The sequence below is a fragment of the Carya illinoinensis genome, chromosome 14 (genome assembly GCF_018687715.1).
Source record: "Carya illinoinensis cultivar Pawnee chromosome 14, C.illinoinensisPawnee_v1, whole genome shotgun sequence".
Lineage (NCBI taxonomy): Eukaryota > Viridiplantae > Streptophyta > Magnoliopsida > Fagales > Juglandaceae > Carya > Carya illinoinensis.
The window spans coordinates 5,489,223-5,558,844 of NC_056765.1; the positions used below are offsets into that span (position 1 = coordinate 5,489,223).

Below are 69,622 nucleotides of genomic sequence, written 5' to 3' on the forward strand. Positions count from 1 at the left end.
GAATAAAAAAAAATTATAAAATTTTTTTTTATATTCAGGGAAACCTACATGAATTATAAAAAGTTATAAAAATAATTTTTTTTTTCATGTAGGTTCCGTATTAATTTTTTTTTTACAGCCGACTGCAAAAAGTATTTCTCTTTTTACAATATTCACCATCAACATCAAGTTTAATAAAACCCATATTAGATGAAACTGATGTAGTTTTATAAAATCTGCTATATATAATTTATAATAAAAATAACTTTACAATTTGACTTACCATATCAAACCACATTAGTTTTAGGTTTATTTTTATTTAAACTGTTTATAACTAAAATATTTTCTTTTCTATTTATCAAATCTACTAGTGGTAAAAGGATTCAATACCCTTGCGCGGGATGCTTTCATCTAAGTTTCGTTTATTAAATAGATATGGTGAGATAAAATTAAAATTTTAATAAAATATCATTAGGATATAATTTTTATTTTAAAATTTTAAAAAAATGAATTATTTATTATATTTTGTATATAAATTGTAAAAATTTATAATTATTAAATAATATGAGATTGAAATATTTGTGTAACTAAATAAAACTTGATGTTTTTACTCAATCCCATATTTTTTCCCCCGTCAAAGTTACCACTAAATTAAACTTCTTTGTTTTAAAATATCATTAATTATTAAGAAAAAAACTACAACTTCACTGATATTTACTTCTTTAATTATTAAAAAATAAAAATAAAATAAAATACCCAGATCGTAACTTTGAAGAAAGTAAAACATGGAGCAAAGTATTATTTTCCACATCTAAAATATGGTCGTACAAAATCCAGTAATATTGTATACAATATATCGTAAAAAAAAAATAATAATAATTTACTATACATAAATCGGTGTATTAACACATCATTTATAATATATTTAATTATAATTTTAAAAAACAAAAATATAAATTATTTTTTTAAATTTACAATGAAATATTTTACAATGAAATATTTATAAAATTACAATGAAATAATTATATAAATAATGTAATTAATAAATATTTCATTGTAAATTATATAAATATTTATATAATTATAATGTAATTATTCATTATAAATATTTCATTATTGTTGGATTTTTTTTTTTAAATTTATAATGAAATATTTTTTTGTCCCACTTCTAAATCTAATGTTTTGGTTTATCGGGTACAGTTATTTTAAAATTTTTATATTATATATTGCTCGACATGCTCTAATTTAGAATATAAATTTAAATATTATAAATAAAATCTTATTAATTAAATGATATAGATAATATACTCTACTGTCTATACACTAATTTGATAATAATATAACTAAAAAATAACACATCAATTCGCTTTTAATACCGTTTAAGGATAGTTATTAAAAAATACTCAAAAGAGTTTTTAAAAAAGTAAAAAGAAGCAATAAGAAATAGGTAGTGCTAGGGATCCCGCTGCAACTCACCGTTTTTGTATTTTTTGTTTTTATATATCATTTTTTAAATATTTTTAAATATTTAAAAAATTATAATATTATTACATAAAAATAATTGATTAATACATATACAAGCTTTTAATTGATTAATACATAAAAATAATGTCATATAGCAAGTTGATTTTTTTTTTTTTAATTACTTAAGAAAAAAACATATATTTTTTTTTAAATGGAGGAAACTGATGGGTAATAATCGACAAGGTTTTATAGTCAATTTATCGAAGCTTCTCGAACCACAAAGACATATCAAATGCAAGGCTGGTTATTATTTCAAAGTATATTGCTCTAATTTTGAATTAAAGTGGTAGTTTTGCTCTAATGGTAAAGGAAAATCACAGATGAATGCTATTCTCTCATTGTCATCCTCTCTTATTAATTATTCTTAAGTCATTATTTGTAGTTTTATTTGAAATTTTTGATTAGAGTAATGTTAAATATAATGGTATGCAAACCCACGCATTTTTTATTTATTAAAAAATGGAATATGTCATTAAAAAATAATAAAAGTTTTATGTATAATTATTTTTACGTATTTTTTGTGCAGTTCATTAATGTGATTAGTAGCGTTAATTTTTTAATATAAAATAACTGTTTTGGCTAATCATATTAACAGAATGCATAAAGAATTCGTGAATATTGAATCCAAGGTTTTAAGTTTCGTATAATTATAAATTTACATATGAATTTTGATGATAACAAATGAATTCAAAGAATAAAGTAATCTCAAACTCAAGTTGTCCATACAATGGAGTCAAGCACATTAAGGAACCAAGTATGAGTAAGAAGAGAACAAATTCACATTGAAATCATAGAGTAATGTTGTAAATCTCTTAAAACTTTGAAATTAGGATTAAGGTTCAAAATTAATATTTTATCATAAAACATTAAAATACATTTTTCACATGTGCATGAATATTTTGAAAATTAAATTTGAAATTTTGAAAAATGATTGATTGTCATCTTTCACATGTGCATGCTTTATTTGAATATTTTTAAAAGTAATTAATGCTTTTTTTAACTTATGTAAAATGTAGCTAATTTTGTTTGAAAATTTTGAAAAGTAAAGTGTGCTCTTTTTGTCATATGCAAAAAGTAAAAAGATTAGGTTTGAAATTTTTGAAAAGTAAAGTGTGCTCTCTTTGTCATATGCAAAAAGTAAAAAGATTAAGTTTGAAATTTTTGAAAAATGAATGATGTTGTCTTTGACATGTGAATTTTTTTAAATTTAAATATGAAATCTCATATGCCTATAAATAGATCATTTGAGACCTTCACATTCACAACACTAAGAGCATACAACATTCATTCAAAACTTTCATTCTCTCTTCTCTAAACATTGAGCTTTAACCCTTGTTCATTTTGATATATATTGTTTGCGTTGTATTGTTCTTATTTTACTCATTGATGAGTGTTTTGTGATAACCTACCCACTATCAGCTATTGTATCAGTAAAAGGGAGTATATAACCATTATGCGTGTAGAAAGTATTCTACACAGGGAATAGTTGAATCACCACGTGTAGGGTGATTGAAGTGTAAAGAGTGTTCTACACTGATCTTTTGTAACGGTGTTGTTCAAATGTGTAATATGTTTCTATCTCCACCAGAAGAAGGTTGAATAATGAATTTGAGGATCTTCAAGGGATAGCTTGAAGCAAGGACGTAGGTAGTGGGGCCGAACCTCGTTAACATAATGAGTTTGCTTCTCTCTTATCCTTACTTTTTATATTTATTGTTGTTTCGTATTTCGTTTATATTTTATATTGTATATTTGATTTATAATTGTTATTTTTTTAAATAAAACTCAATTCACCCACATCTTATGTTAGTCATCTGTGCAACAGTAAAAGTAACTATATATAACATAACTCACTTTTTTTTTTTTTTTTTAATGTAGGTTCTATATTTCTTAAAGATAGTGAGCGAGACTATTCTAAAATTATAGATATCATTTCCTTTTAATTATTGATTGAAAATAAAGATATATCTTTGCTATCTTTCTATAAAATTACATCACAATTTCACATCCATCCAACTTTGAACATCTCCTCAACCCTTGATGAGAGAAAAGTATAAAGGAAGAGTATGCTTGCAATCATGTGACTGCAATCCCTGTGGAAACCGACATGGATGTCCACGTAGGCTTAATGAAAGGGACCATTAAGGACAAGTTCATTTCTTCGGCCTTAATGAAATGGAGCAAAAGTGCGTGGGCGATGTTTGAACACTCTATAATCACAAATATAATTTTTCATATGAAAAACTGCTCTAATTATAATTCAAAGAAAGTAATTTTCAGAGATTGTAGTGGTGATATTGTTTTTGAAATATGAAGGATAATGGAAAAGAAAATCACAGTTATGGGTGACGCACATGCTGCCTTATTTCAGTTGAAGAAACCACTATAATCAATCCTCCCAATATTTTTTTGGAAAGTAATGTTAACGTGGTGTCTCGTACGCCTTTGGACTAGGCTATCAATAGTTCGGATCTTCAATCTTGAGCCTACTAACACAAGAAAAACATCGTTAGACGATGGGCATGGTGGTGGCTGAGAAGTTTCTAATGCCTAAGTCAGTATCGTCTTTAGAGAAGTGTGTAGGAGAGTAGTAAGATTTTAGAGAGTCTAACCCTTAACCTGATACATGGTAGTCATTTTTATACCTGATTCCCATGGTCAGATGCCCATGCTCTGCGGTATGGGGAGGTGTCCTCCTAATAACCCCATCAACCATGCTTATTTAATGCAACATGACCCTCTGGAGAGGGGTGCATTTAATGCAGTGTTACCCCTACTTTGTTTTGCCCTTGGATGCATGTTATCTGATTATTCATTCTTCTCCCGCCAAAAGATCAAGGGCTTTCCATGATTTGCATTCCCCTGTCCACTTGAGGTTACTTAGGACTTAGTTCATTTGATGTGCCTCATTCTACCATCCTTTGCACTAAGGTGATCTTCCCGTGCTTCTCAAGTAGAAACTGCCTTTGTTGGGGGTCAGGGACCCTTTAATTGGGCTAATGGATCACTCAGTTGGCCTAGGTCTCTTGTGATATTGGACTCAGGCTCCGGGCCTAGAGGATAAACCTCCTAACATTTTTTGGATAAGATAAGTTTTCTTAATGATCAAAATGGGAGAGACATTTCTTGTTAATTCTGATAAGATGTTGAGACACATCCTTGATTTCAATCATTTTCCATATTAAGTCAATTGTTAAAAAAAAAAGATTTTTGCTTTGAGTCGTGCTACGTACAGGCCCCGTTGGAGGCTTGCATGCGCACGTGATGGATATTTATGTCATTTCTCATATGATTTGAGTCAAATGTAAAAAATGTCCCTTGCTTTCTCTTCCCTCCCTCAAGCGATTCGATAGAATTATTTCCTCTTTGATTCTTATCTCTCTTCTCATAATACAGCCCAGACACATCGACCCAAACCAAAGTGACCTTGTGTTTGAGTGCTTTGAAAATATATCTCTATCATTTGCATTCCCTCTGCATTTCCTCCTCCACCATCAATATGTACAATCTCATTCAAAGCGTTTGAGTGTTCTAAAAATAGATCTCATCGTCCAAAAAAATAGATGCTTAAATACTTTTTTCTAAAATGCTAAGATATTAAAGTCATTGCATGCAAATTCTCCTATATCTGAAGTGGGATCATTGGAACAAGATTGCAAGCCTTGAGGATATTGGAAATGAAAACAAATGGTTTTCTTTTTATGAGAGAAATGTTGTACCTCCTAGATACCTAGAATTTTGTGAATCGAACTAGATGGTCTTCCAACTAGAGAGAGTACTTCCTGAAATTTGGGCTGAATTGGTCTTCCAACTAGAGCGAGTACTTCATAAAATCCAACCATAGGCTAAGTAAGGGGAGGTCTATTGGATTAAATAAACAAGAACTGGATACTTGTTTTTGTTTTTTGTAAGTATGGAATATATATAGCTTTTACTATAGAAAGAAGAAGCTAGTTCTTGGCTTTGTCTTTCTAGAAGTCTTCTTAGAGCTAGAGCAGCTCTTCCCTTCCCATTTTATACATTCTCCTATATTCTATTGTCAATGGAGAGAATTCGGACTTGGTAGTGAAAGAAACAGATGAATAGAGAAAAAAATATAGAAGAAAGATTTCTCTTATCTAGGTTATTCTGAGATGATGATGGTACTATGTGAGATATAGAACAACAAATCAAGTTTTATAGAGCAGGTTATGACTCAGGAACCAGAAGAAGGAGCTTGAACAATAAAATTGTAACAAAGTGAAATGATGCGTTTTATTTCTATGCATTTTTCTCACTTAAATGAAAATTTTGTGCGCAAGAAGGTCCAAATGGGGACTGCATCCATAATTTCTCTTTTGCTTTTTGTCAATGCAATGAGGAAAAACCTCTTACCTACCGGGACTGCATGATTTGATGCCAATGAGTGGAGAGCCTTTGCTTGAGGAGTGGTGTGCTTATGATTGAGGAGTGGAGAACTTCTGCTCGATAAGACGACAGAGCTCAACAATCGTGACAGAGGAATGAGAAAATGAGCTCCGTCTATGTTTTTCTTCTTTAATATAAAACAACCGTTGACGTGGCAATGCCACTTCAATAGAGTACACGGTGTCTACACAAGCAAGACTATATGTAATAAAATGAAATGCAAATATAATTATTGCATTAAAATTTTTATGTATAATCAATTTTATGTATTTTTTATATACTATCGTAATGTGATTGACTAATTCATCAATAAAATATTTATAAAATATATAAAAGTGATTATATATAATAAAATACTTATCGCATAAATATCAATATAAATATCAGTATTAAAAACAATCGTACAAGTGATTTTTTATTTTTATAGCATAAATACCAATATCCAAAACAATCTTACAAGTGATTTTTTATTTTTAAATGTGTTAGATAACATACATATATAATAACATAATATAAAGAATATTAGTACTTTTTTCGTTTAAAAAATAGAGGAAAGAAAGAAAAACAAGGCACACTTATCGTGTGTGCCATATTTTTCTTTGTAAATTAGACCACACAAGTGGGAGAGTTCATGATTATCGCATGAGGCGACCCACATGTTAGCATTTCTTAATTTATTCACATCGGAAACTAAAACCAAAATTAAAAAGAGCCAATTAACGTTGTTTTTCCTGAGAACTATAAATAAATTTTGGGACTTTTCGATTTCTTTCTCTCTGTCTCTCTGCCTCGCCCGCACACAGAGACACCCCACCTGGGATTGTCCCTCTGCAAGCAAAGACATTGTACAAACATGTTAATATTTTTGATGTACACGCCGGTGATGATTTCCTTTCCACCCGAACAAAAGTGAGTACAAAAGTCTCAGACCCCCAAAAGTCCCTTTCCTTCTTCTCAATCTTTCCTCCAGAGCACAGATTCAGATCATGTAAGTGAGACACTGTCCCATTTTTCTTTCCTTTCCTCGGCCTTCACTGTTTGTTCCTTGTTCTACGTCTCCCTTTTACATCTGGGGACCACTCGAGGGGTTTATGATCTGGTTCTTTCTTTTATTTATTTTTATTTTTATTTTTTTGAGGCTTTTAACTTTTATTTTTTGAGTTTTTTCGGCTTTCAAAGTTTCAATAAGAACACCGATGCTCTTGCATGCAGGTCCTTTCTTTTCTTTTCTTATTTTTTCTCATTTTTATTACGTTCTGGGGTTCCGGTGATGTAATGCCACGATCTTGTTTGGGTTACTGTGTTATTCTAAATAAAATTGGCATCTTTTGTGTTTTTTTAATCTTAAAGCAAATGAAGCTGGTAGTTTTAATGGGAGCAAACTGTGGGTGAATCTTTCTGGATTTGAGTTTTTGGTTTAGGGAATTGGTCTATGGCGGCTAGAGCTATGCCCTTTCTTGGTGCATGCAGTAGATTTGTTCACCTTTCGTTCTGAAAATGATTATAGGTAAGGGGATTCATTGTCCGTGCTCGTCTGTATATATTTCTCTTTTTAATACTTCGATTTTTTAAAGGCTCGTGGTTTCTGGTGTGATTTTCAATATAGCCTTTAAGAGGATCTTTTTAACTCTTTAACCTTCAAGGGATGGGAAATTCTAGTTTTAATGGGCATTTTCTAGTTTTTTCCCTTTTAATAGGTTTATAGTTTAAAAAATTATTGGGTGAAATGGAGGTTATAGCTCTGCTCTGTGCACGCCTACATGTGCCTTTCTGCACGAAGTACATCATAGGTTTCTACCTAAAAGAAGTTTGAATAAAGATTTTCTGACCGTTATTTTCTATTTTTTTTATTATATATGAAGTGCGAGTTTTGCATGCGATCTAGTTATTTGAAAGTATTTTTGAATCTGACCTCCCAAGATTTTTGATGATATGCTGGAAGGTCTGAGCTTTTGATCTGGGATTTTCAGGTGTTTGATTGATGGGAAGATATTGAAGATTTGTTTCAGCAGCATTTAGGGCTAAGTTTTAGAGTCTTTATATTGGAATGATTAAATCAACATAGGGTTAGATGAATGGGGATCGAGACAATGGGGTCTCAAGGTGTAGGCAATAGTAATGGAAAACAGTCGCAATTGCAGCCATTGGCGCGGCAAAACTCAATGTACAGTCTTACACTTGATGAGGTTCAAAATCAGTTAGGTGACTTGGGGAAGCCACTTAGCAGTATGAACCTCGATGAGCTTCTAAAAAATGTTTGGACTGCCGAGGTGCATCAGTCCACGGGTATGGACATTGAGGGCACAGCACAGGCCAGTCAAACTGCCCTGCAGCGTCAGGCTAGCCTATCATTAACTAGTGCACTGAGCAAGAAGACGGTGGATGAGGTTTGGAGAGATATTCAGCAAAGCAAAAATAGTGAGGAAAAGAAGTCTCGGGAACGGCAGCCTACTTTGGGAGAGATGACTTTGGAGGATTTCTTGGTGAAGGCAGGGATTGTGGCTGAAACATCTACAGAGAAATCCAGTGCTGGTCCTGTTGGTGTTGATCAGAACACAGCCTTGCAATTTCCACAGCAAGGTCAGTGGATACAGTATCAACAGCAACAATATCAGCAACCACAACAGAGCATGATGGGGGTTTATATGCCAGGCCAGCCTATACCACAGCCACTGCACATGGGGGCTGGTGCTGTGATGGATGTTCCATATCCGGAGAATCAGGTAGCATTAACTTCACCATTGATGGGAACCTTGTCGGACACACAAATGCCTGGGAGGAAAAGAGGTGTCCCAGAAGACATGATTGAAAAGACTGTAGAGAGAAGGCAAAAGAGGATGATCAAGAACCGTGAATCTGCTGCTCGCTCACGAGCAAGGAAGCAGGTTGGCTTTCAAAAGTATTGGTCATTACAAATTCCTTGCAATGTCTTTTTCAATTGTCATGTTGATTTTCCAATGACTTGAAAGATATCAATATGCTAGGCTTACACTAATGAACTGGAGAACAAAGTTTCGCGTCTGGAAGAGGAAAACGAAAGGCTCCGGAAACGGAAGGTTAGGTTCTTCATTGAAGATATTGACAAATTGCTTGGGTTTATTTTCTTTAATACCTTACAGTCTCATATGAATAATGGTAATGTGTTTCTTTTCTACGGATGATTTAAAGAAAAATGTGGCCTTCTGAGGCATGGATAGCTGTTATGGGGTATGGGCATGTTGATGCATGTTAACATGGAAACTCTCTCTCTCTTAGTGTCTTAACATGAACATTTTTGAAAGGATAATATACATTATGGTTGGGATGTGGTAATAAAAAAATACTTTCACAAGGTAAGCTTTCTATTATGCTGTTAAATATAATGCTATTATTCAGCAATAGGTACTTATTGTAACTATTACTGAATAACAGTCAGAAATATTCCATTAACCCCTCATGTTTTCTGTTATACATACTAACTAGTTTAATATTGGATTCATTGATTGAGTGCCCTGTACATACCGGAAAGCATCATAACTTATTTGGGTTTATGTGTTGCTAAATCATAGACCATCATTCTAGCAGTTACTCTTTTAATTCCTTGTCCCGAAGATGAGAAATGGCATGCATTATTTTTCAAGACAAGATTGGCATATTTTCCTCTATCAGAGTATAATTTTTTTCTCGATCAAAAAATATTATAATTTTTTCATCTACATGGCTGTCATCAGACACCCACACAGTGGCATTATTTCTGGAACTATATTGAGGCTGGAGGCTTAATAACTATCCTTTAAAACTTGGTGGATGGTTTTTTGAACACCAATCGCTTGGTGCATATGATAAATTTCATTTTTAGCATTGGAGGATTCATTGAACTATTCAAGTGGCTGGAAATTTTAGTCAAGTGTCTTTGGAAAAAACAGGGGCTCCTGGCCACTTAAAACAAGTGGCGTAGGGTATGGTCATGGGATCAATCTTGTAGTGTTGGTGAGTTAGTAGCTCAATTTTGTAAGATTTATGGCATACACTTGATTTGTCATTTACGAGGTGGATGAGAAAAGAAAAATGACAGTGTTCTCTCTAAAGACTCACTTTCTCTAGTTTGCACAAGGAATAAATTTGGAGCTGGGAAAAAACTAATGAAGAACGATTTTCCTTCTTTCCTATTTATTTTTTATTTTAATTTATTCCCCTGAATGATACTTCCCCCGGGCATCCCTTTTTTTTTATCCTTTTTTTGTTGTATGGGGGAAAGGATAGAAATTAGGACAAGGTTCTTTCTTTTTTATCCTCTCTACCTTCCATCTCTCTCTTTCAAAATTCAATTGCACATTATATCTTTTTCTACCTCATCCTTTTAATCTCATTCTTGACTTTCCTTGTTTCTTTTTCTTTGATTTCTCTTTAGCAGAAACAAAATCGAATTGTTCCCTTACATGATTCTTCATATAATTGGTGCCTTTAATCTAAGAATTTCTTTATACAGGGGTGACCTCTCTCTCTCCATCTCTCCAAGAAAAGAAAAAAAAAAAAAAAAATTGTTGGAAGATACATTTCCTTTCTCTATTTAGGTGCATCTCTTGTATAGTTTTTGTATACTTGAGCCGCAAAAAATTCTCAAATGAAACCTTCTCATAGAGCAGTTGTTTCTTATACATGTTTTATTACGTTGATTTGGCACATTAGGCACATGCTGAGTCTTGGTTTAATGCCTTATTAATTTCTGTATATTTTTTATTCCTTCATCAATTATTTAGTTGTGTATGTGATATTTTTTTAAATAAAATATATATTTTTTAAAACAAATAACAAGGCATAACTCAAGTACACTAGAAGAATACAATTGAGAACACCAAGTTACAAGTTAGGAACTAGAGATAGATATAAGAAAATCATGAAAGGTGGCTAATCGGTGGATCATTTATGATTACATTGTGAGGTGACTAGGGTGTTATGGTATGAAGTGTTAATTGGAGCAGAATGGCTTGGGTGATGCCTAGAAGGGTGGTAGATCTTTTTGCTTGCTGGAGAAGTTTAAGGGGGTAATTTGCAAATTGCTGCTGTTTGGAATATGATCCCTCTCTGCCTTGTGTGGTGTATTTGGGTTGAGAGGAATGGTTGATGCTTTGAAAATAAGGAATGCTCGGTGGATGAACTTAGACATTTTTTCTTTAATACCTTGCTCCAGTGAGCTTCAGCTATTGGGTTTAATGGAACTAGTATCCATGATTTTCTTATTTCTTTCTCTAGTTCCTAACCTGTAAATAGGTTCAGTTTTTGTATGCTCACTCTGTACTTGGCTTTGCCTTGTTACTTGTTTTAACAAAATTTTCTTATTCGCCAAACAAGAAAAAGAAAAAGAAAATCATGAGAGCGAGCCCCAAAGAAGTGTGTGTATGTTAAACTCGGCTCTGTCTTTCAGGAGCTGGAGAAAATGTTGCCATCTGCACCACCTCCGGAGCCAAAGTATCAGCTTCGCAGAACATCTTCAGCCTCATTCTGATGGGGCTGAAGATGATGCTCCTTTTACACTGTAAGGTGGGGATGTAGGCACTCACTCTCCTGATCTCTCTCCGAAAGAATTGGCTGTTGCGTAGCCGTGGACGGTTTACTTCTCCCTTTTATGTGATGATGCTTGTATTTGGTCCCTGTGAAATCATAATTTTCACCACACCCCTTGTACCATTTCACTAATGAGTTTTTACAGATGTTTGGTATATAGCCTCTTTCCCCCGGTTGCCATTTATTTTTTCAGTTTTTTTTTTCCCTAATTTAATAGAGTTCTCTTTTATTTGACTTTTTAATGTGAAATGGGATGCATTACAATTTTTAATAGTTTGGGAAGTAATTGTTGACTTTGCTAATCTGGAAATGATTGCAATTGTTTGGTAAATTGAGAGGATTGTGTATTTTGTCCCTAATATATAATTTATTCATGTCTCTCAACGGCCAGTTCTTGGCATCTTTCATGCGTATAGACTATCTTACACGCTATGAGACAGAATACATCGAAAAAACACGTGCAGAGGTTGATCCCCATGTCTCTCAAAAGATAACTCCAATTAACATATATGACCTGATTGAGATTTGGTACCCTGTATCCAATTATTACAGGAATTACATCAAACCTTCAGAGGTTGCAGTAATCAAAAATAAAAAATGAAATAAAATTCACGTGGTAATATGATCTTGCTGTGCCTATGACCTGCTGAAACCTTTAAAATTGTCTGAACTATCCAAGGATGAAACTTGGATTGATGGGTTTTTCTACATTGGTTTCCTCTGAGAGAGAGAGAGAGAGATTGTTTACCTCAGAGTTTCCACCATGTTCTTCTAACACACCTAAAGCACCTATTAGGCCAGGAATAAGTCCATCCGGCAACTGAATATAACAAAAAAATAAAAAATAAAAACACAAAAGGAAAAAGATTGTTCACAAAAGCAAACTCCAATATGTCTACACCATGTATAGATATAGTCTAAACTGTCATCAGCCACCCATTATAGCTGATTCAGCATTTCATAAGGGATCCTAAGACCAACAACTTGCCCAACGAATGAGAGCCATGAAATCAGATATACTTCAATTGCCGCTCCATTTCTAGCCAGAGAAACATCACCTTGGAAAAGCAGCTTCATCCACTCACCGGTTCCGCATGGATGTAATTTGTACCATGGCCTGTTCAAGTATGGATGCTCCTACATGGACAAATCAATGTTGTTAAGGTTTTGTAGTAACTTTCAGACAACACCCAAAGTGAAAGTAAAATTGACAAGCAATGCTTCGTCAACCTCTACTTTGTGTGCCAAAGCCGATTAAGTATAGAAATCTACAAACGACAAACAATGTGTAAGACGAATACAAAGTTTTCCATAAGGTGCCTGACGGTCTAATGACCCATTAACCACACACACATTGCAGGAATGATATTTAGAAACAGATATACTAGAAGTCTAGAATAGTTTGATTTCAATTCTGATATTATACATTACGTGCAGCTATACCAACAGAAAAGCCATATGCTCGATATGATTACGACCAAAAGACTATTATAATTCCTGAAATGTCAAGGATCCAATATGGGAGTTGGGAGATTCTAGGGAATAAGACCTGCATTGTTCAAGTAAAGAAGTAATGCTCCAATCCCACATTGAGAAAAGGAATAACCACAGATGGGTATAAGTAGTCATAAATGCTAAGGCCAGCATTGGTTAATTACCACGTGAAACTGGGCTTTATATGTGATTTTATGGAAGCTTCAATTTTTATTTATTTTTTGGATAGAAGGGAAGCTTCTATTTGGTTGGTCCTTTTGGACTCATATGCATACGTGGCTAGCACTTTTTCGGGGTCGCTAGTTATGGTGCTTTGCATGGAGACTTGATCATTTACATGGTAATTGTTACAAGTTAAATTGTTAATTAATCATTACTTCCTAGGTATGAATTATACTCGTTCAAATCTATCACACGATAACCCCACCAACCTACGAGAGCTTGGGGTGCTACAAAAGCACCATGACCCTGATAAATATTCTGTCTCAAGGTTGGCGCTATCTGCAACAGGCAGCATCATGACAAGCTACACGATACTAATCCTCCCAACCTATAGAGAAAAGCAACGAAATTTATAGTGGGTCCATATACTGCTGGTTGAGAATGGCCAAAAACACGAGCTACCTCTTAGGCAGCCAAACCAAGCCGTTTCTGTTCTTTTCTTCTTTTTTTCTCAATCAAATTAAATTTGGTTCAGTAAGATCTTGTACCAATAATCCGTGTGGGATTTTAATAATCCAAAACCGGAGGGCAGTTGTTTCACCTCATGATATGTCCTTGCTCTCATCCCTATGTTTTGAGTGTCAGACAGCTAACAAATGTATCCATGTGCATTGTTTTGTCCCATCTTGCCCAAAACCCAATCAGCAACACTCAGTTTTTTGCCTTCTCCACTCTTCTTTGACAGATCTGAGAAAACCCTCACCACGACCTTCACAAGTTTGTCGCCAATGTAAATGGCCATAATTGTGACTACCATGACCATGACTATCACAATTACACTCAACCCTCCAAATAAAAGAAGTTACAGAGCCTCGCACCAATCCAGACCCACCTTGTTTTTATCCAGTCAGATCATTAAAATTAATGGCACATGCTCGAGAATTCAAATCACTTTTACATGCTCATTTGATAATCTTCTCCTCTTGGAAAAAGCAAAACTTCGTACCATGAGGTGCACTGAAAACCTTTGACAGAAATTGAACAGCAATTTGATTTAAGGTTTATAATTCATATGAGAATGAATATGATGGCAGTTCTGTCTCTATCCAAGTCATATAAAATATAATCACTAATGCAAGTAATATATTTTTGCAGGAAAAAAGAAAAGAAAAGAAAAGAAACCAAACAAAAATAAGAGGAAAGTGAAATAGCAAGTTTACCTCCTGGGTTATAAACGTCCATTTTGAATCCAACAGTGTTTTGGCAGAGTGAGCAGGAAGGTGTTTTTTTATATCCTCAAACTGCAAAGGTTCTCCATCTATACACTTAACAACATGAGTGCTTTGCTTGAAAAAACATTTCAATAGATAAAAACTGGTATAGATATGGATGCTGAAAATGTAGTTATATATACTCTATATATTGATCTAGTCTAAATGTGCAGTTGTTTCATGCAGGTTATATGCATCAATTCAGTCCTGAATAAGGTTCTTAGGAAGTTCTCTCTCTCTCTCTTGATTGGGATAAAATTTTGACAATGGATAATCTCACAAACAGAAGGATCTTATATTGGAAAGGTGCTATGTGTGGATTCTAGTGGGTGTTACCAGAGACAGCTTTTGAACTGTTGTATGGTTGACCATAATTCTTTGATTCTGTTTGTGGAAAGGGTCTCATATGTATATAAAATTATGAAAGACTTGTATTAGTTTCAATCAAACATATAGAGGGGTATTCAAGCCATACTTTCTTATGTGTAGATATAAACATACTTTTTTTTATATGCATGTGTAGATACATACATGTATATCAGACATGCTACAGAGTATGTGGAATGTGTATGTGCGCTTGTATGTATATTTATAAAAAATGTACAAACACAAATTTCATGCGTTATTTATGATCTGATTAAATACAGATGAACATACCACTGTAGTACACACGAAAATATAGCACCGGAACCCTATATGGAGCACTATATACTATATGGAGATCATAGTAACATATTTCATCATGATCGCTCTGACCCTGGACCTTGCAATAAGAGCAAGTTCATGATCAATATAGTAGAGGAGACAAGAATTAACAGGTAACAGAAAATGCACAATCCTCATGTTCGATCTATAGATATATATATATATATATATATGTATGTCTACTTAGTTATTCTTCAAGACTTACATAACACATAGGGAAAAAAAACGAGGATGTTAGTTAAAAGACGTACTAAGGTGGCAATATCAATGGACTCCTCTTTGTCAGAGCAACTTGTCTCTTCTTTCTGAGGGAAACTTGGTAGTTCATCATGTTCCTCCTGAACATAACAGTTATGATAAAGATCATTTCATCAATTAAAAGAGCTAGTGCTCTGCTGTAACACTAAGGACAGACCTTAATTGACACGAGAATTATGTTCTCCAGTGACAAGTATCCTTCCACCTAAGAGATCAAGAGGAACAAACGATAAAAGTAAGATCAACTTTTTTGAAAAGGAAATTACTACACTGGAGGAAAAATTAAAAGGAAAGTTGACAACGCTAACTTCGTGAGAAGCCACCCAAGGTTGTTTGGGACAAGAGACCCATGACCAAGGAGGGGAAGCTGAAGAGACCTTTTTCCATTTCTCTACTAAAGCACAAGCAGCGGCATGAAATTCCGCTAATGAGATGGTTCCATCCCAAGATGATATATCCATGACCACTTATTATGTAGCCTGACGAAGGAGCAAAAAGAAATGCTCTTTCAGGGTCGTAAAAACAGGGCAAAAACTTACAAATTTTATAACCCAGTCTAGAGATCATAGTAAATCATTTCCCATCAATCCCAATATCTAGAATTAGAAAATGCGGAAGCTTGGGGTATTTATGGCATATGCTGCGGCAGATTTTCTCTTTAATGAGGGCTATGTGTATTTGCGATGGACTGGTTAGTTACCAGAGTCCATTTCTGCATGAGACAATTTTCTAAATGCGACAGTAGAATCAATGCGAAATGGAATTTTGTTGCCTTTTCCAGATTGACCAAAAGAAAAAAAAAAAAGAAAGAGAGAAATAATCCGAAAACTTAGCAGTGAAACGCTCACACGGACTATAATTGTTTACTATTTCGGGATTGTTAATCGTTCGTGCTTACTTTCCTTCTGTTTCTCAACAAACCCCCTGAAAACAAAGAAGATTACCCGCCCAATCGATCAAGCAAAGGGGGAGAGAGAGAGAGAGAGAGAGAGGCTCTAACCTGAGCCAGAGTCCCAAAAGTACTAGCGGTCTGTTGGTGGGGTACTGCTTAACTGGAGGAAGCAGGAGCAAGGAGCGGGTCGGAGTCGGTACAAGCCGACTACACCTACCATCGTTATAGCGCCGATTCAGTGGTACCGTGGGCAGGAAGGGATACCCGAACTTCCTGCTTGATTTGGTGACCCGATCCGATATATTTATATAAAGTAGTTTTGTCCAACTCGGATTTTTATAAACACAGCCCTCATGAAGCGAGCATCCTTGTCTTCTCTTGCAGGCTCGTTTGGTCACGTACTCACAAAAGAAATAAATTTATAAAAAGTAATAAAATAATTTTAAGTCAATATTTTTTATGATACTAGGTGAAAGTAACGTGCAATGCACGTTTGCTTAGTTTATATATAATTTTTTTTTGTTAAGAAATAATTTTTTATTAATAAAGACTTAATATTTTTGGTTAATTAAATAACTATCAATGTAATGTTTATGTAATTGATAAATAATTATACGTTGTGATATATTATAAAATAAGACCATTAATAGAATTTATAACATTGTCCTATAAATAAACATCGCCCATAGTTTAATGAAAGTTGTCTGAGATAATTTTGATTTTAGGATGATGATCCAGCATTTTCCTCATCTTGCACTGCTTCAATAGAGAGGATATTAAACTGCCTATATTTTTTCTCCTTCAATTTCTCTGGATCTGCATAGACTTGAATCTTCCAAATTTTTTTTGATAATTTCTCTACAATGCATTTAACATGCGGTTGATTTTCCTACAAAATAAATTTTGAATAGGTTTACATAATTAATAAAAAAAAAAACCCAATTTTTTTTGTAATTGATTCATTATAACAAAACTAAACTTTTGAAGAAAAATTAAAGAGATACCTCTCCAGCATGTTCCATCAATTCAACTGCTGAACAACCAAGTGCTTGTTCTGCTACTTCACCAAACATAGTAGCAGCTAGCTTTCCAGTATTATCGTCCAGTTCGACATATGCCCTAGCACTTTAAATGCATTGAATATATTAATTTAAATTTGAATAGTGTTAAATTATGAATTAAATCAGACATAAATTATAAATTAAAATTGTAAGATACATACCGTGGTTTGCAGACCCCTTGGTTTTTGCAATACATACAAATGAAACTTTCATTATATTTATATCCAGTTCCTTTATTACAGCCAATGCATGACATGTAATAAAATACTTTGGTAAAGTCAGTAACATTTATCTTCGCATTTATCCAGAATTTTGCTTTCTACATTAAATTATAATAAATTTTTAGAATGAATGTTTGTGTGAATATTTTAATTTATTAGTAATAAAATAATATTTACTAATAAAATAATATTTACCGCCATGGGTTGTAAACCCTTAATCAACCCTGCAATATCACAATTCTTCACAATTTCCCGAATACCAACAGATGACAGTGGTGCAGATGGGTATGTCAAGGATCTTGCAATAATACTTTTAATTATCAAATCGTTATTCTCCGCCCTTAAAATTCAGAAAAGAATAATAATGTAAGGAAATGAAATATACATGTAAATTAATTAATCACATAAATAACTCTAATAAAAATGCATTAATATGTAATTGTTAATTTTGAAGAGTTACCATTGCTTCATTGCAGCTGCCTGGGGAAGAAGATGATTGATTATAAAGGTACTTGATGGACGTGATGATAGAGACAATCCTTTGTTGAAATTGAGATCAATATTAGTGCTAATATATACGATATGGAAAAATATCTAAGCTATTTTATTATTATAAATACCGTTATATGATCCAACAGATAATTTTGTTCCAAGTATTATTGGCTTATCTTCAATAATATCTGATATTTTCTGGCATTCGTCTTGGACAAATCGACCCCACATTCAACTGTTAATGAAGGAAGTGATTGTTTCAACTGTTGGATATTGTTCTACACAAGCAAGATGAAAGAAATAAATAACAATTATTTCCTAAGCTCAATTAAATAAATAATCAAATGATAAAATATTATGAAATTGGAATCTAACAAAAGCATATTTCAATATCACATTCAAAAAATATTTTAGAAGCTATTTGTCAAACTTAGCTCCCTATTCTAAGCAACTACCAACTATTTCTCTACTAATTATTTTAAAATATTTCTGTACTGATTTTTTTTTTTCAATGTTATGATTTTTTAGTTTTTTATTGTTAATTTTTAGATAAAAAGGGATGATTTGAGTCTTGAGAAAATGAATCAATTAATGGGGCATATGATTTGTATCAATTGGTTTTTTATTATACCTAGATCATTTAAATTTACACATTTTTTAAATTTTTAATTACTATCTTTTCAAATTTTGTATCTTTCAATTTATATAAATTAAGTGTTTGGATTTATATATTAGTGTGTCATCAGTGGATATATATGAACTTAGCTAAATAATAATAATAATAATAATAATAATAATAATAATAATAATAATAATAATAATAATAATAATAATAATAATAAAGCTAGATGTGCGTCAATCATTTAGTAAATATTAATGAAGGAAATGATTGTTTCAACTGTTTTATACTGTTCTACATAAGTAGCATGAAAGAAATAAATAACAATAATTTCCTATACTTAATTAAATAAATAATCAAATGATAAAATACAATGAAACTGAAATCTAATAAAAGCATATTTCAATATCACATTCAAAAAATGTTTAAGAATATATTTCGACAATCAATTTCAAAATATATATTTATGTTTTATTTTCTTTGTCAATCGTTAAGTTGTGGTACTTGTAGTGTGGAAAGAGAACATAAGCGCGTGGTGTAGTACTATAATAGGGACAGTGAAAGAGGAGCTGGATGAGTTATTTTTTGTGGAATAGTGAAGAAAAAAATGCCGTTTCCAATCTTTCAATTTTCGGATGCACCCACCAATTTGGTTGATGGGGAAAATAAAAAACCGAATTTACCCCATCTTCATCAAAAATAAAATCATGACACTGGGGCTCCTTTATGTTCATTAGGCAATCCCTTCCATGCTTTTTTTAAGTTAACGTATGCAATGTAATATTAATAGAAGAAAATTTATATTTTTACGTTTGTGTTTTTCTATTTAATAAAATATTTTTATAGCATATTAATTTTAAAAATAATTTTTAATTTTTTTATATTCTTGCTTCATTATTTTTTTATAATGTTTTTTTAAATATTTATCTCTTTTAAATCAAATAAAAAATTAAAATTATTTATAATATTTATTTTAAAAAAATTATACATAAAAACTTTACACCACACATATTCACCTAATTAATAAAAAGCTAGCCATGACACGTACACGTAATTAATAAAAAGCTAACCATGACACGTACGTACGATAATTTGTTCAAAAATTATAATGAGTTGGCAAAAAGCTAGCCATTGGATGAACCTTCTTGACAGGTATTTTGCATATACTTTAATGCAAGTAGTTATATGGGAACGGACCGGTAGACCCACCGCTGGGCCTGGTTCCTTGAACGAGCCTCAAGTTTTGCTATTCTTGTGGCATACGAACTTGCTTTCTGAAATCTCCAATTACATTCCTATTATCCAATAACTCCCTTCAAAAATTTTAAATCTTCCCCCTAAATCTCCAATCCTTCCCGATCACCTGCCTCTGAATTCTAGCTGTATCTCACCTAGTTGGCAAATCCCTTTTTCTCTACTAAATCTAGAGTTCCGTTGAGTTCAATTTAGGGTTTTGGATTAGACAATTATAAAATATTTAACTTTTACCTACGGTATTTATAAAAAAAAAGTCAAATTTAGTCTTTCTTATTTATAGAGTAAATCTTTATTTTATTATTTATAACTTTTCCTCTATCCTCTTGATTTCCATTGAGGTTAGATTTTGGATATAATAAAATCTAGAAATCTTGTTGGATGGGAAATATAAAAATTTAATTTGTAATTAAGATATTTATATAGAATTTTAGATGGATTTAATTAGACATTTGTGATTATTAACATTAAATAATAATTAAAAAATATAATTTTTAACCCATAATTTAATTAGAATATGATTAATAGTTGACATATAATAACTAAAATAGTAAAATATGATCAAATAAAATAAATTAATAATTAAAAAATTAAATATTTTTAAGTTATTAATTAGTCATTATTATATAATAAATAAATTGATAATCTAATAAGGAGATTTACTGTGAATTGTCAAAATCAAATTTGTCTTATATTATTTTATTGTTATATAATGAAAAAATAGCTATTTATGTAAAGACTTATATGAATGAAATAGTTAAAATATTAATTTATTTTACATTTATTAGAAATATCTTTTACATATGTATAATCTTTATGTTTGTTTAAATCTAAATATCTTTTATAATTTAAAAAAGGAAAGAGATGATCTTTCAATATTAAATATTATCCAAAAAATTCGATAAATATGGAATTATCTTTCCACGTGATCAAGGACTGCTATTATGATATTATCCTCATCCCGGGGATTGAAAATTGAAATGTTCACGTTTTCTTTCACTGATTTTTCTTCGAGATTATAGGCAATTAAATCTACGACCTCATGACCCAAACGCCCCTGCCACTAACAAGCCAAATCCTTGGGAAAAAGAAGAGGTCATACTGATGGATGAAGGGTGAATGGTAACATTACTTTATCATGGAACTAATCGAAACTTCGCCCCACACGTGTGCTCGATATATATGCGGAAATACGCACAATTGCCGATGGTTGTAGCTGCGAAAGACTGGTTTGTTCGCGATTGCAGCAGAGACAGATTCAATCTGTATGGTTTCTTTCCCTTGGTCTCTTGTTTGATTACAATGATTCTTTTGTGAAATTTGTAGTGGGGAGTATTATTTTATTTAATTGATGGTCGACATTTAATGAGAACGAATGATTGTATCTGCTTCTTTGGGCATGGGTATTCTCCATAACTGGTTTGTTGTGCGAGTCTGAATATGCTTGTATCAGCTTCTGTATTAATTTGAGTATGGGGATTTCGACGAGTTTTGGGGGAGGATTTCTTTAACTGGAGTTATGAGTTTCATTCCCAAAATCGTTGTTTTCGTAGAAAACTTGGCTTTGAAGGCTTTAGGGATAGGGTCATCGAAAACACTTTTGCCGAAGAGCAGGTAGGATTTTGAATCATGATAATGTTCCGTTACATTTATTTTGAATTGGTTTATCATTGATGGTGCCTATTGGTTCTTAAAGTCCTATGCAAGTTTTGTCCCTTATTTAGTATTTGAGTTGACGTGTTATTATTATTATCTTTATTACCATTTTAATCTTGGTGTGGTTTGAGCCTGCATTTGTTGTTATAAATGGGTGAATGTTTGTTGTGATGTAATGAGGAAAGGTTAGATTGCTGGGTTGGTTTGTTGTATTTAGAAATGGGAATGGATGCAAGATGTTTGATAAAATGCTCAAATGAGCTGATTTGGTTAGATTGATGTGTAAAAAACCACTTGACACCTGACAGGCTCTAAGTGCTCCTCTTGATGAAAAGAATGGTGGAATTTCTTTAATATTTATCGATGCTTATCAGCTGGAAACTAACTTTAATAAACACCTTGCCAGTTAAGGAAACTGACACTTGCATTCTTCTATTAGTGTATTTATGCTCAAGTCAGATTGCAGTTTGTGTTTATTAAAAATTTATGGGTTTTGTTTTTTTGGTTTGCATGTCATTATTTTTTTTTTTTTTTCATTGGTAGGAAAATTTTTCTTACTGAAATTGTTGAGTTGATATTTATTTTGATGTAGCTAAGTTCTTGATCAGTCCTAGACCTTGAGTATACTAAACCAAACCAACCTATTTGCAAGACTTAAAAAAAGAGACTATCTAAAAAACTTTGACAGTTTTTTCTCCAGTTTAATGCATTTGTGTTTGCATTGTTTGAATCTATGCCTAATTATAATATACCAATTAGAATGTAAAAGGAAAAAAATAGATGGATTTGGTAAATAATATTGTTGATAATAGTACTGTGTTTGTTTTACATTGATTTGAATTCTAATTACCCATGAGTTGCTTTATGCCTCAATTCTGAAAAACAACATCAATGCTGTTGTTTTGTACTCTGTTTTTTGTTATAGGTTTTTCTAATAAGTTTTATGAATTTCTACATAAATATGTTTAGATGTCTCATATCATAATTTTTGTATGAACTGAAGCATCTATACAACTTTTTATACTCAAGTCAGACTGTAGTTTGTGTTTATTAAAAATTTATGGGTTTTATTTTTTTGGTTTGCATGTCATTATTATTATTATATTTTTCATTGGTAGGCAAATTTTTCTAAACATGTCAGTCCTAGACTTTGAGTATACCAAACCAAACCAACCTATTTGCAAGACTTAAAAAAAGAGACTATCTAAAAAACTTTTGACAGTTTTTTCTCTAGTTTAATGCATTTGTGTTTGCATTGTTTGAATCTATTCCTAATTATAATATACCAATTAGAATGTAAAAGCAAAAAAATAGGTGGATTTGGTAAATAATATTGTTGATAATAGTACTGTGTTTGTTTTATATTGATTTCAATTCTAATTACCCATGAGTTGCTTTATGTCTCAATTTTGAAAAACAACATCAATGCTGTTGTTTTGTACTCTGTTTTTTGTTATAGGTTTTTCTAGTAAGTTTTATGAATTTCATGAAACTTAGAGATTGATGTAATGCATAGATAGGTTATATATTAATATAAACACAGAAAAGGCAGTAAAACTGACCTTTTTAATATACCTTCAAACCTTTGCACCACTGCACTGCTTCACCACACCTAATTTGAGAGAGAGAGAGAGAGAGAGAGAGAGAGAGAGAGAGAGAGAGCATGGATAAGTTTTCTGAATTGAGTTTTGTGATAGACTTATACTATAAACACACAAAAGAAAGTTAGACTCACTTTTCAATCTTCCTTCAAACCAAGGAAATCGTAGCACCAATGCACTGAAAGTAATAGAAGGTATCGGTCACTTTCAAAATGTTAGCACCATTCCACTTAAAGTAATATAAGGGTTTTCTTAAACCCCTTTCAACGCCTTTCCAATTAACACATAAAAAAAATAATAAATAAATAAAAAATTCATTTGTCTTCCATTTTCTCAAATTTTCCTCTTTATGATTTTAACGATTTAACTGAATCATTACCTTTTTATTTTGGAAAACACTACTTCCATGTAAGATTTCAACTGAATCATTACCTTTTTATTTGCTATAATTTTAATGTATTTTATAAATATAGACATAAAAATTCTACAAATATTTGGATTGTTAGATTATGAAGATATTAAAGTTTACAGTTATGTAAAATTGAAACTAAAACAATAATTTCTTTGAGATTAATACAATAATAATCATTAAAATTAAATTCTAGCTTGCAAATAATAATAACTATAAATATAAATAATTTTTTTTTTCCTGATATTTAAAAGAGATAAAAAAAAGTGTGTCAAAAATTATGATAATTAAAATAAAAATGTAGAAGACACAAAACATAAATGTGGTGTCGTAAGAACCATTGCAGAACTTAGTTGGCTGTAGATGCATTGATGTTGTTAATTATAAGTAGTCATGAAACACCAGCTTGATTGACATGTGTTGAGGATGAGCTTAGCGAGAGGGTGAAATGGTGGCAAGTGGCAAGTCAGTTTGGCAACTTCTGCATGTACTACTAATTCTATATTTTCTAGTTATCTTCTAAGTCAGACAAACTGAATTTCGAACTCGATCTAATTACATGTCCTAATGAGTCATTCTGCCAAAGCTGTACAAAGTAACTATTTGATGCCAGAAAGTTCTGTCCATTCTACCTAAGGATGCTCGAATGAGGCGGTGGGCCATTAAGAAAACAATAAAATATTATATGAAATTTGAGTAAAACTAAATAGGTGTAAAGTTATAAATTTGTCGTTTTCAAGGTGCTTTACAGCTTGCATGATGGTGATATCTTGGCAGGATAGTTTTTCTCAAATCAGTTTTACGCTCACATAAATTTCTCTCTTCTTCAATTCTGATTTCCCTTTCTCTCCCTCCCCACCTCTCTATCGATCTCTCTCTCTCTCAAACAACTTCATCTTCTGTCCAGATTTCTTTCTTTGTCCCTATATTTCAATGATCTCGATGGCACTGTATTTCTATCTCTAAACCCATTTTCGGACCTCCATTTTTCATATTGAGAAGGAGTTAAGAAGCAAGGTAAAAATCTTAACTTATTTTACACCTCTTTCCTTCTCTCCCGCTTAGAAGCTCTCTATTTTTTTTTTTTTGGCAAACAACATCAGATCTATATGTGTTCATTTAGATCTTTTACTTTTCATTTTATTTTTAAGATCCTAGAGCTTCTTATGTTAAACGTGGGTTTGCATGTTTTGAGTTTTGTCTTGGGTTTTTTTTTCTTTCACATTTTTCGTTCGATCGACTGGATATTTTTTGGTTCTCATTTCATTTTTAAAAAAATATATAATTTTTTTGGTCGTTTGATGGTGTTTTTATTTTTTTATTTTTTATTTTTAATTCTTGCTTTTGTGGATTTGCATGTTGTGAGTTCTGTGTGTTTGGGTTTTTATCTTTGTATCCTAAAGTAATAATTTGATAAGTCAAAATGTTGATCAGCACATGGAGTGGGCAGAGATGCAATAGTTTATATGTTGCTGATTAAGAATATAATCTGTTGAGAACATGTATAAATAAGTATTCAAGTCACTGACTTTTGAGCTACATTCCAAACATCAAATTCTAATTTGCAAATAATATTGTTGATAATAGTGCTATTTTCATGGTTCTACAATTTATCACTATAGGATGAAGCACTTCTCCAGGTACTTTCTAACTTTTTATTACCTCAATTTTTGAACTTTATTTTATGATTATTTCTGTCACATTTTTCTTCTTATCATTGCTTGACTGTAGAGATTAGGTTTTATTTCTTCTTAAGTTTTTGTATAAGTTTTTTAATAATTTTTATGGATCTCTAAGTTTTATGATATTAGTTGTTTAATTTCTTAGAAATATGAACAAACATATCAAATGCATAGATAGACTATATATAATATAAACACACAAAAGGCAGTAAGACTGACCTTTTTAATGTATCTTCAAACTTTTGCACGACTGCATTGCTTCACACCTAATTTGAGAGAGACAGAGCACGGATAAACGTGAACAATCATATGTGGCTTATACTATAAACACATAAAAGAAAGTCACTCACTTTTCAATCTTTCTTGAAACCGTAGCACCAATGCACTGAAACTAATAGAAGGTATCAGTCACTTTTCAAATGTTTGCACCACTGGACTGAAAGCAATAGAATGGTTTTCTTAAACCCCATCCAATGCCTCTTGAGCTCCTACGAAATGTCTCTTGGTATCCAAACTTTGAACATGACTATTGCACTGCTTGGCCATTCGGCTGCCTCATCAAGTAATTGAAATTACTAATTTCTCCCTGTCTATACGTATGGACATAAAAAGTAACTTATTATAAATTATAACTTATACTGTATATTATAAAAACTTATTATAAATTTCTATTACATGTGATTAAAATCTGCCTTCACGTATTTTTAATTTATATTCTCTCTTTTTTGGCAGCTTCCATTCTAATGCATGGACAATATGCAGAAATTCAATAGCTGGCACACATACAAAAGGGGAAAAATAAGAGCAAATGTGACCGTAATTTTTCCAAATTGTAATTTATTATAATTTTTTGCCATTATAATGTATAAGAAAACACAATGGTATCCCTGCTTAGAGGAAGCGTATATAATTTGCCACTGTTTTTCTCCAAAATTTTCAATTATTATGTAATAGAATTTAAACAGACACAAATGGCCACTAATGGATATATTAGATTTGGCACTGTATTTTTCTAGATTTTAAATTATTAAATAATGGAATTCAAGCAGTCAACATAAATAGCCACAAATGGTGGCTTAATAGCTATTTACGTAAACAGTAAAACTAACATAAATGGCTATAAACGGTGAATTAATAGTTATTTAACGGAAATATCAAAACTAACGGTGAAAAAAGATTTTCCGTTAAAACAAGAAATTCTGTTTCATAGGCACTTTTTATATATAGAAGATTTAAAAAAATAATAATTTAAATAATAATATTATAAAATTAAAATATTATTAAAATATAATTTTTGTTTTGACATTTGAAAAATTTAAAATTTTGAAATTGACAAATTTTGTATTTAAATATTAAGATAAGATGAATTAGGTTAAAACCATTCATAAGACCAAACAGGGCCTAAGTGTCTTTGTAGTGCCACTGTTGGTGCTATGCAAAAACTTAAAAATCTTATTCAAACTCAATCTGACTTTGCAATGTCAAGGTCGGAGATTTGTTAAGAAGAAGTTAGAGTTTGATTTTTTTATTTTTTTCCTTAGTCAGAGTCGAAGCTATTTATTAATCAACTCTGACTTTAATCTCTAATTCTGATATTGTACATAAGTTATAAAATATATATTATTTATATATTGATTATATATACTCGCATAAAAATATAAAATTTATGTAATTAAATTCAATACTATATACTAGTACAATATTACGTGTTAATTATTATATTATAATATAAATAGATTAATAGCCTAGTATATGTAAATATCTTATTATTATTTTGGGGTGAAAGCTTAAGACTTAAAAAAAAAAAAGATTTGATTTAAGGGTGAAAACTGGCCATATCAATGTGGTTTACCAATTGACATGTTTTTTAGGGGGTGAAACCGACCGAAATCGGCCGATAAAGAGGGATAAAACCGACTGGATTAATTTTGGCTAGTTATAGTCGATTCACCAATATCTCTGTCGGTTTTCACTTCATAAACTTAACAATTTTTTTTTTCACAAATCTCACAACAAATATCATTGTGCAAATTTCACAACAAATAATCAAACATCATAACAAAAACTAGAAAAATAAATTGAAGATGAGAGAATCTTTGAGAGAGAGCCGTATAGAAAATGAGATGAGAAATAGAGTTGAGAGAGAGAGAGCTAACTAGCTGAGAGGGAGATGACATCATTGGAGAGAGAGAGATGAGAGGGAAACAGCACAGAGTGAAAATGATAAAGGGGAAGGGGAGTCGAGAGTTAGGGTTGGAACCCTAATCCAAAATGGTATTATTTGGTGTATTAAACCAAACAATAATAATTTTCTTTTAAAATTGTGGGTTTAAAATGCCGCCGTTTCATATATTTAATTGAAACACTATTATTTTATACAAATATAATATATATTTATATAATCGACCGATTCAACGGTTTGAATCAGTTTCAAAGGGAAATTAAACTGGCCGATGTTGGTTACAATCTATTTATATAGTTGGCCGATCAGTTTTCTGTCAGTTGTGACTGGTTCTATCCTCCGGTGGCCGATTCGCGTGAGTGTAGCCAGTTTTATCCATTTTTATACATCCTTAGAACTTTGGTGTTAAAAACAAAAAAAGAAAAAAAAGAAAAAAAAAAGAGATGGTTTAAAGCTCAAAATCGTAGCAGCCCAGAGGAAGCCCAAAGCAGCCCAAATTCATGTAAAACGTCGTCGTTTAAAGTAGTTAGGGTTTCTAAACCCCCACCCCGCGAGCTCACTCAGTTTCAGACCCGTCTCTATTGTCTTTCTCTCTCTCCCGCCGTGCGGCCGTCCCTCTACAAGTTCGCAGCTCCTAGAACTGCTCCGGCCCCTCGCTGTCGATTCCTTCTCGTAGAGCGTTGTCTCAACGTTGTTCCTACTTCAGCCAACCCACACTTGTAATCTCACCAGTCCCCTGAGATTAATTTCTTGTGGATGAATTTTTTTTTTTATTATTATTTTTTTATTTTTATACGGGCTTGCTAATGACGAGGAAAACTTGTGGTTGAGTTCTTTGAAATGTTGCTTTGTAAGCTTTCTGGTGTAAATTGTAGATTTATGCCTCAAGAGTTTCTGGTGTTATTCGTCCAATGGATGATTTTTATAACTAATTATTTCATTACTTTTTTTTGGTTTAATTCTAACATGTTTTGAATAATTTATGGAATAAGTCTGGGATTTTTATTTTGGCTCTTTTGGGTTTTTTATTTCTATGCTGTAGCAGATCGATATTTGATAGGTAAATTTTATTTAGTTCCTCTACGGAAGATGTCATGATTTTTAATTGTTTTTTGGTGTCTGAATGCAGCTTTTTGTGATCCGCTGAATTTAACTCATACGTGAGAATGGCTTCACGCTTCTGGACATCCCAGGTTCTTACCTTTGTTTGGATGACTTATTTAGTTCCATTTTCTAGATTCTGTATTATGATTTTAGTATTTATGAATCGATTGTCACAACGGATGCTAGAAAGTGATTTATTTTTCGTGTAATTAATAGGGTGGCAGTGACTCCGAGGAGGAGGAAAGTGATTTTGATGAAGAGATTGAGAATGGGGGACCTGGTGACGCTACTGCTCAAGCTGCTGGAAGCAGATACCTTCAGGGGAATGCAAGTGATAGTGATGACTCCGATGGCCAAAAGCGGGTCGTTAGGTCTGCAAAAGACAAGCGCTTCGAGGAAATGTCAGCTACAGTTGATCAGATGAAGAACGCAATGAAAATAAATGATTGGGTAAGCTTGCAAGAAAGCTTTGACAAGATAAATAAGCAACTGGAGAAAGTTATGCGTGTCACCGAGTCTGAAAAGGTCCCTAACCTTTACATCAAAGCCCTTGTGATGTTGGAGGACTTCCTGAGTCAGGCTTTGGCCAATAAGGATGCGAAGAAGAAAATGAGCAGCAGCAATGCTAAGGCCTTGAACTCAATGAAACAGAAGCTGAAGAAGAACAACAAACAATATGAGGATTTGATAACAAAGTGCAGGGAAAATCCTGAGAGTGAGGAGGAAAAGGATGAGGAAGAGGAAGATGAGGAGGATGAAGAAACCGACTCTGAGATTGAGGAGGATCCGACTAAGATGGAATTCAAAGATTCTGAAGACGACGACGACGATGATGACAAGGCTGGGGATAGCCAAGATGAGGATGACGGGGAGTGGGAGAAGAAGATGAGCAGGAAAGATAAGCTTATGGACAAGCAATTCAAGAACCCTAGTGAGATCACGTGGGATAAGGTTAACAAGAAATTCAAGGAGGTTGTGGCTGCTCGGGGTAGGAAAGGAACTGGAAGGTTTGAGCAGGTTGAGCAGCTTTCTTTTTTGGCAAAGGTTGCCAAGACCCCTGCTCAGAAACTTGAAATTCTATTCAGTGTTGTCTCGGCACAATTTGATGTCAATCCCGGCCTGAATGGCCACATGCCAATAAGCGTATGGAAGAAGTGTGTGCAAAATATGCTTGTGATATTGGATATTCTTGTTCAGTATCCCAACATCGTTGTGGATGATATGGTCGAGCCTGATGAGAATGAAAGCCAGAAGGGACCAGAATATGATGGGACAATTCAGGTTTGGGGAAACTTGGTTGCCTTTGTGGAAAGGATAGATGTTGAGTTTTTCAAGAGCTTGCAATGCATTGATCCGCACACTCGTGAGTATGTTGAGAGACTCAGGGATGAGCCTATGTTTTTGGTTCTTGCTCAAAATGTCCAGGATTATTTAGAAAGGGTTCGGGATTTCAAAGCTGCTGCAAAGGTTTCCTTAAAGCGGGTGGAATTAATATATTATAAGCCACAAGAGGTTTATGATGCCATGAGAAAACTGGCTGAGCAGACAGGAGATGGAGATAATGGAGAAGCAGGTGAGGAGCCTAAAGCGGTTGAGGAAACTAGAAGTTCATCTGCATTTGTGGCTACTCCCGAGCTTGTCCCTCGTAAACCAACCTTTCCTGAGAATAGCAGGACCTTGATGGATTCTTTGGTATCCCTCATCTACAAGTATGGAGATGACCGGACTAAAGCCCGTGCCATGCTCTGTGATATTTACCACCATGCTATCTTGGATGAGTTTTCAACTTCACGTGACTTGCTCCTTATGAGCCACTTGCAAGATAACATTCAGCATATGGATATATCAACGCAGATCCTTTTCAACAGGGCAATGGCACAACTTGGTCTATGTGCATTCCGTGTTGGATTAATAATTGAGGGCCATGGCTGCCTTTCCGAACTATATTCAGGTGGGAGGGTGAAGGAGTTGCTTGCACAAGGTGTTTCTCAAAGCCGATATCATGAGAAGACTCCAGAACAGGTATTGGTTTTTTGTTATATGTTTCATAGGTAGGTTAACCTTTTTTGTATTGTTCCTCTCTGTCTCTCTCTCTCTGTCTCTCTTGCTCATGTTGGAGGCCTGCCTGCTTGGATATTCCACATGTATTTTTTTTTTTTTCAAACTTCCCTACCATACTACTACTTTGTATGCACAGAATGCGTGGAATCATATATATTTCAAAGTAAAGAGCTATGAGCATAAGTTTATCTTTACTTTCACACAGCAGTACAAAGTAAACATTTGCTAATTTAGAAGAATATATGCATTTGGTAATAATCTAGCTGAAAGATGCATACCCTATACTTTCTATCTTCAATTTACAATAAAATGTTGCAATTGGCAAAACGAACATGCTAGCATATCTGGATCTTTTTTCTCATAATCTTGGATTAAGCCTTAAGATGCCATTTTATAGAATACTATCTTTGCATTGAATTTTTTTACATTATCTTACTAATGTATTTTGGTTTTCTCAACTCATATTTTTATAGTTTAAGCTATGTAAGTTATGAGTTAAAGTAAAGTTACTTTGAGACACTATATAAAGGGCTGTTTGGGAACACATCTCATCTCATCTCAAAATTTCTCATAATTTTCTTCCCATACATCACTCAAACATAAACAATTTTCAATTTCAAATATTCAACTTTTTCATTTAATCACTACCTAATCATTACAACTTTTTGAAACTTCCAAACAAAACACAAGAAATAATACAATTTTTTCAAATTCCAAAACAAAAATAACATTAAAAAATTATATTATAATAATATTTTAACTTTATAATATTTTTATTCAACTTTTTTTCTCTTTTTTTTTTTCTCAAAACTCAATAAAATATCTTAACTCAAACCAGTTCACTACTATTCACAAACAATTTCACCATTCACAGAATTCTCGTCTCATCTTATTCTCCAAACATCCCTTAGGCTTGGTTTTATTACACATCAAGCCATCTCATCTCATATAATCATTACAACTTTCCTAAACCCTTACACAAAATATAATAAACAATTCAAAATTTACCTATAAAAAAAAATATATATATATATTCTAATAATATTTTATTTAATTTTCAACTTTTATGTGTAACCAAACGAGGCTTAGTCTCTCTCTCAACTCAAGCAAAGTTTGTGAGGTACTCATTCAAGTTTTGGACATTTATATGTTAATATGCTATTCTCACACATTGCACAGATTCGCAACTACTTTTATAATCAATTAATTTATGTTTTCTTTCTTTTTAATTTCTTAATGTGACCAAATTTGAAAGAATGTCATAAGAAGGATTGCATTTAATAGGGCATGTGGTCTGGGTTTTGAACTAAGACCCACCTTCCACACTTTACCATTGTAAGCACTACTTATTGCTCGCTTTTCATTCCATTTGGAATCACGAATTTTGAAAGACCATTAAGTTTGCCCGTTCCTGTATATATGATTGTTGGGTTAGCTCCAGTGCATCTACAATGCCATATAATGTGCATGTGCATGCATATATGTAAATGTCCAGGGACTCACTATTGCAAATGTTGCTCCCACCCACAGGAAAGGATTGAAAGGAGGCGGCAGATGCCTTACCATATGCACATAAATCTGGAGCTTCTGGAGGCTGTACATCTGATATGTGCTATGCTGCTAGAAGTACCCAACATGGCAGCAAACATTCATGATGCAAAGCGCAAGGTCATAAGTAAGACTCTAAGGCGGTTGCTTGAGATGAGTGAGAGGCAAACATTCACAGGTCCCCCAGAAAATGTAAGAGACCACATAATGGCTGCCACCAGGGCCCTTAGCATGGGAGATTTCGAAAAAGCTTTTGCTATTGTCAAATCCCTTGATGTGTGGAAGCTTGTAAGGAATCGAGAGAATGTCCTTGAGATGCTCAAGGCTAAGATCAAGGAAGAGGCTCTGAGGACCTACCTTTTTACCTACTCATTATCCTATAATTCCCTCAGTTTGGACCAGCTCACGGTATTATTTGACCTGCCAGAGGCCCAGACTCACAGCATCATCAGCAAGATGATGATTAATGAGGAGCTCAATGCAAGTTGGGACCAGCCAAGCAGGTGCATCGTTTTCCATGATGTTGAGCACACTAGGTTACAGGCTCTGGCATTCCAGTTAACAGAGAAGCTAACAGTTCTTGCAGAAAGTAATGAGAGAGCAATAGAAGCAAGGATGGGGGGTGGTTTGGATCTGCCTCTTAGACGGAGAGAAGGCCAGGATTATACTACTGGTGCGTCTGCTGGAGGAAATAGGTGGCAAGACAACACATCTTTCACTCAAGGAAGGCAAGGTGGCAGTGGGCGTACAGGATATGGTGGAGGGAGACCTTTGGCACTAGGCCAAGCTGCTGGAGGTGGTTATTCAAGAGACCGGACAGGTCAGTCACGAGGCAGCAATACTGGCTATCAGGGTACACGTTACCAAGATGCTGCATATGGAGGGTCCGGGAGGACTTCTTATCAGAGCGGTTCATCTGCAAGGGGATCCCAAGGGGATACTTCAACCCGCATGGTCAGTCTCAACAGGGGGCTCAGAGCTTAGGGAAACATTAATAGTGAGATTACCAGAGAGAAGACATACTCATTAAAGTTCCTGCATCAGACATAGACTATTTTTTTTTCCTCCTCTCGGATCTCTGTAGGTTCTGATACTTGAGAGAGAGTCGTTTAAATTTTCTTGCAATATTTCAATTTTACCTCCAGAGGTCTGTCTGAAGTTTCACCCTGAAGTTAAAACTTTGAAACTTGGTTAGTGTGCTCTGCTTGTTGCTATGACTTGAACGCATACTCTTTCATCATGTTTTGTTTCATCAATTCCTCGCAATGTTGCTTCTATGAGATGGTGGAATGGTTTTGTTTTAGATTAAAATGGTATGAGTTTATTTGTTGGGAAGCACACTTATGTTGGTGACTGGAAGCATTGGCATAAAGGCTTCTAGATATTTGAATTTTGTAAGCTGGGTGCGTGCTAGGAGAAAAGGTTGAATTAAGAATGATGTCATTTATCATGTGGCATCAAATGATTGGTTGAAGTAAGGAAAAATAATGAATGGCTTTTTAAATATTTATTGCCAAATTAGGGATGACAAATGGATGATGATTAAAAGAAAATAAACAATATTATTCATGACCTATAATTTACAATGTAGTGTTCTCAGCCATTTCTTTTACTCTCTTTTTTGGGACAAAATCAACTTTTTCTTTTGACTATAAATGGTATATCGCAAAAGGACTTTTTGGCAACTTGAGAACTTTTTAATTCCCGGGACATTGTTCCACTCGGTAGATTACCATAAAAAGTTAAGAGGATCTTCAAACTATCAAAGGAGCTGTGTGATGTCAATCGTGGCACTCTAATTCTCAATAATAAAAGGGTGAAATTGAGTGTAAACTCAACTGCTACAAATTCGAAATCTATACCTTAGCGATTCAATGATTAGTGCACTTGTAGTAAGAAACTCAAATCTACAACATAGTGGCTATCTTCTAAACTTCCACATGAATCCATGATAGACTTGTGCATTTTCTAATATTTCTTTTCTAATTTTTGTAGTAGACATAATAAAGCAAATGCCTGAAAGCACAAAGAGTTATTGCAGTGCTATAACTGTAGCAAAGTATGATTTTACATTGCTATTTTAGCTGCAAATTTATAGAATTTTCTTTTCTTGGATTTTATTTCACAATTGTGTTCATATGTCCTTCCAAAAGTAGATATGTCAGCATTCTAGTGTTTCTCTTATTCACTGACAATGCTGGAATTGTTTGAATGTCTCGTCTTGAATTTATGCGAATCAAAAACTCGACTCCTCTGTTGTTGGCCGCCTTAAGAAATATCGCAAGCTATTAGAAAGAACCTGCCAAATTGGATGGAGTAACTTTTTGTATCAGTAATGCTAAAAATGAGCTGCCTCATACTCAGGGTTGTGATGTCTAGGTCGGGCTCAATATGCTGTTACAGGTTGCAAATCCAGCATGGCATAGGTTTACAGTATCCTTGGGATTACATGGAATGAACCAATATTTTTTTGGAGGGAGCCAAAAATGAAATGAGAAAATTAATTAAGATCTCTCATTGAGGAGTCAGACCATAACTTTTACTACACCTTTCAATTATTTAAAACCCCAAACAGAACTGTAAGTAAAAGACCTAAATAGCCTTGAATTAATTCTTGGTGGCCAAGCCTAATTTTAATAGGGTTAAACTCAATTTTTAGACCCAAATATATATTGATTTAATATAATGATATTAAACAAAACCAGGCACAGGAGCCATGTCAACCCCCAGCCCCACTCGACTTGGTTCTGTCTCTGCTTGGGAATTTAGAAGAGAAAGGAAATGGGAGGATTGGGTTTGTCCCTAGAGTTTGAAAATAAGGATAGGGACCATGGCCTTGCATTCTTTTCAGAGACAGCATTTCAAAAATAATTTAAGTAAATGTAAAGCAAAAAGTTTACGATCATGTATCTCGTTTTAAAATAAATAATGATAGGGATAAAGTTAGCTGGCCTTGGACGAATGTTTTTTCTAGTCACACACTCCCACAGTCACACTGGCAAGGCTGTTTGGAAGGTATTTAAATTTTACCGGTCAATTCAAAAAACAGTGCTAAGGCTGCTTAATCATAGCCAAAATGTCAACTTACCAGCTGGAGAGGCTTGATTAACGCTTTGTCCTTGTAACTAACATGAAACTTTGCCTTGGCCAACAACCCCTAGCACCAAAAAAAGTGTAGAATAAACTACTCTGCCTAAAAAAAACAGTAGACAGTAAGTGAGAATTAAGTGAGAAGTATCACCTCTGTGTCAAATTCTCCGGATTTAACATCAATATTGATTTCAGTGACAATCTTCACAAGGTCTACCAATAATCCAGGGCGATCAGCTGTCTCCACATAAAGCAAACTGCAAAAATAATATCATGTTGGGGACAGGGGGAGACAGCAGAGATTTTTTCCTGCTTCACTCATGCAAAGATATCATCACTCACACTAGGAATATAATTGCTAATATAGAGCTGCAGTCTCGCAAAATTGGCATAGGAGCAACCTTTGTTGGAGTGCAGGTGTAAATTACATGAGAAAACAACTGATACATGCATTACCTCCGTTCAGGGCCATCATCATAGATTCTTATGCGTGTTGCTACATCCACATCAACCTGAGGAATAACATCACAACATGTTTGAATCAGGATGCATCATCACCATATATCCCTAACGATACATGGAAACAAAGACAACTGGAAGATACCGTCTTACTTCCAATATCTCCCACAGATGTATAATGAAATAAAATCATTGCATGGTATCCAAAACTCAAGATGATAAAAAATCAGCATTTGGGAATTTGATAAAATACTACTCGACAAGTCCCAGTCCTCTGCATGATGCAAGTGAATTGTAGAAAAGTATTTTACTTTTATGCATTTCCGGAAAGCAGACCCAATACTTCTTGAACAAAAATATTTCTACAATGACCACGATAGGAAAAGGCAACATCATACTGAAAAACTGAAAACCGCGACAACATCAAATCAATGCCATATGCAGTATGCGCATTTTCATGCTCAATCATGCATGGATATTGAGAGTTCTCACAAAGAAAAGCACATGCAGACATATGTCAAAGGCCTCAATCCATTGGTTTGAACTGCAAGCATCAAAGATACCATAGGCATCTTAACTACAGAAAGGTAAGCCTATCAATAATGTTCCAGATGTGATTGCTTAATCTTAGCTAGTTAACTTTGCAACAAGAACTTCTGCATAACAGACAAACTCCAAATCTATTTAAATTCTTACAAGCAGAACAATAAAAAGCTTTAAAACCTGTTGTTCTGGTTGCACTATTCCAAAGGCTACTCCCATTGCTAATTGGGCGCTCGATTCCTGGACATGTTCAGGAAGCTTATGAGAGGAACTCCTAGAAGAAGTGCTCTAGAAGATGTTATCTTAAGAACATTAATACAAGACTAAAAAAAAAATTTCAAGACAAAATACCGGGTGATACTGAATCAAATTGTTTATAATTGTCAAGCGAATTGCCTCAAGCAATTCTGGATCTTCTACCTTTCTACCAGTATCTCTGCAAACAAGTTCCACAAACAATTCAATCAAAATCACTATGGAACAGCCATTACTAGAACAAACTCGCAGCTAGGAATGAAGTAATATTTATAAGTTTTTCAGAGTCATCTTGGACACTGTGGTGTTCTCTTTTTTGAAGAGGACGGAAACCCAATTTTATTCGAAACCCTCAATTATGGCGGAGGAAAACCGTGATTACATTTAGAAACACCTTGAACTTATGTCAAAGTTCACTCTATATCTCTAGGCCTTCACTTACTACAAGGAGCTGTCAAGTTTGTGATTCAAATTCAACTAGCTGTCAGGAAGCTCAGTCCAGAAAAAGATAAGGAAGTATCTTAAAAGGATGACAGAGATCTGAACCTTCCAGTCGGGTAAATATAACAAAATTTAGAAAAAAAATCGGCGACTATCGGCTGCAAATTTGGGAGCTATCAACAGTATATACAAACAGATTATACTAGGAGTCAAAGTCCATATGAACATTTACAGCACAATAACTTACACTTTAGTGATGGCGAACTTGTTGTGCTTCCCAGAAGAATCTAAGAAAACATTTGCCTTCACAACATTGAGTCCAAGATTTTTAAGCGCATTCATCTGACACCCATTAGCTGATGGTTAATACTCTCTAATTGACATACTCTAAATAGAGATTAAAATAGATCACATGGAACTAAAGACTCAAACATCAGTATACCAAACAGGTAACATGACTATCCAAAGGGAAGGTAACTGGCTTCCTACAGTATCGAGAAGAGCTCCAAGCCGATCCCCAAAAGTTATCTCCACAATGGTAGCACTTGGATCGGTGTCTTGGTCGATAATAACTACAGGAGTTGGAACGGTATCACTTTCATCCTGTTAGCCAGCCCATTTCATAAAATTCAAACGGCAATTGAAATTAGACAAGTTAATAGGCAAAATACCCAATCACATAAATAAAAAAGTGTTCAAACCTCCAAAGCAGTTGCTGATGATGCTCGAGGTGTGTTTGTGGCCATTGAGGATAACCTTCTGACAAAAACCACACAGGAACTTAAACACAAATAATAGCAACAATGCAATGCCTCAGTGTCCTCTAAGCAGATGTTAAATAACACAGTTATATCTAATGATGTGTCCACCCTACATGCATAAACGCACATACAGGAACACACAGGAATTAAGTACTACCATGTACATTTCTCAAAAAGATGAAGCTGTACCGATTGAGTAAATAAAGCAGCTAATTGTCTAATTCTGACCAAATCCAGAAACAGAATTGTGGAATAATCCTAAGATCTTCCATGTAGAAGACTTTACATGATCCTATCCGGTACTATCTTTCCTGGTGAGAGTGTTATCTCCCTCTAATCATCAATATGAAATTAAAAAGAAAATGCTTAGAGAGAGATTTGCAGACAGCAGGAGTGCCAGGTGCTTCATGGAGAAAATTTTGGAAGTAGAGATCGCAAACTTGAAAACCATAAAAAGCACTGGGATTTACAGTTCTCACGATCTTATTATTTTTTTTAGGGAGAGGAGCCCCCGGGGGGGGGGGGGGGGGGGGGGGGGGTGTGGCGTGGGTGGGTAGATGTGCCGAGGCATGCTCGTGGTGGAGCAAGAAAGGAAGTAAGTACGATCTCTCCTAGCAGAAACCATAATGGTGCTTCTACATGGTATAGCCGTTAAGTCCAGTGAGCTTGCTGGTCATGCTGGAAGCAACACAACTATGAAAATCATCGATAGATTCTGGCATTTATGGTGCTGTAGGAGTCATACCAAAGGGAGGCAAACAATTGATAATTATAGGGGCGGAGAGTGATACTGAAAATGGCTCTGCAACCTGTCAAGTCATGGTACTCAACCAAAATAAAAAAGGACTATTCATACCTATTTTTTAATTACTACTGCTCTTGGTGTAATTCTAGTTTATCAGATACAAGCAGAATCTCAAATTACAAATAAGCTCAAACTATTTTTTATGCTTGAGAGATGACATCAAAATTCAAATGGGATACAACAGTTGCATCAAACAAACAAGTAGAACAGCCTTTAAAAAACATAAAAATTTGAAATGCAACATAAACCAGAGGCTTCATGAAGAAAGAATGTGAAGGGCTTACTGTCTCTTATGCAGAACGGAGAAAGGCTTGGTGGCAAGCCGAAAGGTGCCCCTGATCAGAGCTCCACTAGGCACCCGATTTTCAGAAGCTTTCGAAATACAATTATTATTATTATTATCACTGAGGTGAGTCCCAACACCCAAGGAAGCCATAGTCACAGACATTGGTGATTTCTCTCTTAAAAAACTAGATAAAAACTTGCCAAAGCAAACCCAGCAATGAAGGCTAGGAAGGAACAGTAGGGTAGAGAGAAGATAAACAAAGAAAAGAACCCCAAAAACGAAGAAGGACGAAAATTTCGAAGAAGAAATATAAACGTAAATGCAAAGAAGATGAAGATGAGGTAGTTGGGTCAGTGAGGTCTTTTGCTTTTTCGGTTTTTTCTAGGCCAATTATCTGCAGAAAGATTATCTGCAGCGTCCATTCCTCATCTCATCTCCCATTTTCTTTTCATTTTATTTAATTTAAAAGATGATTTTTTTTTTACTCCGCATATCGTTTAATGCTTGCATCCATCGTTTGTAATTTGTTCCCATTTTTGCATATCTCATCTTCTACCATAACAGCGACGCCTTTGGTTCAGACTTGTAACAGAAATAAAGACAGAAGCTCGTGAATATCGCGGCTCTGCCCCTTGTCTCACTCTCCCCCCCATCCACTTCGGTCCTTGGGTAGCACGCATCCTCAACCACAATCGAACTGGGCTGAACTGTCCTGACAAGCGGCCCGAACTTGGTTTTTAAACAGAATTTTGCTATATAGAAACAAAGTCGCATATTAATCTGCATATTAATATTAATTTTTTTATATTTAAAATTTAAATTAGTACTATTTTTAATAAAATATATTTTTTGATCAATCATAATAAATTAATGCACATATTAATACATAAGTATACTTGTAATTAAACTTTTCCTTTTAAATATTTCGAGTCATTAGCATTTTACGAATCACATTTGTATGGCAAAAGGGCAAATACACTTAGCTGAAAAGCCCAGCGGCCCAGAGGCCATGCAAAGTCTACTTAGACCCGTTTAGATTCGAAAAGTATTTCATCTCATCATTATAATTTTTTAAAATTTACATATAAAATATTATAAATAGTTCAAAATTTTCAAATCTCAAAACAATAATAATAATAATAATTTATTCAACTTTTATCTTTTATCTAAAACATCTCATCAACCTCTGAATCTAAATCAATTCTAAGCTTTGTTTGAATAATAAAGTAATTTTAGATGAGTTGAGTTAATTTATAAATAATATTATATTATAAATTTTATTGAGATATATTTTAACGTAAATAAGTTGATATATGTATTTAAATATACGAAATATATTAAAATGAGTTTTATCTTTTTATGAAAAATTTAAAAATAGCGAATCTTATTAATAATTAATTTAAGATGTGTTAAGGTGATTTCATCATTCAATTTTAAATATCAATAAAATTATATTTACAATTAATTATAGAATATGTAAATGTCGCATATATTTTTTTTAAAAAATAAATATGAGACTCATATAAATAATATTTTAATAATAAACTCTTTTTATTTTTTATATTTTTGTTGTTGTTGTAATGAGTGCTGTCTAGATTATTCATTTAGAATTATTCTTACCAAGTTGATCAAGTAATATATAGGAGGCGGCGTCGTTTTGGAGTAGGTCATGGTCCGCAACTAGTTCCTAGAGAGAGAGAGAAAAGGAACATAGCTAGTTAGGGCGACAAATTGAATCGGCGACAATGATCTACGACGTGAACTCTCCCCTCTTCCGATCCTTCCTCAGCCAGAAAGGCGGCTCCTCTGACAAGAGGTTTCCTCTCCTCCCAAATCCCTCCTTCTCTGCATATGCGTGTTTTGCTTATCCATGGCTTGTGCTTGTTTTGATTCGTCTGTTGGTTTTATTTGGGTTGAGTTTCTAATTCTGTTATAGTTTGTGGAATGATTAAATCGGATTGAGGTCATTTGGATTGGTTATTTTGAAGCTGTCGACGAATGGGTTGTTTGGTGGACTCGAAAGAAGCTTAGAAAATTCACTCAAGAAATGCCGTATTGCTCGTTTTCTTTTGTGCTTTAGTTCTTCTTTTTTTGTTTTTAGTTGGAATGAGGTTTTGAGTTTCAGTTATCTTTGGGTATATCTGAATGAACAGCGCATCTTTGAGAATTAAGTAATACCTATGTTTAAGGGTCGTACACACGAAAATAGGCCCTTTTTGGGGAGATTATAGCCTTGGAAACTTTGCATGGGTGGATAAGTGAATCATTGTGGAGGCATTATGGTCTGGTTATCTGCTTTAATTCTAACCCAAAAGAGTTTCCAATTTATTTCTTGTTCTTTTCCAAGATTTTTAGCAGTCTTTTATGTTGAGATGTGTAAAAGAAACAATAAATCATTCTAAATAATATCACCGGTTACATTCTTCTCAGCTTTGAATTTTGGTCTCAAATTTTCAATTTTTTTCATCTCTGCTACTTTAGTTGGTATCACAGCCAGCGTCAATTTGACTGGCAAAGTATGCTGATCAAGGGAGGTCCCTTCAGTTCAGCGTACTTGATATTATTATTAGGGATTTATTTGTCAAATAAGCTTCTTCAGATTGATTTTATTATAATAAATATTGGAATATTTGATACATGAAAAACGAAATTGCAAATAGCTTATGCTAGTAAAAGAAGGCAAAGGAATATGACATGAGGGAAACATAGTGCGTATTTACCTATGCAGGGCAGATACATTTTCAATTTAACAATTTGAAGGGGCTGATTGATTCTTTTTGTTCACATTTAGGTCTCTTATGATAATGTCATATTTTTTACTTCCAACAGAAAGATCAAATATTTTTTGAGAATGTTGAAATTTTTTTGTTGTGACTCTTGTACTTTACGAAGATGATCATTGATGTAGAATCCTGTATATGTTTGTATTAGAGCTAGCATTTTGTCACCTAAACATACCAGTAAATCTAGTTGGGTTTAGTTCTGGTTATTTGTGCTGATTTTGAAATTTATTTTGCTGTTTGATTGTCATCCAATCATTGAACTATATAAGATTGGGTTCATTTCTGATTCATGTTCCAAATTCATCCCGGCTTCTATATCTGTACTTTTTGTTTGAGTACTACTTAATGGGTTTGATGCAAGTGAAATATTTATGAAGGCAAATGAATTGTCAGATTGACCTCCTGAATCTTAGTGGGGTTGAGTTGTTATGGCCTTACTCATTGCCAGCTCATTCTTATGTTTTTGGTGCATCTAGTTCAGCAAAAACTGCTTTTATTATGTGAATACTATTGGTTCTTGTGTAATAATTTGTTTGGAGATCTATCTGTACTCTATACCTTAATATTGTCATATGGATCTCTCTATGTGGCTCTTGGGTGAAGATTCTGTCTTTTCTACATATGCTAAAGCTCTTGGTTTAGTTTTTAATATTATCGATGCATATGTGTTTTAGGCCCACCTATTTGAAGTATGCAAAAAGCTTATATGCTTTTATTTCCATTTTTCAAACTATTAAATCATTCGATCTTTATGTAATGAACTTTAATAATAAAACTTTTATCTTTGTTCCTCTGAAGTTTTCTGATTTATGAATGTTATTGATTTGTTTTCAGGAAAATGGAAGAGCAAAAACCAAAGGAGCAGAAACCCAAGGCAAATGAGAATAAGCCTATTATGACAGAGTGATATCTACTTGGGCTATAATGTTCCAAATTCGGATAGGGTGGGAGGTTTCTTTACTCTAATGATAAGAGTTGGTAATTACATGATTAAACCCATGGTTATGACTTTACTTTTGGGTTTGTAATGGTCTCTGTTTGGACGTGTACCTGTTCCTTTTTTTAATCTGAGTATGGATTTTCTTCTTCTTCTTCTTCTTCTTCTTCTTGTTATTGAACTCCTTTTTCCCAGATTTTCTTCTGGTTTTTCTCTCGTGGAATGATCAAGGACTGGTGATTGACTAATTTGACTTAAAAGGATTGAGGCTTTCTTTAGTAGAAAACTAATGGTAGATACTAGATGCTGCTTTGGTTCGTTAAGATGCTGAAATTGTCAACAGTAAGCCCTACTAGCGCATATGTTTACTTGGAAGTCATTTTAATCGCCTGATCACGTGGTTTTAAGGTGGGCTCCGTACGGGTTTGAATGGATCGCTCTCTAATTTGAGTTTTAATGGTTCATTGTCTAGTCATCTGTTGGCAGAGCCAGATTATCAATGTTATGCTACACGAAGCGCAAGCTTCATACAATTACTTTAAATATTGGATGACCAAAAATACAGTGGGAGTGTTCTTCTCCAATTCTCTACCTGTCCACTTTCCCGAGCTCTCTGGGTCTCAACTGTCCTGACCGTGCTGCCGTTGAGGTGCGGAGAAAATGCCGCTAACATAGCCATTATTTTGTGGTATAGAGAGAAGTTAGAACTCCTGTAGTTGATCCAAGGTGTTTTTAGATGCATTAGCTATAGTTTATCAGGAATCAATCACTTAAGGCTCAGCCATGGGAAGATTAAAACATCAATCAATAAGCAAACAAGATTACCAAGTACACATTGGTCTTGATTCGTTTTAGTCAAAAAGGAGATGGGAAAGATATCTGTTAAAGCTTCCACTGAGACCCCGTTGCATACCAGCGGAAGCGATAGGGTCGCCCAGCCAGCCAACTGACATGGTATGGGTCCCCTGAGAGGTAACAAGCCGGGGACCCTCAGGTTGCAGGCAGGGGATGAACTTGAGTGGCTATGAGTAGCTCCCCATGTGCATTCCCATCTTACCTTCCAAACACCTCAATTACCTTCTGTCTCCTATTATCGCTCTTCCTGTATGTGAGGTACCCACCACCTTTCTCCTAGTTGAGATATGTCCCTTTCGAATCAAATGAGTTCAACAGCCCAGAGCAAAGGTCGAAAGAAAGCATGGATGGTAAATCTCTCTTTTCTTCTAATTTTTGGAAAAAGGAAAGATGAGATTACAATCCGAGGCTGGTCTCTGCCTGAGCATGGTTCTAGTAATACCATTATAAAAGGGCTAGGATTTCTATTAGTCCATATTATAATTGAAATCCCTTAGAATCATTACAAAGGCAAGAACATCCTTCCAAGTAACATGGGATTTCATTTTACCATATTCCTATATTTAATCTGAGGTATTACATGATATTATTATGAAGTTGATTGTGGCCTACCGATTTGATAATTTCGGAGTACTTTGTCTGTGTGCAGTGCTATGGTGTCGGAATCCAATTCAAGGTAGATTTGGGCATATAGTCAGACACAGAAGAGATAAAATTCAGGAGGCAAGAATGGTGGAATACTCACATTTCACATTATGTCAACCTTTTGAAAGAAATAGAGGTTGTAAATGAGGCTTTTGATTGCTTTAATACTTTCCATTCTAGTCAAAAGAAGCAACTTTTGATGCATAAGGGGCCCATGAAATTCGACTTAAGAGATCCAGAAAAAGTTTGATTCCACCCATACAATTGACTTGTTTGAATAAATCCCTCGTAAAGTATCTTTCAATTATGTCAAGGTTAATTAGGGATGTATGCAGCAACTACCGTGTGATCTTTTTGTCCCATGAATCCTTTTCATTTCATCTCAAACTCTTGGTAGAAAACTTGAAATAAGAAAATAAGGAAAAGTTGTAAACCAAAAACATACAGCAGTTTCCTCTCTGAAAAGGTGGGTTTTTGTGTGCATATGAATCTCTAAAGCTTGTAAATATGATAGTAAGTTTGTTTTTAGAGACTCTTTGACAGAAGTTGATTAGGTCAATTCTCTTTGAAAGCATTTAATTTGTACAGATTCCATGTAATTATTAAAGAGGACTTGAAGGTTTGTCTATGCAAATCTGAAGGAAGGAGAAAAAAGAAAGAAAACATGGTAATTATGGAGGCAGTACAAAGTTTTTAAAGGTGCTTTTCTTTCTAGTAGTAGTTATCCTCTCTTCCCAGTCTCCTCCTTTATTCACGCCCGTCTCTCACTTCCCATTTCACACTTTTCTCTTCCACCTGCTAAAACAAAAACAAGAAAAAGCTCCATCTCCATTGCATTCCATAGCAGAGAGGGAATAAAAACCAAAACATCCTTCACTTTCTTTCTTTGACACTAAGAGAGAAAATGTCGGATTATTCAAGTACCTTCAAGAAGATAGGATTCTCCCGTCTTCTCCTCTCTGACTTAATCCAATTCTGTTTCTTCATTCTCTCCCACCCTCTTTACTTCTGTTACTTCATCTTCTTCTCCCCATATCTTCTAAAGCTCCTCTCTTTCCTCTCTCCTCTCCTTATCACAACCTTTCTTCTCCTCCTTGTTCTTCTTACTGTCTCTCCCAAACTTGTTCAAGAGTACTCTCACTCTGAATCTTCAGAATCCAAAGTCGGTTCTCTTGTTAGTACATATCGAACTCTTTTCGAAAGATTCCAACCAAAAGTGGACGCTGGAAATGAAGATTTTCAACAATTTGAGGAGCTTGAAGTGTTTAAGATTGTGTTTGACAAATCTACATCTGAAATTGGAGAGGCCCCCGTGGAAGTTTTGGAATGGGAAGTCAAAGAAGTTTGCTCAGAAGCATATGAAGCACCTGTTGACAAGAGTGTGGGTTCTGGAGGCAATTGTATTAGGGGATTGGAAGCTCTAACTGGCAATTCTGATGCATATCAGGTTCCGACTACACAGCCAGGAATCACTCAGCAGAATGTGGAAGTGAAGAGATTAGAATGCTTTTTTCAAGAAGAGAATGAGTTGGAAACTATATTTTGTGTAAAGGAAGAGAGAGAAATCAACCAACCAGGTAGCATAGAGTTCTATGAAGCGGAAGAAGGAAAAGAAGAACCATCCATGAGAAACGGATCAAAGGCAATGTATATTAAAACAAATGACAGTAATACATTGAGCACCGACTACGGTGAAAAGCATGATCCCCAGGTAATGGTAAACTCGCAGAGACTTGGTGCAAGTGTGGGGAGTCCAAGAAATGTGGGAGAGTATTCTTCAAAATCTATGGAGAATTCTGAAGAATTGGGCTCTAAACTTGGAAGTTTTGGTTCAATGAGGAAAGAGAAGGAATGGAGAAGGACATTGGCATGCAAGCTTTTTGAGGAGCGACACAATGTGGATGGAGGTGAAGGAATGGATATGCTTTGGGAGACATATGAGTCAGAATCGAAAAAGGTGCAGGGAAGAATCAACAAAAAGAAGAAGTCAGGCAAATCGGTTGGGTACGAGGAGGATGAGGTGGAAGAGGAAGACATTGATGGGCAGTTGTGCTGCTTACAGGCTTTGAAATTCTCAGCAGGGAAGATGAACTTAGGAATGGGAAGGCCTAATCTTGTCAAGTTCTCCAAGGCCTTTAAAGGGATAGGATGGTTGCACCATTTTGGCAGGCATAGCAAGAAGGGTTACCACTGAATCATATCAACTTAACTATGTCAAAATGTATTTGATGTTTTAAGGATCACAAGTAAATATTGCCTCTTGTTTTTATTTTGTTTTTTTCTTCCTCTCAATTTGGAGACTCTCCATTGTGAAACAATCAGCAGCAAATGTTGTGCTACTTGATGTATTACAGAGAGAGGCTCCAGCTTTTTGCCTCTGGTTCTGACCAAAAGAGGAGAGATATTCAATGAAAGTATGTGTACTGGTAATGGTGTTAGAGCCCTTTTAATCTTATGACCTCATCCGTTATACATATGCTGTGATTGATTGTTTGGGAGACAAGCAGACAGGAGTTGCATCCAACAGTTACAATATAGGCATGATATTGGGTAACTTTTATTAAGGTACCACTTGCATTCGGCATGGGGTGAGCATCCTAGGCAGAACCGAACCAAGGATGTCATATCTGCATCTTACTTGTTCTCTCAAATCCGATACTTCTGATTTGGTTGGATCTAACTCTGGTAAAGTCTGCAGTAGCTTTATTATAGTTCACAGGGAGAGGAATCCAAACAAACTGAAAATAAAACATATTAAAATCTTCCCCCCCCCCCCCCCCCCCCACCCAAAAATAAAATATGGTAGAGTAGACATGATTATAATACCATTCTATTTTTTGAGAGAGAAATAATAGTTGCAGTTATGAGTGTGTAAGCACCTATCAATTATTTTGAAAAAGTGAATAAATACGATACTTATATAAAAAGAAATTAAATTTTTAATAGTATATCATACTCTTTTTTAAAACGACTACACGACGCTTGCTCACTCTACAATTTTATGTAACATTACTCAATCACAAGAAACTTTCACCAATCTATTTAAAAAAGAGAATTAGATTTATAAATGGATCTCACAAAAGTAAACTCATAAGTTTATTAAGCTTGATGTGATTTATATAAAGTAGATGTGATGTACTATATAAAGTCACATTAGTGTTGCATCTAAATTTTGACTCAAACTAATAAACTAAAATTTTAGTACAGTTTTACCTGTAAGTATACAGGTGTTGTAGTACCTAATATGGTCGAATTTACAGGGATTGACTTATGTGATGAAGAAAATAAACTCAAACAAAAAAAATAAATTACTAAAATGAACGTGCAATCAAGTAGATAAGAAAATTACTGAAATGAATATTTTTAAAGTAATAGAATAAAACTAAAATAATAAAATAAATCGATATGAAGAATGACTAAGGTTTTGAGGATTCGTCTAATAATTTAAAATATTATTTCAGATTGACTTATTTCAATTAAATTAGAATAATGATTCCGTTTAATTGAAAAATTTAACATTTAAGGTAAAAAAAAATAGCCACTAATGATTAAGCATGAACGATTGATGATTCTAACATTCACAAACTCATTTGAATATCACAGGAATTTTTTCAAACATTCACTGTATTTGAAAATCACAATGAATCAAGATAAATATATAGATTGTTGCTCAGATGACTAACACAAGAGGGGGAGTGAATTGAGTTGTATTAAAAAAATAATAATTATAAATCAAATATACAATATAAAATATAAACAAAATATGAAATAACAATAAATATAAAGAGTAAGGGTAAGAGAGAAGCAAACTGAGTATGTTAACAAGGTTCGGCCCCACTGCCTACATCTTCGCCTCAAGCTACCCCTTGAGAATTTCCAAATTCACTACTCAACCTCCTTCAGGTGGAGATAGAAACTTATTACACTTTTGAATAATACTACTACAAAGGATCCGTGTAGAACACCCTCTACACTTGCAATCGCCTTACACGTGATGATTCAACTATTCCCTGTGTAGAACACTTTTTACATGCACAAGAGTTATACACACCCTTTTACTGATACAAGAGCTGAGAGTGGGTAGGTTATCAGAAAACATTCCTCAATTAGTGAAATAAGAACAATACAGCGCAAACTATATCTCTCTCAAAATGAACAATGATTAAGGCTCAATGCTTAGAGAAGAGAGAATGAAAGTTTTAAATAAATGTTGTATGCTCTTGGTGTTGTAAATGTGAAACTCTCAAATGATCTATTTATAGGCATATGAGATTTCATATTCAAAATTTAAAAAGATTCATATGTCAAAGACAACATCATTCACTTTTTCAAAAAATTCAAATAAAATATTCTTTTTTTTAATTGTCAAAAATAACATCATTCATTTTTCAAAAATTTCAAATATAATTTTTTACTTTTGGCATATGACAAAAGGAGCACACTTTACTTTTCAAATATTTCAAACCTAATTTTTTACTTTTTGCATATGACAAAAGGAGCACATTTTACTTTTCAAAAAATTCAAATTTAATCTTTTTACTTTTTGCATATGACAAAAGGAGCACACTTTACTTTTCAAATATTTCAAATAAAAACATCTATCTTTTGCATAAGTCAAAAAAATATCAATCACTTTTGAAAATATTCAAATAAAACATGCACATGTGAAAGATGACAATCAATCATCTTTAATATTTTTAAAATTCAAACATTTAATCAAGGTATGCACATGTGAAATATGAAAATCAATCATCTTTCAAAATTTTCAAAATATTCATGCACATGTGGAAAATGTATTTTAATGCTTTATGATAAAATATTAATTTTGAGCCTTAATCCTAATTTCGAATTTTTAAGATATTTATAATATTATTCAATAACTTTAATGTTAACTTATTCCCTTCTTGCTCATGCTTGTTTCTTTGATGTGCTTGACTCCATTATGTAGACAACTTGAGTTTGAGACTTCTTTATTCTTTGAATTCATTTGTTATCATCAAAATCCATATGTAGATATATAATTACACAAAACTTGAAACTTTGGATTCAACAATCTCTCCATTTTTGATGATGACAAATACTTGATAGAACCTAAATCCTGTATTAATACTTAAGCTCCCCCTGAGAATGTGCGTTAGTTTTTCAAGCAAAAGTATAAATATAATTCCAAGCATATATAACAAGTTTAGCAATTCAAATAATATTAATGTTCTAATCTAACACTTCTCCCCCTTTTGGCATCATTAAAAAGGATCCGCAGCAAGTAAATGGAATAAAGAAAACGGTGCGTTAGTAGAAACTGTAGAAGAAAAAATAGATCCGTCCGTGACTCAGCAAGTGTGGCTGGAGATTTAAAAAAATTGCCTGATGTTGTTGACAAACGAGATTGAAGGCTCCGAGTTTCTAAAAAAAATATCATTTTCACCAATCGGTAAAAAAAATCACATTGTTCTTTGATTTGGATAATAGCTCGTTTTGTTCTTTATGCTATCTCTATAAAATCAGTCTTAAAGTTCATCCAATCCGCATCAAGTTTTTTTCTCATCTCTATAACTCATCTGCATTTCTTCAACATTCTCATTTTAAGCCTTTTATGGCTCATTCTTCTAACATTTCTCTAGATCCATCCATAAGGCATTCTGCACCTCAACCTCCTATCCTTTCTGCAGTTGCCATTGGTGCCATGTTGCAGTAAGAAAATAATAATTCGACTAATAAGTCAGATTTTGATGCTATCTATAACTTGGTGAGTCTTGGGACTCGCAACTCTTTCTCTATTGTTACTTTTTCCCAGCGGCTACAAGTCAGAAATCATGAAGTTGAAAAGCTTAAAGAACAAATTGTTGTACTTCAACAAATTGTTCAAAACTCTCACACAAAGGAATGAATCATTTGGCAGAAGAATAAACAGTTGAAATCTTTATTAGATTCTTCATTCCGCTTGCCGGTTCCCATGGATAAGAATGACATGATATTGTATGAAGAGAATGAGCGTCTCAAACATAAGGCTAAGAATCTCAAGTTTATGTAAAAGTATTTAAAAAATCTATCTCTATTTTTATTGACTCTGGTCTATCTTTTAAGAGATATTCATAGCATACATCATACCTATTTCTTTTCTGATCATACATAATCTATCTTTTGGTAAAGGTTTTGTGAAAATATTTGCTAACTGATCGTGTGTGTTTGTGAACTCTAGTACTATATCGCCTTTTTGCACATGATCTCGAAGAAAATGATATCTTATTTCAAAATGTTTAGTTCTAGAATATTGTATTGGGTTCTTTGAAAAATTTATAGCACTTGTATTATCACATCTGATTGGAATGTGATTATACATGAGTTTAAAATCTTCAAATTGTTGCTTCATGTAAATAACTTGAGCACAACAACTACCCGCAGCAACATATTCTGCCTCAACAGTAGATAGTGGAACAGAATTTTATTTTTTACTAAACCAGAAAACTAGTGCATGACCTAAGAAATGACATGCTCCACTAGTGCTTTTTTGGTCTATTTTACAACCAGCATAATGAACATCTGTGTAGCTGATTAGATCGAAAGATGTGTACTTAGGATACCATAATCCTAAGTTAATTGTACCACTAAGATATCTAAGAATGTGCTTAACTGTAATTAAATGCGATTCTTTTAGAAATGATTGAAAGCGTGCACACAAACACACACTAAACATAATATCTGGTCTACTGTTGTCAAATACAATAAGCTACCAATCATACCTCGATATACCTTCGAGTCAACTGGTTTACCGGTTTCATTTTTATCAAGTTTAGTTGATGGGCTCATTGGTGTTCCAATTTCCTTAGCACCTTCCATCCCAAACTTCTTCAGTAATTCCTTAATATATTTTGATTGATTGATGAATATCCCACTTTTTTCTTGCTTAATTTGCAATCCGAGAAAGAATGTAAGTTTTTCCATCATGCTCATTTCAAATTCTTCCTGCATAGTCTTAACAAAATCTTGGCACATATTTTCATTAGTAGCACCGAATATTATATCATCAACATAAATCTGAATAAAAAAAATATCATCATTTTCATATTTAATTAAAAGAGTTGTATCGATTTTTCCTCTTAAAAAACCTTTTTCAATCAAGAAACCACTGAGTCTCTCGTACCAAGCTCTAGGAGCTTGTTTGAATCCATATAGTGCTTTTGTGAGTTTTCAAAACTTGGAGGTTGCTCAACATATACCTCTTCATTTATAAAACCATTTAAGAAAGCATTTTTAACATCCATTTGAAAAAGTTTGAAATCTTTATAACAGACATATGCAAGTAGCATTCAAATAGCTTCTAATCTTGCAATTGGTGCATATGTCTCATCATAATCGATTCATTCTTCTTGAATAAAACCTTGGGGTACAGGTCGAGCCTTATTTCTAGTAATGACTTCGGACTCATCTTTCTTGTTTCTAAAAACTCATTTTGTTTTAATAATAGTATGATTTTTGGGTCTAGGAACAAGTGTCCAAACATCATTTCTTTTAAATTGATTCAACTCTTATTGCATAGCTAGAATCCAAGATTCATCAAAAAGTGCGTCATTAATATTTTTGGGTTCAATCTGAGATAGAAAAGTAGTATGATTGCAAATATTTCTAAGAGATGATCGAGTACTTACACTCCGTGAAGGTTCTCCCAAAATTTGTTCCACTGGATAATCTTTCACAAATTTTCATTGTTTGGTTGAATCTTGTATTAAATTTTGATGATCTTTCCTGATGGTTCTATGTTGAACTTTTTCTATTGTGTTCTCTTTATTGAGATTGAGACTTTCCTTATTATTTATACCTCATGTTTCTTCATCAATAGATTTATTGGAAAGTGGAGAATTAGATTCATCAAATACTACATGCATAGATTTTTGTACAGTCAAAGTCTTTTTATTGAATACTCTATAAGCTTTACTATTAGTAGAATACCCAAGAAAAATACATTCATCAGATTTTGCATCAAACTTGCCTAAATTATCTCTGTCATTCAAAATAAAACATTTGCATCCAAATACATGAAAGTAACCAATGTTAGGCTTTTTCTCATTCCAAAGCTCATAGAGAGTTTTATCTAATTTAGACCTTAGCATAACTCTATTTATAACATAACATGCAGTACTTACCGTCTCGGCCCAAAAATAACTAGGCAAGTTGTTCTCATTGAGTATTGTTCTTGCCATCTCTTGAAGAGATCTATTTTTTCTTTCTACTACCCCATTTTGTTGAGGAGTTCGAAGAGCAGAAAAATTATGCACAAAACCTTTTTCATCACAAAATGTTTCGATATTTTTATTAACAAACTCTTTTTCCCTATTACTTCAGATACTTGAAATAGTATAACATTTTTCATTTTGAATTCTTTTGCATAACTTGGTAAAAGTATTATGTGTCTCATCTTTATGAGTAAGAAAGATGACCCAAGTATATCTAGAGAAATCATTAACAATAACAAATGCATAATATTTTCCTCATAGACTTGCAACTCTATTTGGTCTAAAAAGATCTATGTGTATCAGTTGCAATGGTCTAATAGTAAAAATATGTTTCTTGGTTTTAAAAGAAGTTTTTATTTGTTTACCAAATTGGCATCCATCACAAATTTTATTTTTAAGAAAATTTATTTTTGGTAAACCTCTCACAAAATCATTTTTTGAAAGTTTGGAAATAAGTTCCATGTTGGCATGACTTAATCTTCTATGTCATAGCCAACTAGTTTCATTTTGAGCTGAAAAGTAAATAGTATCTTGTGAGGTAATTTCTTCAAAATCGATTGTATAAACATTATTGCTTCTAAAAGCAATAAAACAAATATTACAATCATGATCATTCAAAATAATGCACTTATTCATTTTGAAAGTAACTGTAAATCCTTTATCACATAATTGACTTATGCTCAAAAGATTATGTTTTAGACCTTCAACAAGTAGAACATCTTCAATTATGAAAGAAAATTCATTACCAATTTTACCTATTCCCACGACCTTCCTTTTCGAGTTGTCTCCAAATGTCACGTGTCCTTCTTCTTTAGATCTAAGATCAAAGAACTTAGTTTTGTCTCCCGTCATGTGTCAAAGAACTTAGTCTAAAAATCATTTGTTTTTACTTGTGGATGACTTCATGCGTACCTATAAAAATAATTAAAATGATTTTTCTTGATACCCAAGTTCTTTGGGTCATTTATTTATTAGTATTAGAAGAAATAAGATTTTTACGTACCCATATGACCCTAATAGTCATTGTATAATTTTTTCTAATAGGACAAGTATAATAATTATGACCATTTCTATTACAAAAATTGTAAATAACATGTGACATATATGAAGAACTTGAATGATTATAATAATATCTTTTTTTGACAAAATTATTTTTATGAAAAAAATTTTGAATATTGGTTTTTGATGTAGAAGGATTATCAAAGAAATTTTTATAAGGTTTGTATTTTTGTTTTGGCACATATCCCAAGCCTGCCTTATCAAAAACACATCTTTGACTACCAAGAAGTTTTTCAAAATTTCTTTTTACATTCGTAAAGTTTTCAACAATATTTTCTAAATCAGTTTTCTTCTTATTCAATTCAAGATTTTCATCTTTCAAAATGATACTTTCTTTTCTTAAAATATCAATTTCGTTTGTTAAAAAAGAATTTTTCTTTTTCAAAGCTGTATACTTGATACCTAATTTTTCAAATTCCTCATATACCTCTTCTGAAATATTTTGCAATTCTTCATACGAAGGATCTTCAATATTATCAATATTTGTTACCTCAATGTCATCTTTAGCCATAAGATAAAAATTTGCTGATTCTCCATTGCTTATTTCATTATCTGAGCTACTTGAATCATCATCTCATGTAGCTTTCATTGATTTCTTGCTCTTATTTCGATCTTTCTTTAGAAGAAGACAATTTGGCTTGATATGACCAAGCTTATTGCATTTATGACAAATTAAAGTATTATTTTTATCTGAATCTTTCTTGGAAAACGTTTTGAAGGATTTCCTCGGAAAAATTTTATTTTTCTTTAAGAACTTCTGAATTCTTCTTGTTATCATTACAACTTCTTCATCTTTGTTTTCATTTTCCTCATTTTTATCACTTTCACTTTTATGGGGAACAGCTTTAAGTACCAAGCTCTTCTTTGGTTTTTCTTGTTTTCTCCTCTTTTCAATGTGTACTCATAGGTGATAAGTGACCCGTTGAGTTCATTCACTTCGAGATTCTTGAGGTCTCTAATTTCAAGAATCGCTGTCATTTTTTATTCCCAGCGTTTTGGTAGAGAGTTGAGAATTTTTCTTACTATCTTCACCTTGAAATAAACTTTACCAAGATCTGTCAAACTATTTATGATGTTAGTAAAACGAGTGTGCATACTAGAAATAGATTCATCATCATTCATCTTAAATATTTCATATTCATGAGTAAGAATATAAATTTTTGATTCCTTGACTTGCGAAATTCCTTCATAAGTAAGTTCCAAGTTATTCCAAATTTCTTTTGCCGTAGCATAAGTCATTATTCTATTAAACTCATTTCCATTGAGAGCATTAAATAATAAATTCATAGCAGTTAAATTCAAAGTATAAAATCTATCGTCTTCACGATCAAACTCTTCTTCTTCCTTTTTGAGCTTTACTCCATCAACTACTTTTGTTGGAATATAAGATCAATTTATAATTCATTTCCAGATTTCTCAACTTTGAGCTTGAAGGAATATTCTCATTCTAACTTTCCAGAATGAGTAATTATCTCCACAAAAGAGTAGAGGCCGACTTCTAAATTGACCTTCACTAAATGAGGCTGCAATGTTAGCCATAAGATCTTAACTCAAAAGATAGTTAATATTGTAATAGAGCTCTTAGATCTGATACCAATTGTTACTGATCATAGGCAGCACCTATGTCACCTAACAATTGTACCTACCAGACTAGCCTGCCACCGCTTCTACCGGTGCACCGTCACCCATGGTTGGAGAGTCTTGCTTTGGTGATACAGTCACAAGCGAGAGTTTCCATGAATGATCTACCTGTATGAACAGTACAGGTTAACTAGCTCTAATACCAATTGTTGCCTAGATGACTAACACAAGAGAAGGGGTGAATTGAGTTGTATTAAAAAAAATTAATTATAAATTAAATATACAATATAAAATATAAATAAAATAGGAAATAACAATAAATATAAAGAGTAAGGATAAGAGAGAAGCAAACTCAGTATGTTAACGATGTTAGGCCCTACTGCCTACGTCCTCGCCTCAAGCTATCCCTTGGGGATTCCCAAATTCGTTATTCAATTTTCTTCAGGTGGAGATAGAAACCTATTACATCTTTGAACAATACCGCTACAAAGGATCCGTGTAGAACACCCTCTACACTTGCAATCACCTTACACGTGGTGATTCAACTATTCCCTGTGTAGAATACTTTCTACACGCATAAGGGTTATACACACTCTTTTACTGATACAAGAGCTGATAGTGGGTAGGTTATCTCTATCAAAACACTCCTCAATGAGTGAAATAAGAACAATACAGTGCAAACTATATCTCTATCAAAATAAACAAGGATTAAGGCTCAATGCTTAGAGAAGAGAGAATGAAAACTTTGAATGAATGTTATATGCTCTTAGTGTTGTAAATCTGAAGCTCTCAAATGATCTATTTATAGACATATGAGATTTCATATTCAAATTTAAAAAGATTCACATGTCAAAAACAATATCATTCACTTTTTCAAAAAATTCAAATAAAAGATTTTTCTTTTTCAATTGTCAAAAACAATATCATTCATTTTTCAAAAATTTCAAATCTAATCTTTTACTTTTGACATATGACAAAAGGAGCACACTTTTTACTTTTCAAATATTTCAAACCTAATCTTTTACTTTTTGCATATGACAAAATGAGCACATTTTACTTTTCAAAACATTCAAACCTAATCTTTTTACTTTTTGCATATGACAAAAGGAGCACATTTTACTTTTCAAATATTTCAAATAAAAACATCTACCTTTTGCATAAGTCAGAAAAAACATCAATCACTTTTAAAAATATTCAAATAAAACATGCATATGTGAAAGATGACAATCAATCATTTTTAATATTTTCAAAATTCAAACCTTTAATTAAGGCATGCACATGTGAAAGATGACAATCAATCATCTTTTAAAATTTTCAAATTTAATTTTCAAAATATTCATGCACATGTGGAAAATGTATTTTAATACTTTATGATAAAATATTAATTTTAAGCCTTAATCCTAATTTTAAATTTTTAAGAGATTTACAACATTATTTATGACTTTAATGTGAATTTATTCCCTTCTTGCTCATGCTTGTTTCCTTGATGTGCTTGACTCCATTGTGTAGACAACTTGAGATTGAGACTTCTTTATTCTTTGAATTCATTTGTTATCATCAAAATCCATGTGTAGATATATAATTACACAAAACTTGAAACCTTGGGTTCAACATAGATAATCAAAATATCCAATAATAAAATTCTTCAATCGATCAAGCTCACAAAATAAATTTTACATTGATCTGAAAATAATGTTTAAATCATTAAATTTTACCTCTAACCTTAGTACGATAATTTAGCCAAGTATATTCATCAAAAGAGCTATAGAAATCAAATAACTAGTCTCCATGATAAAGCTAGCAAAATACAAGAAAACAACCACAAGTTAACAAAAGTGGAGAGATGATTGAGCTAAAAACTTCCTCCAAACAAGGTGTCCGTCCGTTCCATCTATCTGCTCAAACAAAAAAAGTCCCCAACATGTAAGGCTTCGTCCACCTCAATTCCCAGCTCCCATTGCATTCCGCCCACCGATCGGGAAAAAGAACGCCTTTCACCTCGTCTCCGTCACCCAAACAAAGCAAAAGCTCCTGACTTTGTTCAGCATCCCATGTTCTTCTTTCTTTCAGATCTTGGTTCCATCTCTCTCTCTCTCTCTCTCTCTCTCTCTCCCCCCCCCCCCCCAAAAAAAATAATGATCCAAACTCCTTTACTGCCTCTCTCTCAAAAACCGGAACCCTTTCATTCCATCTCCAAAAGGAAAAAAAATGCTGTCTCAACTGCTTTCAAAACTAGAAAAAAATGAACTCCTACCCTCCTGCCTTGAAGTTCCGAACGGAAAAAGCAAAACTCATGTCCCCGTATCTCTCTCCAACGACTTGGCTTCTCTCTTGTTTCGAAAGTTTCTCGCCCAGATCAAAAAGTCTCCACTAGTTCTTTGTTTTTTCTCTCAAAACAGAGCACTTGGCCAGCTCTTGGTTTCGTCTTCTCCTCTATAATAAAAATGCTCCTCCATTTAACAACACATAAAATAAAACCAGCTCCAAGTCTCACGTCCAAAAAAGTTGTAGCTCCCCTCCAATCTCTCTCCTTCAAGTGCAGCGTCAAGAAAAATCAGAGCTTTCCAGTGCTGCGTTCCAACGTTCTCTTTCGTTTCTGTAAGCTCCGACTCCCTTCAAAAGCTCTTCTCGTCCAAACCCAAAAAGGAGCCCCCCAAGCGAAAAAAGAAACCAAAAAATAGGTAAAAACTTATCTTTCCTATCCAAACGACAAAATAACTCTCCCAAAACCCCAAAAGCTTCCTTCTTGTTTTTCTTTTCATAAACTTCTTCCTTCTATCATGTGTCCACCCAAGTTAGCCCCTTTTCCGTTTCGTCTCTCTCTTTCTCTAGACTAGTCGTCCTTCGCCTTTCACGTTCCCCATGTATTTCTTTCATCAAAATGCATCTTTGCTGCTTTTTCTCCTAAAAAATATGCTGTTGCAGTTACCCACTATAGTCCAGCGTCCTTCAAGTACTGCAGCTGCAGAGTGTGTTTTTTTTCTTTTGTTTTGCTGACCTTCCCAAAAATGCTATCTGTGTAAGTCTCCTTGTTTATACGTCCCAGACAAATAGTCTCGTGCTTGGGTTGAAAAGCTCTGCATGTTTTCAAGAAACTATAAGGAAAAGTAAAAATAAGGAAAAGAAACAACACACGAGAAAAAAAATAGAAAACTAAAAATAAATTAAAAAGTAAAAATAAAATATCAAATAAAAATATTGTTCATGTAAAGAAATATTGCTCAATTAAATCAGATATTATAAATTTAAATATAAACCATGATATTAATCAATTTAAATCACAATTCAAATTTATACCTATTAATCATTTTTTATCTAAAATTAATAATAATGTCACGGAACAATTAAAATATATTAATTTTAAATATATAAAAAATTATAATATTTCAGCTCAATTAATTAATTTCTAACTCTAATTTATGAAATTGAAATATCTTTCTTTAAAAAATTGACACATGTTAATTGAGCATATGATAAGCACGTAGTTTTGTAACAAAGAGACACAATGTCAACTTTTTAACTTTGGTTGTCACGTACACAACAACACTTATCATATTTGAAAATTTTCTTTAGTTAAATTTTTTTTTAAAATTTAATATAATACATTAATTATCAAAATATTTTTATTATAATATATATATAATATATTATATAAAATTATATTAATACAATTCTTTTTTATAAACTGAACTTAGTCTAATTTAATTTAGGAAAAGTTTTGTCAGCGAAACTCTTTTAAATATTAAAATTAAATTTTTTACCATGTTTATTAATGAGAAATATTTTATTTACAAAATAATTTTATAAAAATAATTTTATAAATTGATGTAATTTTTTTAATAATATTATTATTTTTAATATAAAATAAATGTGATGAATCGTACGAAATTTATATCGATTTATAAAAATTTTTTTATATAAATTTTTTATTTTTTTTTATGAGTGTAACTCTTATTAATAATTATTTCAATTATGCAACGTGTCAGACGTCAGTACTCCACCGACGTGTTGTTTGTTTTTTAACTTAATTTTTGTTTACAGTAATGGAGTGTCGCCGAGTCAGAATCAGAGTACGAGGAGTGGGTGGCAGCCCATGCACGCTCAGAAAACACGCTCACGCAGATTTAATTAGCAATCATTTTTCATCAATAAAGCAAAAGAGAAAAAAGGAGGAAAAACTCGGGAAGAAATGGCCACCTTTCGGACCGCACGCACTTCGGAGAGGATCACCAGTGCCGGAGGATCGATCCGGGGCCTTGGATTCACCTTCAGACTCTTGGCCTCCGCCATCTCAGTCTTCGTCTGCCTCTTCCTCACTCTCTCTTTCCTCTTCACTTCTCGCGCTCACACTTCCCCCCTCCACCACTTAGTCAGTACTCTCTCCCAACCTCCCTCTTAGATCTCAATACCTTAAGTCGAACAGCTTTCTAGCTTAAGGTTTTACGGCAGATTTAAGGATTATTGTAATTTTTTCCGTCTTTATCTTTTCTTTTTCTTTTGCTTTGATTGGGTTTTCACTTCTGGATCTTGTCATTCCTGATCTGCCAGAAGATATGCAAATAACATGTTCTTGGATTTTTTTTTTTTCTTTGCTATTTTCTCGCGGAACAAACCTGCTTACTACTGTTAATGCTGGAAATTCTTATAGGTGAAGCGCACTACTTACTTAATTGATTTCTATTGAATTAGGGCTTCAATTCCGGTTCATATGGATTGGGAATTACGAGAAGATCCGTACTCGCTCTCAAAACGGACCCTCTCAAGCCCCGGCTGGATCAGATCCGGAAGCAAGCAGACGACCACCGGTCATTGGCTCTGGCTTATGCCTCCTACGCTCGAAAGCTCAAGCTCGAGAACTCCAAGCTCGTTAGGATTTTCGCCGATCTCTCCCGGAACTACACCGATCTCCTCAACAAGCCCACATATCGTGCTCTCTCCGAATCCGACTCCCTCTACCTTGACGAATCGGTTTTACGGCAATTCGAGAAGGAAGTGAAGGAGCGAATTAAAGTGACGAGGCAAGTGATTGCGGAAGCCAAAGAGTCTTTCGATAACCAATTGAAGATCCAGAAGTTGAAGGATACGATTTTTGCGGTTAATGAGCAATTAACCAAGGCGAAGAAGCAAGGAGCTTTCTCGAGCTTGATAGCCGCAAAATCAATCCCAAAAAGCCTGCACTGCCTCGCAATGCGGTTGATGGAAGAGCGAATCGCTAATCCCGAGAAGTATTCTGATGAGGGGAAGCCAACTCCACCGGAGTTTGAGGATCCGAAGCTTTACCATTACGCAATTTTCTCGGATAATGTGATTGCCGCTTCAGTGGTGGTCAATTCGGCAGTAAAGAACTCGAAGGAGCCGTGGAAACATGTATTCCATGTTGTGACTGATAAGATGAATCTTGGGGCAATGCAAGTTATGTTCAAATTGAAGGACTATAACGGAGCGCACATTGAAGTGAAGGCAGTTGAAGATTACAAGTTCTTGAACTCTTCGTATGTGCCAGTGCTTCGGCAATTGGAGTCGGCAAATTTGCAGAGGTTTTACTTCGAGAATAAGCTTGAGAATGCAACAAAGGACACCACGAATATGAAGTTTAGGAACCCAAAGTATTTGTCCATATTGAATCACCTGAGGTTTTATTTGCCGGAAATGTACCCAAAATTGCACAGGATCTTGTTTTTGGATGATGATATAGTGGTGCAGAGGGACTTGACAGGGTTGTGGAAGATAGATATGGATGGGAAGGTGAATGGGGCAGTTGAGACGTGTTTTGGGTCATTCCATCGCTATGCACAGTACATGAATTTCTCACACCCTTTGATTAAGGCGAGGTTTAGCCCCAACGCCTGTGCGTGGGCTTATGGAATGAACTTCTTTGATTTGGATGCTTGGAGGAGGGAAAAGTGCACTGAAGAGTATCACTACTGGCAGAACCTGGTAATCCCTTGATTCTTTTCTGTTATTTGGGTAATCTTAACATGCTAAAGCAACATTTGTTGCCTAAAACAGGTACTGAGCTCATATAAATTTGTAGTTTTCGTGTTTTTGTTGCAAATTGTCATGCAACAATTTGTAGTTCATATAAAACAACTTGTCTAGTTGTTTTACGAACACACTTGTCTATAGTTGAAGAATTAATGATGTCGGGAAATCAACACTGCTAAAGACTGCAATTTTGAAACAAAAAAGAAGGTTTAATGAACATCATGGTTGCATTGACATAAAGTTGTTCTCTTTTGCAATTTTGTTGGGTATCTGTGCTATACTGTTTCTTTTGCTATTAATATAAAATGATGAATCTTGTTGCAGAATGAGAACCGTACATTGTGGAAATTGGGGACGTTGCCTCCGGGACTAATCACATATTACTCGACAACAAAGCCTCTGGACAAGTCGTGGCATGTACTGGGACTTGGTTACAATCCAAGCATTAGCAGGGATGAGATCCGCAATGCTGCAGTGGTGCACTTCAACGGGAATATGAAGCCGTGGCTCGACATCGCCATGAATCAGTTTCGGCCACTCTGGACAAAGTATGTTGACTATGATTTGGAGTTTGTCCAGGCTTGCAATTTCGGTCTCTAAAATAAATAGTAGTAGTTGAAGCCTCTCTCTCTCTCTCTCTCGAAGGGAATTTTGGCATGCTTACTCATCAAGCAGCAAGTATGAAAGTCATTACTCTTGTTTTTACGCTTATACGTTAACCAAGTCTCCTTATTCAACACCAAAAGAAAATTTTCCTCTCATCCAAAGATTACCGAAGTGTAAAATACTAATATGTTATATCGGTTTTGGATTATTCTCCGATTTGTTCGTCAATGGTTTCATCAAGCACATCGGCAGATGTTAATCATAAGAGCCTTGTTGGATTATCCTAAGTTGCCTTTAGCTCTTTATTTCACCCTTAAGATGTAACTCTCTCTCTCTCTCTCTCTCTCTCTCTCTCTACATATATATATATATATATATGAATATCTGCTTTTCTGTTCTTATATATAAATTTGTCATTGTAGCAGTTACTAAAAACTGTTTTAACGCCATCGAAGCCACCTTTGATGCAAATAAATATTTGAAAATAACACTAGGACGATTATTTTTGTGCACTATGCGTTACTGACGTATAAACGTGCTTCTCGTGTGTTTGAATTGTAGAACACGTGTTTTTGATTTGTAAAATGCGTTTGGATGAAAACTTCTTATTTGAAAAGAGACATTATTTTGATATTTTTCTTCAAACGTATTTGTTCATATAATCAATAATATAGTTTAAATTTTAAAGAGAATGTCAATAGGCAAGAATTCTCATACAACTTTCACATAATTACAAATTTGAAGGATATGATCATATTTTTTAAAAATAAATCAACTAGTAGTCATTTATACTTCAGAAAATATATATATATTTTTAATTTGTTTTCAAACAAACATAATACGTTTGAAAATGATTTAATCATATTGTCACCAAACAATAAATAACTTTTTAATAATAAAACCTATTATTTAAATTATAAGCTATATTTTTCACTATAATCTCAAAAACACTTAAAAATCCCAATGAAAAAGTAAACAAATCCGGCAAGACATCATCCAAGCAACAATGCATGCATGGGTCTGGCAACTGGTTTCTTTGAAATGATGACAGCATAAGATAATAAAAATGACATTATTCTGCGATGAAACCAGGTGCACTAATTTTATCAACTTCAAACTCAGATGAGTAGATAGATACCAAACACGTCTTAATACACGATCCCATTTCTGCCGAAAAATTAAAATCCATAAATCCGTATCAGGATGATCTATCTTCTTTCTATATAGCCCGAAGCATTACTCTCATTCCCAGCACCAACGCTCTAAAAATTCCTAGTGTCAAGAAAAAAACAATGTGACCCACAACGAACTAACTCTTTTGAGATGTGAAACAATGCACCGAATAGTATTTGTAATCGATTATCCACCCAAGACCAATGAAAAAACACATGGACAAAATCTCGAGCAAACCTCATGTACCTCATTCAAAGGAAATAAAAAAAAAAAAAAGAATTACCCATCACTTGAATAAGCAATTTGAAAAAATCTTCAAATTGTTATCCTCCCGACAAACTTTGGCTCCTTATTCCTTAGGCGGTAGCTGGTATCTGTGGTGCTGTATTTCTGGATGCATTTACAGCCAACCCACCAGCACGATTCATGCGCCCACCATTGCCACCCATGTGATCACTCCTCTGATATCCCTCTCCACGACTAGAAAATCCACCTCGGTTGCCACTCCTGCTGCCAAACTCACCCCTGCCACTGAAGTCACCACGACCATAGCCCCGGCCACTTCCATAGTTCCCATTTCCACGTCCTCTTGCACCATCATTCCTATATCCATCATTCCTATATCCACTCGCCCTTCCAGATTGAAATCGTCCCTTACTACTGTTCACTACAGATTGAAAAACAGCCAATATCAAGGCGTCAATGGATAAGCCCAAATCTGCAATTCAAACTGAGTACATAAACCTAATTTGTTTAGCAATAAGGAGTTGTAACAGAGTCTGATAATCGTATCACAACTCCCATACCCCAAATGATTCAAGCATGTCTTCCATGGAACCTTGGGGGAAACAAAATCCCATTTCCTAATTCAACAAGAAAGGTCCTTCTACTCGTTAAAAATTGGGTCCAACAGAAACACTTTCGAAATCTAAACACTGCTTATCTGATCTTTTTCTTTTAGAGAAATAGGATTGCATTTACTTTAAAGAAATCACTAAAAGATTCAACCACAAAAACAACCTACCTCGATTAGTAGATCTCTTTTCCTCAACAACAGCTTGACGTCCACCAATGATGATGGGTGAAGCCTGACACATTATCTTGAATATAATTGCATGTAATAACAAAATGTAAAGTAACATTGGATGCTAACGGAAGCAACAATGAATTAAAAAAACCAAAACAAGCAATGAAACCAGACCACTCATTAGTTAGAAAAAAGGCTGAAACACCTACAACATTTAATAATTCTGAACTAATAGGACCATTTTTTGTAAGGCAAAAAAGCATAAGATCTTTTTCCGAGTAAATAAATAATTTCAAATTTCTTTTCAATTTCTATTAATAATAGAAATTAACAGGGAAACATCACTGGAAACTAAATTCCATCAACAGATGAATTTGGAGAACAACTGCACGCACAAACAAAAAAAGGAAAGGGAAGCCTATTCTACTGAATCTAATGATGTACCTATTAACCAGAAAGGAAAAGGCAGGAGTAAGATCAACCAATCTTCAGTAAAACAAATCAAGCACAACCCAATTATCAAGATGCATCCCTAATAGAAGACTAAATTACGGATATGGTGATAGGGCTCATACATGATCCATAAGACTATTTAGCCTCAACAATTGTGAAGAGAGCAAGCATCAAAATGGAAGGTATGAACACTTAAGACCTTGATAATTGTTGAGATGGAGGCAACTACACAAGGTGGAAGCAAATAAACATGCAACCAAATTCCAAGAAATTATGACCATTACAGTCTACACATTTTTTTATAAGTAAAACAATAATGTGTAGACTACATTAGCCTACACGTATTACAGTATCATGTTACTAATTCGATAAAGGGTCAATTAGTTTTGAAAACTTAAAAGAAGCCACTACAACCTTTATTTAGCGAAACAAGATTGATATTCAAGAATAAAAAAATGCGAGGTAATAATCAAAATACAAACGAGACATTGCAAAATTTATTCAATTTAACAAACTGCAAAACCCCATTTTGAGACAAGGAAAGCTACATTTTATTGTCCAAGTTGGCTTTGTATTCAAATATGTCGGACCAATTGCAACTGAGAACAACTAGATCTACAAAGATATTGTAAAGCTCTCTATATTATAAAGTAGATCTAACGTCTCATTGATTCATGTCAGTTTATTTGTAGATCTAATGTCTCATTGATTCATGTCAGTTTATTTTTGTAAGATCTATTTGTAGACCAAGATGTCTCATTACGGCTAGATTAAATTCAAGCTGCCTACATGAGAAAACCATCAGAACTAAAAGTAGCATATCCAGCTTCAACTAATTAAACAAGTTATGGCCGATCCATCTCCTTCACATTATGAATCATAATGGAAGGGAAAAAATGAATAAAGAAGAAAAGATCATAAAATCCAAATCCAATGAACACCATAATTGCACTTTGCAAAGCATTTGCCCATGAAACAAAAATCCCACATATAGACAGCTTATCCCGCATCCATGAAAAAGTCCGAGAAATCATTATGCACAATGAGAAACAGCCTTAGATTCAGTACATACATAGAGTACAAGTCATTTGCACCAATTGGATCTAACAAGTGCTAAAATCAACAAATGAGAGGGGTTATGGCCTATCCATCTGTTCAAGTGCTTCAAGCATAACAGAAAAGGGGAAAAATGATCACCAAAGAAACCAGATGCGTACCTCGATTGCACTTTGCACAGCGGTTGCCACCTCAAACTCCACAAAGCCAAAACAAAATCCCTGTTGTATATATGCATGGACAATAAATACTAGCCAAGTAAACAATTAACAATCAACAAGAAATTTGAGTTTACATCATGGCATACCTTTTGGCTTCTGACTTGTATTCCGCCAATCTTGATAGGTCCAAACTTCTTGAACTCAACTTCAAGCAGGGCAGGAGTAGCATTCACAGGGAGGCCTTTTATGTAAATAGAATGACCATCAGCTGTCCATACACAAAAATATGTACACAAATTAATTCAAGTAAACGCTCATACAGTATAATCAACAAACCAGTATGCAGATGACAGCAAGTTAACTAGCAGAAAAAGGCATAACAATAACAAACTGCTCACCTTCCAATTCCTTATTAGCACTGTTTTCATTAGCATTAGTGTCGGAGTCTGGTGTCTCAGACACCGGGGCAGGAGGTCCAGAATTCACTGGTTGCTCTTGGCTCTTGGAGACAGACCTCCGTAGAGAAGGCGTTTGAGTTGAAAATGGAGCAGCATTCTCTTTCAAAACCTTAACCTGGAATACCAAAATAAATAGCTTTCACCAAACAAGACCTTGATAAACTATAACACAAAAAACTATCAATAACAGAGAAAAGGAGATCACTCGTGCCCAAATCTTGAAACTGCTATTTTAGCCATTTAGAGATTAGCATAACTATTATTCCAAAGTATATGGATAACAAATAAGTACAACGAATAGGATTTTGCCTAATAGCCACTTACAATAGAGGCATATGACTTCTTTGGAACTTCTTCAATTTTAGAATTTGATTCGGCCACTAACTGCCAACCATCTGAAATTTCATCAACGACCTCAGGAACTGGTTCTTCCTCTTCTCCAATAGGATCTTGTCCATTCTCAGAAGGATTATACACTTCCACCCCATCAGCAACCTCTGACACTGCAGTAACTGGCTCTGAAACATGATTCTCTTGCACAGGAGAAGGATCTAAAACAAAAATACCCTCAAAATGAGCTAGATGACCAAAACTTAATACTTTAAACTATAAACTGTGTTTCACATTACCAAGGTCAGAAGTAAGAGGTGCTTCCACATCATTAACAAAACCCTGGTTCCCATCATCCACATATCTAAAAACATCGTTCAGAACAAAGTAGCCTTTGTCTTGAGGGGCCAGGAAAAAAGTTTGAGAAAATTTACGCCTCAAACCATCCTTTCCAGTCAAATACCCAGTGACAAGAACAAGGACTCCCCCACTGAAAGAATCTTGTGCATCCACGGTTAAGATTTCTGCACTGAGTTCGCCATAATGAAGCGAGAGTATCTTCTCATTGATTGCCTACTCAATGAAAATCAGTCAGCGAATATAGAGGGATCAAAGTTTCAAATCCTAATTTCCACCATTTGTAGGTGAACCTACCAATAAATAAGAAATTCTACTTTACAAATAGAACAAAAAATGTAAGAACTTATAGATGCTCAAACTACTCATTTTCCCACTAATTTTTTCAGATTTAATAGATTGCTCTGTTTAATGACTTCGAAAAATTATAGAAAATATTTTAAAATTAAAAATAATCTTTTTCATCATACTATCAGCCACCAAACAGTTGCTCATTCTACCATACTTTCAGCAACCAGGGATAAATTTAAATCACATAGAGCAACAAAATGAACACTAAACAAGCAATGGCATGTAATCAACTAGGCTTTTCAAGGGCAGATAGATAGAAAATTAAAAAAAAAAAAAAAGAAAAAAAAAAAAGAGAGAAAAATGGGAGCTCACTTGCATAGTTGTTGTTATATTCATGGTCCCGTTTTCTTCTTGACGACCGAGCTTACTAGTATCCTGGTAAAATCTATGAACAAGCTCGGGGGATTGATGCAAGATAAGGTAGTACTGGTGAACAAAGGCATTGCCAACCTAGATTTGACCAGAAATTCATCCCAAAAAAAAAAAAAATTAATACCCTAAAAAACACACAAGATTTTGTAATATTCCCAATAAAAAATAGTACGTACAACATCAGCAGCAGGAGGGCAGGCTGCAGCAGATACGTCCTGCTCTGAAGATGCCATCACTGAATTGATCTCTGAAAAGAAATAAAAACACTAATTTAAAACATTACTTTCCATCAACTCACAACTTCCATGAACTAAAAATGACTTACTACTTTAATGGAAAACAAAAATCACATATTCCAGAGTGGAAAATTACTAAGCGAACACGCACAAATGGGTCTTTAATATCCCTCCACCCTAGCATTACAGGGGAGGAGGTGTAAAATTAGATTGGAAGCAATAAATTCCAAAACTACTTCCTACAAATAAAATTATGACTGAAGGAGCAAGAAAACTACGTAGATTTTCAGATATTCCTGAGGGCATTCGAAAATACATCATAATTTTTCCCAACCATTACATGAGTTTTACATGGGATACTTGGATAGAAGACTTCTTTTCTGAGAAAGCATCATCTATCTAACAAAACAAGCAAAGAATCCCACAGATCCCTTCGCGACTTCAATTAGTTCTAGAGAAAATTTACTCGTTAAATTAAAATCTCAACTGATATATACGGCTTGTTTGGGTAGAGCTCCCCCACATGAGTTTCCATTTTCACGGGAGCAGTTACCCTGGAAATTCCGCAAATGAAAATAAAAATAAAATGGGGACGATCCAGCAGAGGATTTACAATACGTGAGTCTTCGCGTGTTCATGACATGAATTTGGTAATATTTCCCAGAAAACAAACATGGACCGGAGGAAGCACAAACAAAACAACAATTCAACAAAATCATCGACGGGATTGAGGAAGCGACAACAGTACCTGAGCAAAGAGGAGGAGGGATCGGACGGATAGTGAGAGAAGGTGTATATTATTTTGCTTCTCAGCGACCTTCTCTCACCTCCTTCTGGTGGTACCGTTTCGCAAGGGTTTATACTAGGGTTTCCTTCTGGATCTTGGAGAGGTGAGAAAGTGCGACCGTGCGAGAGAAATGGCCTGAATGGTAGGGTTTTGGTATTTATCTTTATTGTGTACTGTACAATAGGACAAAGCCCAATGGAAGCGTGGAGTGCGGAAAACAAAGCCTTTACTCATCAAAACTAGTTTAATAAGAATAATGCTTCTGAAAATTCATTTATTTACACGTAAAACACTACGGAGAAGGCACGAATGATTTGCAGTTTTAATTATATAAATTTATATATTAAGGATTTATTATTAAAAAAATATTTTTTAATATAAATTTCATATTTATCTAATTTTTTAATAAAAAGTGTGAAAAATTCATAAACATAGACCTTAAAATTATATTGGGTCGTGCTATTGTGCCGCTCCCCGGTTACCGCTAGTTTTGACCGCCTGATGTGGCATTAAAAAGAGAAGAGGGGGGGGGGGATGGTCAGAAAAAAGGGCATCGTGAACCCATTATGTGAAAACACTACTCAAACCTAGCAGCAGCCATACCGTTGCCGTCTCCTCCTAGTCGTCCTTGCGCCATCATCGTGCCATCCCGTCGCTGAACCAGTGTTTAGCGAGATAAGTACCTCGATTTTGCATCGTTTCCCGTCGCACCCGGTTCGACCCATCATTGTCCATCGCGGTGACAAACCTTCTTTCCTCCTCCACGAATAAATACAATTGTCGGTTCCCTCTTCACTGTTTATTTCTAGTAACCTCCTTCTAGTACTCCCCATTGATGCTAAATCTATTCTCATCACAGGTAGTGTGATAGACGTATGATGCAGAATTTTTTTCTCCAAAACACAAAGCTGTCGACTTGCCTCTTAGGGGGTTCGGTTTGTTATTTTTTTTTAGTCTAGAATCAACTTGAATGACTGTTAGTTTTTCCTAGTTGTAGTATTTTGTGTGAGATTTCTATGTACTTGGTTTAGAAAATGTATGTTAGCTTGAATGAATAGGGCGACAGGGGACTTGGTGCAAAATTTTTTTCCCCAAAAAAAAAAGCTGTCGACTTGCTTCTTAGGGGGTTCGGTTTGTTAATTTTTTTTTAGTCTAGACAACTTGAATGACTGTTAGTTTTTCCTAGTTGTAGTATTTTGTGTGAGATTTTTATGTACTTGATTTAGAAAATGTATGTTAACTTGAATGAATAAGGCGACAGGGGACTTGGTTTAAAAAAACTAAACCATTGTTTAACCTAGAATGAGTAATTTTACCTTTTTCATGTTTTTTGTAAAGGAAGATTAAAAAGAATGTGTTTGCTGAAAACAGGATGATTTGGCATTTTTTGTTCTAATCTTTGGATTGGCATGA

The 69,622-nt window shown here is 34.0% G+C and overlaps 8 protein-coding genes across 22 annotated transcripts; 5 read left to right on the forward strand and 3 right to left on the reverse strand.

The window, feature by feature from the left end:
* Positions 1-6,660: 6,660 nt before the first annotated feature.
* On the forward strand, positions 6,661-15,006 carry LOC122294111 (ABSCISIC ACID-INSENSITIVE 5-like protein 2). 3 transcript variants are annotated; one of them, XM_043102577.1, is made up of 4 exons: positions 6,661-6,898; positions 7,881-8,795; positions 8,895-8,966; positions 14,568-15,006. In XM_043102577.1, exons 2-4 carry the CDS (start codon positions 7,986-7,988, stop codon positions 14,643-14,645), a joined length of 960 nt encoding a protein of 319 aa, XP_042958511.1. In that variant the 5' UTR covers positions 6,661-6,898; positions 7,881-7,985; the 3' UTR covers positions 14,646-15,006. The 3 variants fall into 3 exon arrangements, with proteins under 3 accessions (XP_042958511.1, XP_042958509.1, XP_042958510.1); XM_043102575.1 differs by lacking the exon at positions 14,568-15,006 and adding an exon at positions 11,315-11,785 and having other exon boundaries at positions 6,663-6,898; XM_043102576.1 differs by lacking the exons at positions 6,661-6,898; positions 14,568-15,006 and adding exons at positions 7,106-7,417; positions 11,315-11,785.
* On the reverse strand, positions 12,116-16,606 carry LOC122294113 (ubiquitin-like-conjugating enzyme ATG10). Of its 5 annotated transcripts, none has more exons than XM_043102580.1 (7): positions 16,345-16,606; positions 15,647-15,823; positions 15,502-15,549; positions 15,338-15,424; positions 15,039-15,138; positions 14,331-14,428; positions 12,116-12,591 (listed from the first exon to the last, which is right to left on the reverse strand). In XM_043102580.1, the coding sequence occupies exons 2-7, from the start codon at positions 15,803-15,805 to the stop codon at positions 12,394-12,396; spliced, it is 690 nt and encodes a 229-aa protein (XP_042958514.1). In that variant the 5' UTR covers positions 15,806-15,823; positions 16,345-16,606; the 3' UTR covers positions 12,116-12,393. The 5 variants fall into 5 exon arrangements, with proteins under 5 accessions (XP_042958514.1, XP_042958512.1, XP_042958515.1 ...); XM_043102578.1 differs by having other exon boundaries at positions 15,039-15,144; positions 16,345-16,602; XM_043102581.1 differs by having other exon boundaries at positions 15,039-15,144; positions 15,722-15,823; positions 16,345-16,600.
* Positions 16,607-20,852: 4,246 nt separating this feature from the next.
* Positions 20,853-26,279, forward strand: LOC122293396. Of its 6 annotated transcripts, XM_043101960.1 has the most exons (4): positions 20,863-21,148; positions 21,437-21,497; positions 25,137-25,189; positions 25,964-26,279. In XM_043101960.1, the coding sequence occupies exons 1-4, from the start codon at positions 21,003-21,005 to the stop codon at positions 26,031-26,033; spliced, it is 330 nt and encodes a 109-aa protein (XP_042957894.1). In that variant the 5' UTR covers positions 20,863-21,002; the 3' UTR covers positions 26,034-26,279. The 6 variants fall into 6 exon arrangements, 1 of the variants encoding a protein (XP_042957894.1); XR_006237264.1 differs by lacking the exon at positions 21,437-21,497 and having other exon boundaries at positions 20,859-21,148; XR_006237262.1 differs by lacking the exon at positions 20,863-21,148 and having other exon boundaries at positions 21,155-24,566.
* A 1,661-nt stretch (positions 26,280-27,940) lies between these two features.
* LOC122294978 (eukaryotic translation initiation factor 3 subunit C) lies at positions 27,941-33,429 on the forward strand. Its single transcript, XM_043103971.1, has 4 exons — positions 27,941-28,132; positions 28,543-28,606; positions 28,734-30,539; positions 32,109-33,429. Exons 2-4 carry the CDS (start codon positions 28,580-28,582, stop codon positions 33,108-33,110), a joined length of 2,835 nt encoding a protein of 944 aa, XP_042959905.1. The 5' UTR covers positions 27,941-28,132; positions 28,543-28,579; the 3' UTR covers positions 33,111-33,429.
* A 661-nt stretch (positions 33,430-34,090) lies between these two features.
* On the reverse strand, positions 34,091-39,213 carry LOC122294979 (ACT domain-containing protein ACR11-like). The gene is made up of 10 exons (XM_043103972.1): positions 38,765-39,213; positions 37,616-37,673; positions 37,404-37,517; positions 37,162-37,256; positions 36,570-36,654; positions 36,399-36,458; positions 35,673-35,728; positions 35,368-35,473; positions 35,215-35,283; positions 34,091-34,425 (listed from the first exon to the last, which is right to left on the reverse strand). Exons 1-10 carry the CDS (start codon positions 38,926-38,928, stop codon positions 34,363-34,365), a joined length of 870 nt encoding a protein of 289 aa, XP_042959906.1. The 5' UTR covers positions 38,929-39,213; the 3' UTR covers positions 34,091-34,362.
* Positions 39,214-40,398: 1,185 nt separating this feature from the next.
* LOC122295002 (wound-induced basic protein-like) lies at positions 40,399-46,436 on the forward strand. Of its 2 annotated transcripts, XM_043104006.1 has the most exons (3): positions 40,424-40,582; positions 42,384-43,691; positions 43,991-46,436. In XM_043104006.1, the coding sequence occupies exon 3, from the start codon at positions 44,891-44,893 to the stop codon at positions 46,178-46,180; it is 1,290 nt and encodes a 429-aa protein (XP_042959940.1). In that variant the 5' UTR covers positions 40,424-40,582; positions 42,384-43,691; positions 43,991-44,890; the 3' UTR covers positions 46,181-46,436. The 2 variants fall into 2 exon arrangements, with proteins under 2 accessions (XP_042959941.1, XP_042959940.1); XM_043104007.1 differs by lacking the exon at positions 43,991-46,436 and having other exon boundaries at positions 40,399-40,582; positions 42,384-42,637.
* Positions 46,437-58,939: 12,503 nt separating this feature from the next.
* LOC122294505 (galacturonosyltransferase 8-like) lies at positions 58,940-61,729 on the forward strand. Its single transcript, XM_043103290.1, has 3 exons — positions 58,940-59,226; positions 59,547-60,794; positions 61,167-61,729. The coding sequence occupies exons 1-3, from the start codon at positions 59,047-59,049 to the stop codon at positions 61,440-61,442; spliced, it is 1,704 nt and encodes a 567-aa protein (XP_042959224.1). The 5' UTR covers positions 58,940-59,046; the 3' UTR covers positions 61,443-61,729.
* An 820-nt stretch (positions 61,730-62,549) lies between these two features.
* LOC122294382 (nuclear transport factor 2-like) lies at positions 62,550-68,356 on the reverse strand. 3 transcript variants are annotated; one of them, XR_006237591.1, is made up of 11 exons: positions 68,171-68,355; positions 67,363-67,433; positions 67,127-67,264; positions 66,406-66,679; positions 66,101-66,327; positions 65,717-65,891; positions 65,465-65,586; positions 65,319-65,378; positions 63,646-63,709; positions 62,905-63,288; positions 62,550-62,720 (listed from the first exon to the last, which is right to left on the reverse strand). XR_006237591.1 is itself a non-coding variant. In XM_043103075.1 (10 exons), the coding sequence occupies exons 2-10, from the start codon at positions 67,417-67,419 to the stop codon at positions 62,978-62,980; spliced, it is 1,428 nt and encodes a 475-aa protein (XP_042959009.1). In that variant the 5' UTR covers positions 67,420-67,433; positions 68,171-68,355; the 3' UTR covers positions 62,550-62,977. The 3 variants fall into 3 exon arrangements, 2 of the variants coding, with proteins under 2 accessions (XP_042959009.1, XP_042959010.1); XM_043103075.1 differs by having other exon boundaries at positions 62,550-63,288; XM_043103076.1 differs by lacking the exon at positions 67,127-67,264 and having other exon boundaries at positions 62,550-63,288; positions 68,171-68,356.
* Positions 68,357-69,622: the final 1,266 nt, after the last annotated feature.

Bases quoted from the DNA above. Each gene is read 5' to 3' on its own strand.
- LOC122294382 (XM_043103075.1), bottom strand. From the start codon at position 67,419: ATGGCATCTTCAGAGCAGGACGTATCTGCTGCAGCCTGCCCTCCTGCT. The intron at 67,265-67,362 runs GTACGTACTATT...GGTCAAATCTAG, and splicing joins GCCCTCCTGCTGCTGATGTT to GTTGGCAATGCCTTTGTTCA. The intron at 63,710-65,318 runs GTACGCATCTGG...ATAATGTGTCAG, and splicing joins CTGTGCAAAGTGCAATCGAG to GCTTCACCCATCATCATTGG.
- LOC122294978 (XM_043103971.1), top strand. From the start codon at position 28,580: ATGGCTTCACGCTTCTGGACATCCCAG. The intron at 28,607-28,733 runs GTTCTTACCTTT...TGTAATTAATAG, and splicing joins CACGCTTCTGGACATCCCAG to GGTGGCAGTGACTCCGAGGA. The intron at 30,540-32,108 runs GTATTGGTTTTT...TCCCACCCACAG, and splicing joins ATGAGAAGACTCCAGAACAG to GAAAGGATTGAAAGGAGGCG.
- LOC122293396 (XM_043101960.1), top strand. From the start codon at position 21,003: ATGGTAACATTACTTTATCATGGAACTAATCGAAACTTCGCCCCACAC. The intron at 21,149-21,436 runs GTATGGTTTCTT...TTGTTTTCGTAG, and splicing joins AGCAGAGACAGATTCAATCT to AAAACTTGGCTTTGAAGGCT. The intron at 25,190-25,963 runs GTACTTTCTAAC...CTTTTTTGGCAG, and splicing joins AGGATGAAGCACTTCTCCAG to CTTCCATTCTAATGCATGGA.
- LOC122294111 (XM_043102575.1), top strand. From the start codon at position 7,986: ATGGGGATCGAGACAATGGGGTCTCAAGGTGTAGGCAATAGTAATGGA. The intron at 8,796-8,894 runs GTTGGCTTTCAA...TCAATATGCTAG, and splicing joins GCTCACGAGCAAGGAAGCAG to GCTTACACTAATGAACTGGA. The intron at 8,967-11,314 runs GTTAGGTTCTTC...TCTGTCTTTCAG, and splicing joins AAAGGCTCCGGAAACGGAAG to GAGCTGGAGAAAATGTTGCC.
- LOC122294113 (XM_043102578.1), bottom strand. From the start codon at position 15,805: ATGGATATATCATCTTGGGATGGAACCATCTCATTAGCGGAATTTCAT. The intron at 15,550-15,646 runs GTTGTCAACTTT...TTGATCTCTTAG, and splicing joins TGGCTTCTCACGAAGTTAGC to GTGGAAGGATACTTGTCACT. The intron at 15,425-15,501 runs GTCTGTCCTTAG...TGTTATGTTCAG, and splicing joins TAATTCTCGTGTCAATTAAG to GAGGAACATGATGAACTACC.
- LOC122294505 (XM_043103290.1), top strand. From the start codon at position 59,047: ATGGCCACCTTTCGGACCGCACGCACTTCGGAGAGGATCACCAGTGCC. The intron at 59,227-59,546 runs GTCAGTACTCTC...CTATTGAATTAG, and splicing joins CTTCCCCCCTCCACCACTTA to GGCTTCAATTCCGGTTCATA. The intron at 60,795-61,166 runs GTAATCCCTTGA...ATCTTGTTGCAG, and splicing joins ATCACTACTGGCAGAACCTG to AATGAGAACCGTACATTGTG.
- LOC122294979 (XM_043103972.1), bottom strand. From the start codon at position 38,928: ATGTCTGTGACTATGGCTTCCTTGGGTGTTGGGACTCACCTCAGTGAT. The intron at 37,257-37,403 runs GTAGGAAGCCAG...AATGGGTGTCAG, and splicing joins TTGGAGCTCTTCTCGATACT to ATGAATGCGCTTAAAAATCT. The intron at 36,459-36,569 runs GTATTTTGTCTT...GAACATGTCCAG, and splicing joins ATTTGATTCAGTATCACCCG to GAATCGAGCGCCCAATTAGC.
- LOC122295002 (XM_043104006.1), top strand. From the start codon at position 44,891: ATGTCGGATTATTCAAGTACCTTCAAGAAGATAGGATTCTCCCGTCTT.